Genomic DNA, 72089 nt, shown 5'->3' with positions numbered 1-72089 from the left:
AGAAAAATAATTGATTTTTCCAGACTTAAAAAATAAACTAAATGTAAAGGGACCCTAAGAGAAGGAAATAGATACACTACTGTATGAACACAGATGGAAACAAGACCCATTGTTGTTTTTGATTTGTCATGGTTGAACAAAATGCAGAAGTACAATATTACAAAGGTACAAGTATAATATTCCTGAATTATTTGGATATACATATGATGGATATACCACTAGCTAAATTAAATGTAAAGTTTATCCTGGAAAGTTTTTTTAATAAAGGATCACAACTGCTATCTGGAAAAGGTTACCACAAACACCAAAATGAGAACACGTTCTACACTAAGGGCTTGTCTACATTACCTGCCGGATCTGAGGGGAGCGATCGATCTAGCAGGGGTCGATTTATCGTGTCTAATCTAGATACGATAAACCGACCTCTGAGCACTCTCCCGTACTCCACCGGAGTGAGAGGCGCAGGCAGAGTCGACAAGGGAGCATCAGCTGTTGACTTACTGCAGAGAAGACACCGCAGTATGTAGATCTAAGTACATAGACTTCAGCTACGTTATTCACATAGCTGAAGTTGTATAACTTAGATTGACACACACACCCCCAATGTAGACCAGGCCTAAGATAAAGTGTAGCAGCAGTTTGATGTGTTCACACACTACTATGATATTTGTACAAAATATGCCTTGTGAGGTATCATTTGAAAACTAACAGCACACCAGACAATAATATCATTGTGACATGTATGTAACAATGCTGCATGTGGACTTAAAGTATAATATGAGAGTGTATCCATGAAGTCTGACTAAAAGGTGTTTAAACCAGGCATGTCAGGGGGCGTTGATAAACAGGTTCTCATGACAAAGGAAAGAGGGGAACATCTCAAACCATGTTTAGCTAAATTCAATGGGCTATTCATTTTTTTCAGAGGTTGCAGGAAGAGAACATGTATATTGTAAAACTACAGCAGGAAGCATCACGCTGAAACACACCAGGGGACACCTTAATGAAGATGGAGTCATCCTTCCTCCCCAAAGAGGAGACAGAACTCCAAGGGATAAGTTTGGTCTTTGACCCTTGAAACAAAGGACAATTATCAGAAAAGGACACACAGAAAGACTTTGGAAAACCAGCACCTTGGACTCTGTGGGGATCCTGGCTAAGAGTTAGCCAACTATTGCTGGAAAACAAAGATTGATAAAACTACTTTCAACAAAGATGAAGTTGTTAAGTTAGGTCTTAGCCATTAGAAGGCATAGTTTTACTTTTGTTTGTAACAATTTCTATCTTTATTCCTTCTACTCAGTATCGCTTAACCTATTTCCTTTCGTTAATAAACTTGTTTTACTTTTACTATAAACCAACTCTGTGCTGTGTTTGAAGAGTTGGTGTGTTTATCCCAGTTAAGTTTATAAGTTGTGATGTACTAACTCTATAAGAGAGCAGCAGACATAGTACCTTCTGTGAATGTACAATGATAGCGGCTGTGAATTACAGAGAAACATATGAGGAGCTCGGGAGCTGGAATTCACTGACTATGACCTGCCAGGCAAATTTTGAGCTTAACTAATTAGACTGTGATGAACACAGACTCATGTTGCAGGGAGCTGACACAGTCTAATCTCCAGCAAAGGTCACTGTTGAGGCAGAGGAGTAACAGTGACTCTCAGCTCTGTGTGTCCCCAGCAGTGTAACAACATCCTATGCTAAGATAAAGTGTAGCAGCAATTTGATATCCTGTTCACTTTATTGTGAGATTATTACTGTATGTGCAGGGGGATTGACTCACTAATAGAGAAGTTTTATTAATCATAAGCATCAGCAGGCATTTTCCATCTCTAACTTCTATGATCCTTTTATATCTTCTCTCTTTTACTCATTCTCTCACCTTATAATAAGGCAAAAGCAATGCCCTTACTAAAAAATAACTGCCTATAGCACTTTTTATTTTCCTATAGTTTTCTACTATAGAAGATTTATTCAGCTCTAGATTATTTTGACATATGCAATAAAGCCTCTACTAGTAAATACAATTAATACTGTACAGTACCCTATTAAAGCGTACTAACATAGTAAGGCTCATTAGTATCTAATTATGCTCAACTGCTCTTAATTTTAGCATAGCCCTTTGGGGAAACAACATGTCATAGGACAGCAACAACAATCATCTCAATCAAAGCAAGGTTTCTGAAAAAATAGTGTATTTGTGGTGGTAGCTTGGAAAAATATTGATAATAAAAAGATACATACTCAATAAGCATATTGGTCTATTCAACAGTAGACTAATACAGAATATATTCAGGCTCATTAGATAATACTGCAGTCTGTACATATAAGAGAACTGCAGCAGTATCACTCTTTTTATGATGGATCTGTGGATATGTTTTGCCTGCAGAAGACAGTTCTCAAGTGCTATTTATTCTTGTGTAACTATGACATTGCAAATATGATATACAAGTTAATCTTTTAATGTAAGCAGGATTCTTACAATAAAATTGCTAACATCACTTGGCAACTAAACTAACAAGTCTCTCTTCTGACTGTGTTATTGTTCTACTTTGAAAATTCCAGCCATAATTTTAAAGTGGTTTGTGAACCCACAGAGGCAGGTAGCCAAGATTCTGTGATTAATGATTTTGCATGACCAAGAAGAGATCCCTTAAAGGGCCTGACTTTTCAGGGAGGAGAGGGCTTAATATTGAAGAACAGGCATGTTAGGGGTCTCAAACTTCAGAACTAATGTATGCAGTGTAGCCATGTCAGTCCCAGGATGTCAGGGGAACAAGGTGGGTCAGGGAACATCTTTTATTGGACCAACTTCTGTTATTGAGAGACAAGATGTGTGGCTCGAAAGCTTGTCTCTCTCATCAACAGAACTTGGGCCAATAAAAGATATTACCTCACCCACCTTGTCTCTCTACTCCAGAATTGAGGCATAACTAGAAACTTTGGCCTAATAAGGTGTATGTGATGTAAGTGGCATAGGCGCCCTTAGTATTTGTGTATTGTGTGCTTGATCAAGTGGTTAAGCACCCAACTAGGATTTTCAGAATAGGCAGATGTGTTAGGTGCAGAGGGAGAAGGGAAGAAGGCACTTTGCCAGAGTTGGGCACTGAAATTAGATCAATCTAGTACACATCTATATGGGCAGGCAGTGGTTCATGTTTCTGCCCTGCAAGTGATACTGCTTATGAGGAACATTAGAAAGTATCTGCTGAGGGAGGAAAAGGATTAATGCAAGAAACAAAAATAAACATCTGGGTCAGTGGGGCAGCTGAATTAGGGGTTGTGGTGCCACCACCAGAGGTGGTCACTGAACTACTCATGCATGAATGGTTTTCCAGGTAGACTGCATGCATCTAGAGACTAGGTGAAGAGCCAGCTGATTTGCAGACTCCCTCTGGTAAACTTGTCAGGGTCTCTACTGCAGTATGCAGAAGCCAACCACACCACACTGATGTTCTGTACACATCCAGGCCCAGTTTACCAATTCTGTGCATACCATCTGCTCTTTATCCTTTGCTGAGCTTCTGTCGAGGCACCTAAGTTAGTGCAAGACACCAGCATCTCATTCATTAGAGGCAAAACTACTTGAGCAGGTAGTCCTGTGCCCACCCTGGCAAGTTCTACAGGACGAGAGGCTGAATACGGTCCCAGTGTTGTAGCAGAGAGAACTGCTGCAGAATGCTGTGATGAGGTGTTGACAATGTGTTCCCCCTACACATATCTCCTCAGGTCCAAAGGGAGCTGGAACTACTTTTCTTTTGGGGGCTGAAGGGTTGGTGAGGGCAGAGTCAGAACATAAAGAGCCCCCAAGAAACTGGGTTCCATGTTGCATAGAACTGCACAGCACCCACACAAGCTTCCCAAATCCTGCTCCTCCCCCACCCCATTCAGACTTCAAACCACAGCAATTCTGCTGCAGGAGAGCCCTTCACACCAGAGGAAGGAGGATTAGGATTTAGAATCTAAACAGGCTCCAGACAATAAACAGTTCAGCCATGTCAATTGGTGTATCTGGGATAATCCACTATTGCATTCTGTATACAGTATGTGCAAAAATGCATCAGCATATTCAAGACAGACTGATCTCTAAAATGTGATTTTTTTAAAATGCAAAAAAAAAAAAAAAAAACACAACCCACAACAACCCCACACCTTGACAGAGAAGAGGTGTGGGAGACATTTGTTCTGGGAGCTACTTGTGCCAGCCAGAATTTTCACAGAAAAATTAATTCCTGTTCATGTTGGATAGAATGTTGCCAGTCTTAACATTTTCACAAACTCTTCAAAAACTGACAATGGAAACTTTGAAAATGCCACTTACCTCTCAAAAAAGCCCCAAACCCAAGTGCGGTATAGGTACCCCCTCATGGCATGGTGATTCACTGCAGCAGCTCTCCTCCCTTTTTTCAGGTGGACCCCAGCTGCTTTAATGCCCAATAACATTTAATGCTTGGTAATAAATAAAACTAGCAATCTATGTCAGGTCTATCCTCCCACACTTAGACTCTACCCCTGTCTTCAGTCTTGCCAGCATAACTGGGCAGGGTTGATTGAGCCTACAGCAGCTTTACCCTTCTTAGCCACTGTGGGTTTCATGTAGCCCATCATACTGACATTAATAAGGAATTTCAGAAGGAGATTAAAAGATTTGTGTACAAATTCAAAAAGCATTAAAAGATAGAACCATCATATGTAGGAAGATGGAATGTTGAGGTAATGGGCTAGGCCAAGCTTGATGAGACAGAATTAATGGGGCAGAAATACTGAGCAATTTAGATGGGAGAAAATAAACAGAGAGTAGTTGTATATAATGACAGAGAGCCAAGTCCTGCTCACCTCACTCAAATAAATCTCATATAGATTGAATGGAAACTGTGAATAAACGAAGTAAGCAGGATTTCATCCACAATGTTGGTCTGATCTGCCTCCCATTGAATTCAGCAGGGTTTCATTAGAAGTGGGATTGGAGCCTTCCATGAGTAATTGAAATGAGCTTCTGGAAGAAGTTCAAGTGAGGAAGAACAAAAGCAGGGTCTGAAATTCAGTATTATAAAGGGAACAGAATATTAGACAAGCAATAAAATGTTAAGATATAAAATACATGTAAGAGGGTTGTGAAAAAGAAAAATCCCCTCAAGGCAATGATAGATTTCAAGTAGCTACCCATGCAGTGAAGTGAGAAACATTAAGTGGAAGGAATAAATCAGGCAGTAATATACCTTACACAGAATGTGAAAGGAAAATTGGAAAAGGAGCAAGGCTTGGTTTAATTTTGAGTAACACAGAAGACATGCTTGGAGAGTACACTGGAGGTGGAGGAGTAGTTAAGCAACAGAAACCATAAACAAGTAATGTTTGTAATTAGGACTAAAATGACATTAAATAGGCAGAAATAAAGGGACTAAACTGAGCAGAGCAAATTTTGTAGGAATAGAGAAAATGCAGGGTGGAACTGGATAGGATAAAGCAATGAAGTGAAAGGATACAGAAGGGAAATGAGAAGTACTCAAAGATAATTAATATATGCCCAAGAGTTATGTGGCTCATCTAGCAATGAAAAAACTACAAGCAAAAATAGACTAGCTGATGAACAAGGAAGCACAAAAGTAATCAAGAGTAAGGAAATGGCATTAGGGAGGTCTGGAAAGATTATAGAGTTAAACTGAGAGTGCGCACGCACACAAAGTCAGATGATGAGAATAAAAGGAAGATCACACAAGGGGTTAACACAAACCCTTTTAAAGTTAATAACAGGCTGAGAATGTTTGCCTATTATGCCCCACCCTGTTTCCAGGTGTTGAGCCTGATGAGAAAGGATTCAGTGGGTTTTACTGACTCTGCAGCAGGTGACTCATTACCCCAGACAGATAGAAAGAAAAGGATGTTTCTAGGGTGTGAGCTAAGTAGTTCTGAGGTAGGAATTGTTAAAATGTAATGGCACACAAAAAAAATATTTTCCTACTTTTTCATTTGTTTACTTTGTGCATTGAATAGCACTTGAGTAATCCACTTCACTGATTTTTTAACATTAAACACTCTTCCTCAGGCTCTGCAAAAAAGGTATTTATCAACAATAGCAGCAGCAGAAATGAAACTGAAGAGACAGCAGGCAAAATGCATAATGTAGAGAAGTTTAAATTATATATGTTGAGAAAGTTAGGGACAGAGTAAATACATGTTATCCTCCAAGTTGAGCACCATGAAGTTACTGAGTGACATATCATGACATCACTTTAATGTAAGATGGTCAGATCCCATTAAGTCACCAGCCACAAAGCTGAAACGTTGTCACTTGTGAAAAGTTGGAAGTAAGAAAGCTAATGTCACTGAAAACATGTCGATAAACTCAAGAAAGGCCTGAACTGGCTGGTTTAGGGAATGGGGAGAAAAGTCAGCCCTGCAAGGTTGGAGGGTCCCAGAACCTGGGCTCTAGACCAAACCTGAATGTCTACACTGCAATTAAACAGCCCAAGCCCTAGTCAGCTGGCGTAGGCCAGCCACAGGTGTCTAATTGCAGTGTAAACATACCTTATGTGGCTGCTTCTTACATTAATTTTGCTCTAGTTTTCAAATATAGAAGACCATCCTGGTCGTTTAAGAAGAAGGGAAAGACTCATTTCCTACTGAAGAGGATGCTAATTCCTCTTTCTTCCCTAGCCCATCCAATAATGGGCTTTTCTTATTGATGACATGAGATTTTCAGCTTACATCTTCAAGAATTGTAACATTTCAGACTTTTGAACATATGGCTGTTTACTCTGAGGGCCACTGACTTAACAGTATCTGACTATACACAGAGCCCCATGGCATAGGATGATATATCATGCAGTAATTTGCAAGTTAACTCACTAATGTAAAAACACTGAGGTAAAAAGCAAAAAGATAGTCAGTGATGTAGGGCAAAACCCCTAAAACCACTGGCACAGAGCTTAATAGAACTGAAAATATGTAATACATTAGCCAAGGAATCAAATATAAACTGGAGAAAACAGCTCTAGTGTAAATAAGGTCACATTTTGGGCACAGTTCTGGTCACCTTATTTATGGAGGTGGACAAACCCCATTGGCTGACATCAGACACTAGGTGTTTCTGCATGTCCACTTGTTTCTTCCATTATTAATTCTGTGCCTGAGGGCAAATGCCAGTAGTGCTCATTTTAGTTTTTGCCTTCCGCTGCCACTTCAGCTGTCAGAGAGGCAGCAAGACTCAAAAATGAAAGGAGCCACCTTAAAGAAATGTGGTGCCACAATGTCATTTTTAAACTGACAGCTCAGAGAAAGAAAAAAGGAATTGCATTTTCACCTCCCACTGCTGCTTTGACAGAGAAAGACATTCACCCATGTTTGAATGCTGGTGGGAGGCAAAAATGTAAAACTGTGGCACAGTGTTTGTAAGTCAGCTTCTCCTGCCTTAAGGAAGTATAAGCTGAATTGAGACAACTAGAAATCTAACCTTTGCTTACCATGTGGCAAAAAAGAAAAATGTGTCCACCTGACCTTAATGCAACAGAAGTAGATTATGCTGTAGAATATAAGTGAATGCAGTGATACAGGAATTTTAAGATTTTAGTTCATCAGAAGTAAAAAAAGGCTACTAGAGCAGGCCTGTGTTCCATAAGAAAATGGTAGTTAAGAAGAAATGTCACTATATGTCTACAATAAATTGATGAAAGGGTGGGGGGGAAGAGATACTCATTTTGCTAGTGCAAATACAAAAAAAAATCCCCAAAACATGGCCTCAGAAATTAAGCTAAAAAAGAATAAGCACTAAAAGAGCATGGGCAGCATTTCTTCAACAGAGAGTAGCTAATATAATAAGATATAAAAGGCAAAATATTTATGCTAGTGGGATGAAGAGACTAACTGAAAAGTAGGAGTGTATCTATGAAAGATCCTCCTGCCATACCAAACAGTCTTGCTCCTATGTAATATTTACAAGAGACAGAAAGTATCCATTGCCCTACTCCTTAATCCAGTGCTTCATTTTGAGATTATCCCTTATATAAAGCTATGGTGCCCTGATTCCAAATTAATTAGAAGCGACAACATTATTCATGCTGATGAAGTTAATCCAATAACATTTAAAACTTTTTACACTATTGTTAATCTTGTATTCTTGTTTTGGGTCTTCGCTTCCAATTGCGTCCATGACCTTGTATGCACCTGACCACTACATGCAAAATGTTTGGCTTCCAAGGACAGCATTGTAGAGTGGGGAAAATATTGCCAGATGTACTGTTAATTGAGACTGGACAGCCAGCAAAACAGTCCTCTGAGAAACATGCGTATTTACAAAAGGAAAAAAGAAGAGATTGGGGGTTTTCTTCTGAGAGTCCAGAAAGCTGTGACTTATAATGAAAGTGCCTTTTCAGCTATAATTTTAGTACCGAGCCCCTGCCATGAAGTTTAATTAATATCAGAGCCTGCCTCTGAGTGTGGATTTTTTTTTTCATTTATAGGGTAGCAGGCTATCCCTGTTGAACTGAGCAACTGATTCAGGTTTTATTTTGTTTTCTTATAGCAATTCTGAAAGCCCAGTCCCTTTAAGAATGCTTTATGTCCTTTTTAAAAAATTTTTATTCCTTACCTATGATAGCTTCACATGCAAAGCAAAGTTCCTACAAGCTGAATTCTTCCTGCCATTCTCCAAGACACTCAACTGCTGCCATGAGGCCAATCATCCTAAAACAATGCCCCAAGGTCAGTCCTTTGCACTGGTCTGTCTTTCAAGTCTCATTTCCACCCAGTATCCCAAGACAAATGGCGGCTCCACAACTCTATCCTACTGTGCTGGCTTTCTGCCTGAATAGTCTCTTGCTTTTAGTGCTACTGTGCAAGGAACTGATCCAACCTCTATTGAAATTAATAGAAAATTTTCCATGGATAAGGCCTCAAAGGTCTGTTTATCGCAGCTGTTCATTATTACCACATTTAGCCTACAATTAGGCATCTTTGATTCCTTGTTTGATCCCCAATGCATAGAGTTAAGTATTCCACAGTTGCAGAATTTATCCCTTGCTGCAGAATTGTGCTCCAAAACCTCAGCTTTCATTAATATATATATATATATATATATATATATATATATATATATATATATTTCTAGCCCTTTCTGTTGCAAGGAAAAGCCTGGCAACACAAACCAAGCATAAACATATGTAATGGTTTCTTTAGAGGTTTGCTGACAGTGTGGAAACAATAGCAATTTCTTTCATACCAACAGGCTATTGACTCAAGCCTTACAATGACAATATGGGGCATATGATAACTAAAACATGTAGGACCATGTTAAATAAACTTTAAGCTTTCATTAAAAAAAGGCTATGGTTGCTGAGATAGCCTTGAATCTCAGATAGTAACTCAGTAACTCAGAGGTGTTAGCTGTCCCATTTATCTCAATGGGTACCAAAGATCAGATACTTTAAATGGTTACAGTGTCATTGGGTATCAACTATTTCACTGTTCAAAGCATGTGAGAAAGAAGAGGGAGGATTATATTACGAATATCTGCACATTCTGTGAGTGATAGCTCATTTTAGCAGCACAAGTGAGCAGCTGGAATACAGGAGCACTGTGTCCAAGTCTGCGTGCCATACTTTAGGAAAGATGTGGATAAATCGAACAGGGTCCAGAGGAGAGCAACAAAAATGACCAAAGGTTTAGAAAACTTGACCTATGAAGAAAGGTTAAAAAGTTGGGCATGTTTAGTCTTGAGAAAAGACTGAGGGGGGACCTGATAACAGTCTTCAGTTATGTTAAGGACTGTTTTAAAGAGGACTGTGACCAACTGTTCTCCATGTCCATTCAAGGGAGAACAAGAAGCAATGGGCTTAATCTCCAGCGCTGGAGATTTAAGTTTGATATTAGAAAAAAAAACTACCCTTACAGCTAGAGAGTTAAGTACTTGAATAGGTTTCCAAGGGAGGTTGTGCAATCCCCATCATTGGAGGTTTTTAAAAACAGGTTGGACAATCACCCATCATGGTCTAGGCTTACTTGGTCCTGGCTCAGCACAGGGGGCTGGACCATGACCTCTCAAGATCCCTTCCAACCCTACATTTCTGTAGTTTTAAGATTGGGAGATATACCTGTGAAGAATGTGGGAATTATCTGCATTAATTTTATGACTATGTGATTATATATGGGTTTGATGGATAATGTTTGTTAAATGTTAAAGTGAGATCTAGTTAGTTTTTAGGTTGAAAAAATCAAGTTAATGATTGTAGACAACCTTAATTGGCTGGTGCTCAATTGGACAATACCAGGAATCCACCATATGAAACTTACTCCCAACCCCATTGCAGAATAGATAAGACAATCTGGTCAGATTTGGGTACCTTGTTCCAAACCCCAGGATATCCTAAGGTGGGGATTTTGAAGGGTACCTGGTCAAGTAGAACCTATTTAAACTGGCAAGGAAAAGCTAATATTAGGTAAGATGATATGCATATAGGCTTGTTAATTTTAACCCTGTTCTCTCTGCTTCTTAAATTTCTATGAACAAATACATCACTTATTTTTGAAAAAGCCATCCTCAGTCACTTCAATTCCATACTTGTAACAAGCTCCCAAAGACAATTCTAGAGCAAGGGCCAAACCCCCTTGGACCTATTGGAGGTTAATATGGTTGGCAAGCCGGGGGTGTTGTAATCTGGTGATCCAGTCTAAAGTGAGGTGAGCCATAAGGTCCACCCAGAGAAGTAAACGTAGAGGATTTTCAATTGATTCAAGTGCCCACAGAGACTGACAAATGCAGCTCACCCTTGGGACTGTAATATTGCCACTTTTCCCCAACCCCAGTCAAGAAAAAGCCAAACCCAAGAAACCAAAAAAAGCATGAGAGTCCCCCTCAAAGGGGGGTCAAGTTCAAGAAGGCCAGTGGGGACTTAGCATCTCCAAGATGAACACAAACACATGGAGCCAGCAGAGCCCATGGGTATTGTCAAAAGAAAAGGAGTACTTGTGGCACCTTAGAGACTAACCAATTTATTAGAGCATAAGCTTTCGTGAGCTACAGCTCACTTCATCAGATGCATATCGTGGAAACTGCAGCAGACTTTATATATACACAGAGAGTCTGCTGCAGTTTCCATGATATGCATCTGATGAAGTGAGCTGTAGCTCACGAAAGCTTATGCTCTAATAAATTGGTTAGTCTCTAAGGTGCCACAAGTACTCCTTTTCTTTTTGCGAATACAGACTAACACGGCTGTTACTCTGAAACATGGGTATTGTGACACTCAGTTTCCCAAAGCAACACCCCGGCATCCTCATATTCACCACTGTCATATAATTATGATATGTTTCATACAAAATATGCATTGTGGGGTATCGTTTTAAAAGTCTTGATCTGCTAAACATTAATTTCTCATTGGATTGTATGTGATATCATTGTATGTGGAGTTATGAATATTAACTATGTATCTATATTTCAAATGTGGTTACATGTGGGTGATACCCAGTAAGCAAGCTGCTTCCAGTCTAGACAGCTGATTGTGAAGGGTTTATTAAAAGTAATTGGCGATTAAGGGAAACAATAGACCTTAGCAAATCTTATCCCCCACTTGGTGAGCCTTCCTGGGAACACTTCTGACAGCTTCTGGATAATGGCTGGTATGACTCAGCAAGGCATGCAAGGGTATGTGACCAGACCACATGACACTGAACTCCATGGTGGTACCTTTATTTTTCCACAAACTGGGCTGGGGACTTAACTTGAAACATAGCCTTGCCATACAGTGGGAACCCTTTATAAGGTGGGGAGTGACATCATGATTTGTCTTCACTCCCGCGCAATTCAACACCTGAAATAACCTCTGGAAGACAAAGGACTTGGAATGGGGGAGCGGGACCCAAGCTACAAAGCAGATGCAGGTTGTGCATCAAGAATCTGTAAACCTGCTTGTATCATCAGGGTGCGATATTGCTAATTCAGATTCTATCTATATTAGTTTGCAGTTTTGTTTATTTACTAGGTAATCTGCTTTGATCTGTTTGCTATCACCTATAATCACTTAAAATCTATCATTCTGTAGTTAATGAAGTTGTTTTATGTTTTATCTTAACCAGTGTGCTTTCAGTGAAGTGGTTGGGAAAATTTCAGCTCAGCTAGCAAAGTCTTGGTGCATATCTTTCCCACATTGAGGGGGAAGCAAACTATATTAATGAGCTTGCATTGTACAGATCCCTGTGCAGTGCAAGATGGTTTAAACTCCAGAAGGGGTGCAGGCTGGAGAGCTGGGAAATTGGCTGGTGCTCCATTATTGATCTATGAGTGGTTTAGGTAAAGCATTCAGGTTCCTCAGTTGGGTGTGTGGCACCACCTGCTGTCATGTTGGGTGATAACAGTCCCTGGAGAGAGTGGCTGTGTATCATCAGCAGAGCAGCATGAGAAAGGCCAAGCCAGCTGAATTGTTAGGGGGCACAGTGGTTCCAATGGCTCCCAGACTGCAGCCTTGGGGTACAACCAGTCACAGGTGCATTTGCGGAAAGCTGAGCTCAAGGAGTCCAGAGAATATACATGATCATATTTTGAACATTTGCGCAATCTACTGTTAGTATTATCTTCTGTGAGCAAAGCTTATTTTATGACTGGTGCTTGCAAGAGTACCACCACTTTCCCCTGCTCTTCTTTCCCCTCCCTCTACCCTGCAATCTGGCCTCTGGATGCCAGTACTCCAGAGAAGCAGAGAGGTCTATAGAAAGCTGGATCAGATATGGAAGGACTTCGTGGGGTCACAGAATGGGAAGTAATCAGGTTTGGAGGAACAATTGTTTCAAAAGTGGATTTCAGATATGGCTAGTGAAGAACTTAGGTATCTTCAGATGCAATTGGGTGGGGGGAAATGGAAGTAGGTTGGTCTTAAGTAATAGCCTTAGGAAAGATTCTTACTGTTGTGAAGTAGTGAAAGCTAGATGGGAAAGTTAACTTTTTAATCCTCAACTTTCTAATTCAAACTCTTGTATTTTGCTGGTTGGGTTCAGTCTGGCTTGTCCCACCCACCCCACCATCTTACTCATTTACCATTGATTTTGTACTTGTATTGTTGTTCCATTGACATTCAATGAGATTTTAGCTCATAAGGGCTAGATCTACAAAGGGTTTTAGCACCTAAGTCCAGCATTTAGGCACCACTGGCATTCACAAAACCTCTGGTGAGCTGCCACCAAGCCCTGCAGGCGCCTCAATTTCCACCAGAGTCCAGACAGCAGGCTGCTCAGTGCTCTAATTCAAGCCTAAACCCCCGAGGGATTACAAACTAGGCATTTGCTTATCTTGCGTGTGGAGCTCTCAGCATTTTTCATTGGCGAGCTTAGGTGGCTTCCTCCTCAGCTTGCTGGCTTCTGTAAATCCCTACTTAGGTATCTTATTCTCCCCATGCATTGTATGGGAGCCTGGGTTCCTAAATCAGAGATGAGGATACCATTGGGCAGCAGGGTACCAAGGGGTTAGGCATTGCAATGCCTAATTACTTTTGTGACTCTAGGCCTAAGTCACTTTGGAAATTAGGATTTAGCCATCTAACTCTCTTAGGACCAGATTTTTAAAGGTATTTCTAAACCTAAATATGCAGGTGGATGCTTTTGAAAACTCCAGGAGGTACCTATCTGCATATTTAGGTGTTGAAATGCCTTTAAAAATCCAACCCCAACATCTTACCGTGCTGAGTGGAGCAATACCTAAATTCGTTTAAAGATCTGGGCCCAAGTCAGTAGTCTCTCTGTGCTCTGCTGCTGGTAATAGCAAAAAAGAGGAAGAAAACATTGACACAATATTTTTTGCTGACCTTGCATAGACCTGATAAGAACTTTAACTCAAGCGATGCAAATATTCCGTAGTATTACTGATGCCTTGCAGCAATTTTCTGACCAACTAGAAGCTGGCTCATGATCTATATGCTATATACAGCTATACACTGCTTTTCATTATTTACTGTTTTACAGGAACAGCATGAATCTCTGGTAGCAAGCCTCCAGTAAATTTTCTCTCTTTGTTCTCTTCATCCTTGATTGTTGAAACCCTAATTCATTATTTTAAATCTTATTTCTATAGTCCTATTTTTAAATATAAACACCTTCACTTTCCACTTAATCTCAGGTTTCAGAGTAGCAGCCGTGTTAGTCTGTATCCGCAAAAAGAAAAGGAGTACTTGTGGCACCTTAGAAACTAACAAATTTATTTGAGCATAAGCTTTCCTGAGCTACAGCTCATTTCATCAGATGCATTCAGTGGAAAATACAGTGGGGAGATTTATATACACAGAGAACATGAAACAATGGGTGTTACCATACACACTGTAAGGAGAGTGATCAGGTAAGGTGAGCTATTACCAACAGGAGAGTGGGGGGTGGGGGGAATCTTTTGTAGTGATAATCAAGGTGGGCCATTTTCAGCAGTTGACAAGAATGTCTGAGGAACAGCTGGCGGGGGGGGAATAAACATGGGGAAATAGTTTTACTTTGTGTAATGACCCATCCACTCTCGTTGGAGTCTGTTTTTGAAGGTTTTTTTGTTGAAGAATTGCCACTTTTAGGTCTGTAATCGAGTGACCAAAGAGATTGAAGTGTTCTCCGACTGGTTTTTGAATGCTATAATTCTTGACGTCTGATTTGTGTCCATTTATTCTTTTACGTAGAGACTGTCCAGTTTGGCCAATGTACATGGCAGAAGGGCATTGCTGGCACATGATGGCATATATCACATTGGTAGATGCGCAAGTGAACGAGCCTCTGATAGTGTGTCTGATATGATGAGGCCCTATGATGGTGTCTCCTGAATAGATATGTGGACACAGCTGGCAACGGGCTTTGTTGCAAGGATAGGTTCCTGGGTTAGTGGTTCTGTTGTGTGGTGTGTGGTTGCTGGTGAGTATTTGCTTCAGGTTGGGGGCTGTCTGTAAGCAAGGACTGGCCTGTCCCCCAAGATCTGTGAGAGTGATGGGTCGTCCTTCAGGATAGGTTATAAATCCTTGATGATGCATTGGAGAGGTTTTAGTTGGGGGCTGAAGGTGATGGCTAGTGGCATTAATCTCAGGTGATTTCATCATGATTTCCACTTATTAATAACAAATTTTGCCAGCTCTGGACCTCATCTTGTAAACCCTCCTACACAAAAGTAATGCTCCTAGTTTTAAGGGGACTATCCATGCAAGTAAGAATTACTTACTTGAGTGAGGTTTGCCAGATCAGGCTTATGTTTGGCAAATTGGTCAGGCTCTGTTATTAAAAATAAGTGGCATTTCAACTGGCAGATCAGTAGTATAAAATAACTTCAGTAATAGTAAGCCCAATTCATCCATGGTACGACTCCTGTGATTAAACTGCTGAGCAGTAATAAGGCTGCAGAAAGCACTGACACAACGCTTAAAGGTCAATCAGCTGCTGATCTTTTCCACTGGCTGAAGAGGGCAATAGCTGGACCCAGAAGATGGCAGATGTGTAGCAGCTAGGAGTGGGTTACAGTGGTGTCCAGGACCCTGGGAGGAGCACTGTGCTGAGGCAATTGGGGAGTGCATATCGGGATGTACCAGATGTTAGAGCCCATATAACCTTAGCAGTTGAATGTCTACAACACTTGCCTAAGATTGGTATATCTAGAGCTTTACAAGGTGACCAAGGTCTTCCATACACCACAAGGAATCAGTGATTACCCTCCATATTTCTCCAAGAGCAGGGCAATCCTTCCACGGCACAGACTGGGTCCATAGAGTGCCATCTTGTGAGGGGGAACAGCCAAGCCACAGAAGCAGCTTAGACCCCCTTTTTGGGGTAGAGATCCAAATGCAGAGGGTTCCTCATGTTTATGGATATTGGAGGGATATTTGGTCTTGCTATGACTGAATTAGGTCATAAAAGAATCCTCCGCTTCCCTGAACTTTGTCCAAAACTGGAACTGAAGCTGAACTAAACCTTTGAGTGATTGTTAAACATTTTCCCATTATTCTTCCTTTTAATGTATTGCTCTTTCTCTGGGTTTCAGCTGGACCTCAAAGTGGAAGCTGCAAAATATGGTGGGGGAAATAAATAAAAATACAACATGTCACAGGGTTTTCAGGGGTTGCTTGAGAATGTGGAATGAACTCCTTTAGGAACTAAGTATCACAAACCTCACCTCTTTCCACTCCAAGTACAAGGCATATTTCTTTGACCTAGACCTCTAACATGAACACAGAGCAAAAGGTATATTTAACTAACAAACAAACCCCAAAAAAACCCAATAAAAAACAAGATAAGGTACTCCACTCCACACACTTCTGCCTCTGGGGAGAGGATGAGAAAACAAACATGTGACAGAGGGTCAGCCACATTGCTGAATGCAGCACTGGAAGGCGCTCATGTTACACTAATAAAATAATACCAATAGGATCTTATAAGAGGGATAAGGCAAAATGTCGCTTTTATGGTAAATAAAACAGTTAGCATATGCTTTTCAGTCACACACACACACACACACACACCATGCACACAGTCCTGCCAGTTGATGTTTATAGTTACCAGTCCAGAGTCTGGATCAATCTAGTGGCCAGCCAGATTGAGAGGAGAGGAGAGGAGAGGAGAGGAGAGGAGAGGAGAGGAGAGGAGAGGAGAGGAGAGGAGAGCTCTGTTGGTCACAATCCAATGCTCTTGGAGTGTGGCAAGACGAACCCGAAGTCTCATGGCCAAGCACCCTGTTCTTATAATCTTTTTTTCTCTGTTGAAGTCTATGGATTTTGCTGTGTCAGTTTCTGACTGGTTACTCCTTGATTGGTGTTAACATTTCAAAACACCTTTGAGAAGGTCATCCTGTCCTGGTTTCTATTTAATCAATTGTCTTTAGCCTTCCCCTCAGGGTTGTCAATCTGCCCTTCCTTCATTATGGATGTGCATTGATGATTTTCTGGTGTGGTTAAGTCTCTTCACTCCTTCTTCCTTGACCATCTGGCTATAACAATGGCCTTCACACCTTATATCTTCCTGATGCATGCATTCCTCATTCACACAGTCTCTCACAGAGAAAACAGAAATTAACCTTCACTAAATCTTGTGGTCAAAAACAGTTTACATTGTGCTCAGGACTTCAACATTCCTTTAATCTAATTAACATAGACACAATACAAAATCCTGTCTCTTATTAACTAAATTTTATAACAGGGCCTAATTGGAATGCATATGGGAAAATAGAATCTCATTGTCCCAGGGGCTTATTCCTTTCTGCTATTCAAATGGGGAGGCCTAGCAGGATGAAATCAAGACATACATTAATTCTTATAGTACAAATATAAAATCCTGCTCTTACACTCAGATAGTATAGTGATAAGCACAGTATAAAAACCTAGACAGAATAGATTGGACCCTACTGAGGTCAGTGTAATACTGGTATGTTTGAAACAGCAGTAATTGAATATATTGTAATAATAAATGTTTCTATAGCACCTTTCATCCCAAATGATCCCAGTTTTAGAAGTCTTGTTCAGGCACACACTAAAATACAGCCACCTAAGGCTGGGACACAAACACATTACACAACAGTTTACAGAATGGTGATGAGTACAATATCAATCTGATATTACAGGGAACTTATTTTTTTTTAAAAAAAGTGGGGCAATTTGGGCCAGGTCTAGAATTTCTTGTGAGAAGTCCTATATCTTCAATGACCAAATAAGGATCTCAATTCAAGGACCTCAGTTTTATACATCTTTCTTTCAGATATGCACAAGGCATTCCAGCAACAAACTAGTTAATGTCACTTCCATATTAATAGTTAATTTCTAATTGAGCCAGAAAAAAAGCACATATTAAAACTAATCTGCAATTTTGTAGCATTTACTGGTCAATGTATGCCACAATTTATCAAGAAATTACACCAGACACATTGACTACTGAGGCATTTTTCTTTGTAAGGAAGTCTGGAGTCTGCATGAGTGGTGAAAGCCTTCTAAAAATGTTCTTGGTCTCAGAATATTTAAAGTCCATTGTATCTTTATTATCCCAGAAAGTAAACCTTGGGAACATGTTTATTTAGTATACCCATACTTGACTAATTATATATAGAAAAACATATACATTCTTTGAACAATCCAAATGAAGATAGTATATTTGGAATCATATGTTATAAGTAATATTTCTAGGAACTAAAGACATAATTGATATGCTTATTTTTAGTCAGTTTTAAACATGTGAGGACATAAAGCTGTTGCACAGTTTAGTTGCTATCTTTCTCTGTAAGCTTCCAGGCAGTGAGACAAAGATAGCATTATCAAAGTTTTACAATTTTAAATCAGTTGGGAAGCTTCTGTGGTAAGTTTCAACTGCTGTGATGGGTTTGATGAAAATCTTAAAAGCAATTGAGTAGTCTTTCATGCATTGTTGACTTTCATGCATTTGTATCACACATTACACTTTGAAGGCTCTTTACTTCGGATGCTTTGAACTGCCATTGTTATGCTAAACCTCCTGTATTTACAGATAACAAATTAACTTTTCAAGGATTCAGTGGTCTGGAAATTAGAAAGTTACTTAAGAGGTTTAGTTCCAGGAATACATTAAGAACCCCAACCCTGAATTATTGGGAGCAATCTTTATTTGCTAATTGTCCATATAAACATAGTTCTGTTCATTAGTGTTCTTCTAACAGATCATCTGAGCTACTTGTGTGGATTAGTTTGACATTCGTTTTCATGGATTTTTATGGATAATTTGATTTTGGTTTTGAAAGCTAGTGATGAAACCTAAGGCCTTTGCTGTATTTACGCCTGTGGATCTGTGTCTTGTAGCTACTCTTGTGCTAATAATGGCGTGGCGTGCTTATCCCTTTTAGTTGTGTTGTTAGTCTCTTCAGTGGTAAAATGTTTTCTTTTATTAGACTCCTAGACTTTAAGGTCAGAAGGGTCCATCATGATCATCTAGTCTGACCTCCTGCACATTTCAGGCCACAGACCCTCATCCAACCACTCCCACAAATTAAGGGTCCAAAACCCTGTGAGGTGGTGATTGTTTTCAACTCCCATCACAGGACTTGGCTCTGACTCGCTTAGGAAGATATTGAGGGCTTACTTCACACAAACCAGTTTTTACATAGGTGATTTACACCAACATAACGCAGACGAGACGGACTCACAATTTCAGTTTCTCTTACATGATATGGATTTAATAAATTCACAGGGTTCATTGTTTAAGAATTGCAGCAAAACTGCTGTTGCAATGCTAGCCTATTCATTTAGCCCGGTAAATAATTACTGTAGATGCTGGATAATAACTTTTGGTTAATAGAAACATTTTGTCTGGAACCTATAATGTCCTATTGATTTTCATTGTAATTGGTCTGGATATTCACAACTTTTTTTACTGAAAATCCCAGCCAAAGACAGGTATGCAGGGCTACAACCAAGAAGGAAGCTCCACAGGCAGGTTTGCAGGACTGCAGCAAGTGAAGAAAGCACTCAGGCTGCACAGTACCTCTCCCTGCACTCTCCAGGCTGTTATCCTGCCATGGCATTGGGGCCCAGGCTTGGTATGTCTCAGCACCTCTTTTGTGGTCTGCAGCCTACCTGTGGCCATACCTTCCAAGGGGAGCAGGCCGCTGGGACATATCCAGCCCGAGCCAACAGTGCCAAGGCAGGACACAGCCTGGAGAGAGATACTGTGCAGCACAACAGACCCCCAGTGCCCATGGTCCTCGTTGAAAGCCCCAGCACTTGGGCAACAGCCTCCCTTGTGGCTGTTGCCCTGCTTGGGGCTGCAGCCTACCCTAGGGTCCAGGATCAGCCTGTCCCAGAGCTTGTATTCCTGGCTGCAGCCCCAAAACCTCCATTGCCCTTACTGGCAACTGTCAGGTAATGGCAACATTTTGCTGTCCACTCAGAAGTTGCCAGTAAGCAGAATCTACTGTACTTACATGTTAATTACAACTAGGAGAACTGGGGAAAGCTTAGCTGGAGGCTCACTAGTTTCTGCTCAGAAGGAAAGATGAAGACCATAACACAAAGGTGGGTGGGTGAGTTGGTTGGTGTCACCGGGTGGTCTCCCAACAGTGCTCAGGGAAGAGGGAAACTCCATCCTCCCATTCAGGTAAAACTATGTCTCCTCTTCTTTCCACCTCTTTGAGGTAGGACAATGTGTGGGGGTGGAGAGGTGGAAGACACCCATTAGACTAAAAAACAGTTTCTGGAACCTTTTCCACTTCAGAACAAGGAGGTACAAAAGCCTTAAAATAGGCTGCAAAAAAGTTCTTTAAAGTTCTTCTCCTCTGATCAAGGAGATATTAAAATGTTTCCAGGCTCCTTGGGAGGCAGAGGTTTTGGATCCCTTTCCTTTTCAGAGAATAGAAAAAGTCAAGCCTTTAAACAAGCTGGTAAAAATAGTCTTAAAATAGTCTTTAAACAAAGCAGGCTTATACTGAAGTTAGAATATTTGATGAAACTTTATCAAAAATCAAGACCAATGGTCCATCTAGCCCAGTATCCTGTCTTCTAACAGTATCTAGTGCCAGATGTTTCAGAGAGAGTAAATGGAAGAGGACAATTTATCCAGTGATCCACCCCCTGTCATCCAGTCCCAGCTTCTGGCGGTCAGAGGTTTAGGGACAGCCAAAGCATAGGGTTGCCTCTCTGAACATCTTGGCTAATAGCCATTGATGGACCTACCTCCATGAACTTGTCTAATTTTTTTTAACCCAGTTCTACTTTTGTCCTTCACAACATCCCTGGCAACAGGTTCCACAGGTTGACTGTGCATTGTGTGAAAAAGTACTTCCTTATGCTTGTTTTAAACCTGCTTCCCATTAATTTGATTGGGGATCAATAACACTTCCCTATTCACTTTCGCCACATGATTCATGATTTTTAGACCTCAGTTGTCTCTTTTCCAAGCTGAATAGTCCCAGTCTTTTTAATTTCTCCTCAGAGTCTAGTCAGAACAGTGACTTGAACTTGTCTCCCACATCCCAGGCAAGTGACTGGCAAGTGCTAGGATAGCGGCTATTCCGGAGTGGACCACTTTTGAAACATTTCCAAAGATCCCATTTTCATTCTGCATCAGAACAAAGCCATTTCTGAAGCCTCAACATATTTTGTGGAACAGAAATGTTTTCCAGACAGCCCTATCAACGATGGAGTCAGCCATTCCTAGCCCTTTGCTGTTAGCTGGCACTTCCATTTATGTGCTTCAGGCCAGCATCCAGGGAGGCTAATGGGCGCTGCTTGTTTCATGGCCTCACTGATTAACTATACATCCCCACAGAGAACCCTGGTCTGGAGCCCTAGAACTTTTTAACCCAATCATAGTCCTGCCTCTCCCAGGACCCAGCTGTGGGTCTGCACGGAATTCTCAAGTTTCATAGAGAAGAAATTACTTTCCCTAGAGTAACTGTGATGCTGGCAGACCAGATGCCAGCACATGCCAGGGCCCCCAGGCCTCCCTTAACCATGAAAAATGCATAGCTGGAAACCAGTCTGGCATGCCTGTGGGTTAGTACAGTTACAATAGATATTAGAGTTAAAAGAATGTGTTTAGGCTTGAATGCTTCGAGGATGTTGCATGTATTCATCCTACTTATAATATCTGTATCCAGTGTTATAAGGTAATGTTTAAATGTTTGCTCTGTAATTATAAACATGTTTGCTAAGACTGTAAATCCCCCACAGTGTCAGGGGGAGCATGATCAAGTATGACATACTAGTTCACCACAAGAGGTGTTATCTCCTCCCCAACAAGAGAAGGTCCATATATACCACAAGCCTTTGTGAACAAAATACTTTGTTGATTGCTTCCCACACAGCCCTGGAGAGGGTAATAGCCCAAACTCTTGTCCCATCACAGCTTGAATGCTGAAGAAAGGGAATAAAAAGGGAATAAAAATGCCTGCTAAGGAGAAATTATTTATAGGCTGCTTAAACTCTGAGGGGCGAGGATTTCCAAGCATAAGCAAGGCATCCCCCACTGCTTTTCCTGGGTTAGCTCTCGTGGATATACAGTCTTCTTACTATAGACGTTTCTATAAACTAACTAACTAACGCATTTGTGTATGTTTACTTACCTGCTTTAATATTGTAAATAATTCATTTCCTTTTCCTAGTTAATAAACATTTAGTTAGTTTGTTACAGGATTGGCTACAAGCATTGTCTTTGGTTTGAGATCTGAGTACAAGTGACCTGGGGTAGGAGACTGGTCCTTTGGGATTGGAAGTAACCTGAATATTGTTATTTTTGGTGTAAAGCAACCATATATCACAAATTCAAGCTTGCCTGAGTAGCAAGATAGACTGGAATACCCCACAGGATTGTCAGTGACTCCATGGTAAGACTGTCATAGTGCTTTAGGAGTTCACACTTGTTACTGTGTTGATGAAATCTAACTACAAAACATACAACCCAATTTGGGGTTTTTGCCCTGTTTCTTAACAGTCTGCTCTGAGGTTGGCATTCATGGTCACGAGCCACTCCGGACAGCGCAACAGTAACAACTAGGAAATAATTTTAGGTCTTGATGAAATGTATCCAGGAAAATGAGAGGAACCTAAGTCACCACTGATTTGTCATAACATGGAAGAGAAGTCTTCCCCATACTCATAGCCATATGTATTGTCTATGCTACTATAAAAGTCCACTCCCAGGACAACAAAGAGTGGTGCAACATAACAATTGGAGGTAAATTCTTGCTGAAGAAGCAGTCAGCCATTAATAAAACCAGCACCACTTATGGTCAGATTTTAATTTTACTAGATGTCTGCAATTTCCAAAGCCATTCTAGACCTGATCTCCAGAGGCTACTCCATACAATACAAGCTGAGAAGGATCCAGGAACTAATCAAAAATTTAAAAAAAGGGAAATAGGTAGAAATCCTATTCCTCTCCTATCTCCAGTGGAAAAAGGTGTCTTACCACAGAAGGAAGTGATTTGAACAAATCCACATGTTCTGTGAGATGAAGAACAGAAAGAACATAGGACTCCTATTGGTCTACAGGAATCTCATCGAGGACCAAAAAGACTTAGACAAACGAACAAATCTGTTGCTCAGCATGCTGATAGAATCCTGTAAGTTAATCTTTCTTGGGAATTTCAACATCTATGTTCACAATGCCAGAGAAATCAGAGCACCTCATCTCCCATCCCACATGGAAGCCATTGAGCTTTTACAAGGACTAACACTGTCCAGGCAAACTCATGGGTCCATGCTGGATCCTATCTTTAGCTTAGAAGTGGACATTAGGAATGTAACATATGCTTCACTCCTCTGACCCAGCCTCTACCTTATTTAAGTGATCATGGACTTTCCTCTATTCCAAAAAGTAGAAAAGGCTGGTTCACATGCAGAGACTTTTTAATCCATCTAGCTTTCAGCAAACTCGAAAACAGCAAATTCTCCAGCTACAAGCCTCAAGCTGGCTCAGCACTGTAACACTTGTTTTCACATACGCTGACACCTTGACCCCAAGCCTTCTGCTTCCCTCACATTAGGAATCATAGAGATCTTCAGAGTCAATGAGCTACATCAGACAGGCAGAAGAATGAAATAGAGATGGCACAAAATCCACTCTATCCTCACACCACATAAAGACTTCCTCTGGAGCAACGCCATCATAGCCAAGGAAACAAAGATATCCCTTTCCCCTAAAATCACAGCTTCAAAACCACAACTAGAAGTTCTATTTGTCCTAGTGATCAGCACCTGCTTCATTCCAGACTCATACTAAATCTTGCCAAGACTAAAGTGGGACACTATTTTCATCTTCCTTTGGAAGTATCTGGCCTATGTTCATCAAAGCATAAGGGAGTCTGCATTGGTGTCACTTACATATCAGGAGCTGTGGAAAGGTGTAAACTAAAAATAACATAGGGTTTCTTAACTTACACCTTCTGACTGTTCCTTGGTATGTAAGTTACATCGATAGACTCTCTTACACATTAATAGAGATGGTCTAAGTGGATCTAGCAGAGTATGAGTATAAGGGGGGCGGGGACAGTGTACTGGGCTCTAAGTTAGTGGAATTGGTTGTAACACCTTATGTATCAGACCATAGAGCCAATGCAAAGTCAGTAGAGGACAAAGTGGAAGAACTCTGGTTATGTATTGACAGTACAAAAAAGAGAAGAGGCAGAACCAAGAAAATAATCCATCCTACCTTGCATTCAGGGCCACACTATATCAGAAAAAACATTAAGCTGTTTATGGAAGAAATCCAGTAGGACTGTTGATGATAAAGTGCCTCCAAATCACAGCAAGCCACTAAAAACCTTTGAAACACAGACCTTCTTAACACAAGTGCAGATAAGAGGACAAGAAGCGGTGAGATGTTGAAGAAAGTCGACAAAGCTAAAGGTGACAATGATATATTGGTAGGCTCCCTTAAGACCAATCTGCAGTTTTGAGAAGCTCAGCACTGCTAGTTCTAGTATTTACAGTGCACAAGTAGCATGTTGCTTCAGCTCTGTTAATAACAGTATTAAACCAGTACCTGTGTATATACCTGTGTTTATCTTCTATCATTCATCAAATACAGGAACTGAAGTCAAATGACAGTCAATCAATGAATCATGTCAATGAAGTCAAATGAATGAAAATTTCTCTCTATTGCAAATAATACTCCAGAATTGCAACTGCCCAGAAATAACTAGAAAGTGGGTTAAATGACAGATACATGGCATAATCTCTGCCTGGAAAAAGTCATTATATATGTTTAATTGAATATCAACTGTTGTCACATGTCAACAGCTGTATATCTGAAGTAAAATGGCAGAGACAGCAACAAAGAAATATAGTGTCCCTAATCAGGATAAAAACCAACACAAGTGCATGTCATATGCATTTGGATTTCATGTTTTCAAAACCTATTAATAGAACCTAGATTTCTGAGATACCATTCTGAAATAAAACTGCTATGGGTTACCATTATGGGTACTTGGTACTTGATACACCAAGTACTTCAGGTCACTAAGGAATGCATTCACAAGTATCTCCATTAATTTGCAAAGTGTTGAATCAAGAACTGTATGTAGCGAGGAATATTGAAATCAAAAAGGAATGGGGAAAGAGACTGCCACAAAAACCTGGGACTGAATCAGGTCTTCAACTGTAATCATGAAAGAGTAAAGAGTTTCATGAGTTTTAATTTTGCAAAAAAAAAGTTTAATTACATATGTTAACTTAGCAGATGTCCAATTACATTTGCACTGAAAATTATACAACTATTGACAAAGAGTGCACCACTTGCACAAGTGAGAGTCAGAGCGCACCCAGCACTGCATGGGAGCACAAGTTACAAACTCCCCTGAATCACTGTAAGCTTCCTTAATAATATGCAACTGCACATGCAAATTGGACACATCTTCCTCCTACACACCTTTGACATATTAAGAAATTGGTATATAATATTTGGCTCTCTTTAAAATGCCCGTTTGTATACCATGTAGTCTTATTACCCTGGGACTCTTAGATACCCTGGGATGCCAAGTAAAGAGTTCACATAGCCTTATTGCTAGCACAAAAAGTCCCTTTTTAAGTATTGGGATGCTATAATACTGAAAAGGTTAAAAAAAACCCTTAGAACATTTCATTAAATATGTCCTGACAGAGACAAAGAGCTGTGGTTGAGAGAATGCAAAGTTAAACAACCTACTTTAGTCTTGACCTCAAGTCAATGATAGGACTGACATTCTGTATGTCTGCTGGCAAAGTGTATTTCATAGCTGTGTGAAAAAAAGCAATGGGACACTGTGATTTATAATCATAGCTCTGAACAAATGGAAGCCCAACATTTTTACACTTGAGTAAAATTGGGCCTGGACAATAGGGAACCAAAAACTCATTTGGATACATGCGGTGTTTTAAAACACAATCACCAGGATCTTAAAAATCCATCCAGTACCTAAATGGCAGCCAGTGCTGAGATCTCAGAACAAATACATATGATGCCCAGCTACTGTGCATGTTTAAAATCTCAGTGGTTGAATTATTGTACAAGTTATTGTTTTGTGAAAGAAGGGCAAGCAGGGAATTATAGCAATCCAGCTTGGATGTCACAAAAGCATGAATTAACATTTCAGTATCTCTATGTAACAACGCTCTCAAACTTGCTATATTTTTAAGCTGATAATAGGAATCGTGTGTCCCCAGAAGGCACATGATCTCCCAAGAAAAGCCCTCAATTAAAGTTCACCTCTACATTTTGCACAGATGGAGACCAAACAGAATTTATGTGAGGTACGCGGAAGGAACAAATTTTCAGGCACAGTGTTAACACCATTATTAAGCACAGTGGTCTTCTCATCTTTATGTTTTAGGCAATTTTGAGGCATCCATAGCTAGACTGCACACGAAAAAGGGACCAGAAGCGCCTGTTGAGTTTGTAGTGGAATAATCCAAACATCATATCTAATAGTTGTGCCAACTTCTCAGTTCTACTGTCCTTATCTTTCCCTGGATCTTATCTGTTCTGTCCTTAGTGCTTAGAGACATGCAATTTAATCTGCTAAAACCTTTCCAAAAAGATGGCATCATCACCTATGCATTTTTACAACAGGAATGAGTGACAGCTATGTTACATAAGAAAGGCTAGACTGTGATCTGGATGGGTAATGTCTGCAGGCCAAATCCTGAAGTCATTACTCCAGTCTTCCACGCAAAAACTCTGTATCTGACTGAGACACTTATGGCCAGATTTTAAATGAACCCGCCTGCCAGTTTACTGAACTCTTTTGAAAAATCTGACTCATTATTGCCCTTAGGAGATGGGGGTTTACCACTTTCTAATTTGGGTCTAAATGGTGTCATTAAGACAGAGGCTTGCAGTCACCTCAGAGAGCTCCACAGCATGCTAGGTGGAAAACCAGGCCTACTCAATCACCTCTGAGGCAGATGCTTTCTTTTGCTACCCATATAGTTTGCTCATCAGTGTGGAAGAAAGGCATGGCACTTATGTCCTCCCACCTTTGAGGTGCTTTGACTTTCAAGAGTTTCTCGAGAACAGTAGTCTTGTGGCTAGGAGAGGGCCTGATATTATTGGGGCTCCTCGTTGCTAGAGTAGCACAAACCCATAAGGTACCAGAGTGTGCCAGGTGTACCGCAACCTGGAGGCAAGCACTGTTGGTGCTTCAGCAGCTAGACCTTGTAGGTTATGGCCATGGTAGGTCCCCATAACAACTCAGACACATGGCTAAGAAAAAGGTTATTTTATTAGGACTTGCAGGAAAGGGAAAAGTTTATGGGTGGCAGATATAATAGGCCAGGGGAGGCTCTGCCTCCACTGCCGCCGAACACCTGGTTGCGGGTTTGGCGGGGGAAGTTTTTGCTTTATTATGCTCCATGGAGGTTCCTGGGTGGCTGAGGAAGCAGTATGTACTATTCAGTTTCCCAGGTTCATCAGTAATCTCCCTGGACTCCAGAGAGATTACTGATGCATCCAGGAAGCTGAGTAGCAGATACTGCCTCCTCAGCCACCCTGGAACCTGCATAGGATATATCAAAAGTTCAGGTTTGTCTTCAGAAAGGGGCGCTGTGGCTTTTCCCGGGTGGCTTGGGATCTGGGGAAGGGAGGCACAGCTGCAGCTGGCTTGGGGCTCATCCAGGCAAGTGGCAGGGATCGGGGCTCCTCTGGGCAGGTGGGGAGCGCTTGTGGCTCCTCCAGGAAAGTAGGCTCTAAAGTTTTAATTGTTTTGTTTTTGAGTGCGGTTATGTGCAAAAAAATTCTACATTTATTAGTTGCACTTTCACAACAAAGAGATTGCACTACAGTACTTGTATGAGATGAACTGAAAAGTACTATTTCTTCTGTTTATCATTTTTACAGTGCAAATATTTATAATCAAAAATAATATGCACTTAGATTTCAATTACAACAAAGAATACAACATATATGAAAATGTAGAAAAACATCCAAAATATTTAATAAATTGCAATTGGTATTCTATTGTTTAATAGTGCAATTAAAACTGAGATTAATTGTGATTAATTTTTTAAATTGCGATGAACTTTGTTGAGTTAATCGCGTGAGTTAACTGCGATTAATCGACAGCCCTATTTGTGAGGTATCATTTGAAAAGTTATAATGTATGTATCCACACTATGTGTAGAGTTATGAAATTTTGCTATGTTTGTAACTCAAACGTTCTGAGTCTGAGAAACACCCACAGGTTAGCTCTTCAGAAATAACAAAGGGACTGTAACTAAGAGCCTCTGCATGTCATTACTGAAGACACCTCAAATAGCAGGTACACAGAAGGTGCAAGCAAAAATTTGCAGTTCATATAAAGAACTGATGGCAAAGCACATACGCCATGGAATTGCTTAGCCGCATGACACAGCAAGGATTTTTTCAGTAAAAAGGGTCAAGATATAAAAAGAGAGAACAAAGGCCCCTAGCCACCTCTTTCCTACCCCATCTCTGGTCTGGTGAATTCTAACAGGGGAAATTTTGAACAAAAGGACCAGGGTCCCAAAAAGTATTTGGGCAACCCAGAGAGATGTGTAGAAAACTAGCAGATTTAACATCCCTGCTAGCATTTTGGACTTAAACTCTAATTCACCTGTAATATGTTTTACCTGCTTTATCCTGTAAAAAACTCTCATTTCTTTTTCCTAGCTAATAAATCTTTAGTTAGTTTTCCAAAGAGACTAGCTGACAGCATTGTCTTTGGTGTGAGATCCTTAGCATCCATTTACCTGTGAGTAAGTGACTGGCCCTTTGGGGCTGGAAGAACCTAATGTGTGGTGACTTTTGGTTTTAATAACCTTTCGTCAGAGAAGTCAAGTTGTCTGAGTGGTAATATAGGCTGGAGCATCTCAGGTGACAGTCTGTGGCTCCAAAGTAAGCTAATATAGTGATCCGGTAGCACACATTTGTTGCTGGTCTGGATGAATCTAATTATAGAATTTATCACCAGTGTGGGAGTGTCTGCCCAGTTTTTTAACAGTCTGACCTGAGATTGGCCCTCTCAACTGTGGCCCATACCAGACACCGTGACAAACCTAAATTGCCATTTCTAACATTGCTAGTCCCATAATGCATTTTTTCACTATATAATGTACATGCTTTGCTAAGAAAAATGAGTGAGGTACAGTACTGTGACCCAGATTACTCCTAGGCTCAGGGCAAACCACAACCAACTCCTTGATTAGATGTAACAAAACCAAAAGAAGTTTTATTTGGCTGTCACTCCCTTCATGTAGGGCACCACACACTAGTCTTACCCAGAAGCAACAAGCAAGGCACAATTAGCAAACAGTACTTTCACATCCAGCCTATCTTCCCTCAGAGAGGCTATGACAAGCAGCAGCCTCTCCAAGAGATCCTGATCACCTCCCCAGTAAAGCTTCTGTTATGGAATGCAAGGTAGAGGTCTGCTCTCCTTTCCAGTCAGTCCTGGGCTTTTCCCCTTAACACCTCCCTCCAAGCCTGACACCTATTGTGGGCTTTTCCCCTTAACACCTCCCTCCAAGCCTGACACCTATTGTGGGTGTATCAGGGTGGTGCTGATTGACCCCAGAGTGGCTTATTGACCTTTTCCTGGCCAGCATGGAGTTTGTATACCCTATCACAAGGGTCAGTACAAATATTTAGAACTATAGTCCCCATGAGTCACCACACCTCAGAGCATAGCTAAAAATGACCAGATGCCACTTCTCATTTCTCTTAATCTTTATACATTTTTGCTTTTGGTTTATCATATACTGTAATTTTTTCAATTTAATATATCCAGATAACCTTAATGTGGGCATGTTGCATATTTAGGAACACTTACGAGGTTAAAAAAAACTTAAAACACCCTGAATTATTCCTTATTCAAACACCATTGCACCTTTGTAAAATATATTAAACTGCTAATTTTTAGCTGCTTTTATCATCTTGTATCTTTCACACAAGAACAAAGTCCCAATCCTGCAAACACGTATGCACACGCTAAAAGAAAAACGACTGACTTCAGTAGAACTACTCATGAACAACATTGTCAACTCCAAGCATTCCAAATTCATAAATCAGCCAGCCCAAAAAATCATTAGACTAGCTTAAAAATCATGAAGCTTTAAAAATAATAGATTTGGGGTTCTTTTTACTTACTGTTGGGCTTTAGGTTATACTCAAGTCACAATTTCAAGTTTTTTCTCTATAACCATGAGGGCTAAAAAGTTACATTTTTCTTGAAGTGAAAGCAGAGATTATGTCATGATGACATGACTCCATAAGCTGGAGCTTTGGGAACACCACAAAATATCCTGATCCTTATGATAAAATCATGACAGCTGGCAAAACTGTGAAAAAAATAAGCACATGCATGTATTTTTGAAGGGTTGGGGCCATAGTTGGTTCATTTGATATATGTGGACTCACGTTTCTTAGTACCCATCACAGTCATGTAAAGAAAAGATGTTAATAGACAGTAGATCTCAGATATGGCACATTTAGGCATTAGATAAAAATAGGGGATTGCAGGCATCCTAAAGGATATGCAACTCTCAACTCATCTGTATTTTAATTTTCAAACTTTTGATGTACTAGTAAAGTAGTTATAACACATCACAAATCTATTTTTTGGATATTATTATAGGGTCACACACTTGGTAGTTCTGTAAGCAGAGCAGTTGGTACCCACTGGGGGCTCCTTTCGATTAATAATAATAAATTAATATATAATTATAAATTCACCCAAAAGATTCAGACTATGAAATGTTAGCAACATAATCACCCAGATTAATAGTTAAGACTTAATCAGTTTTCCAAATGAACTAGTTTTGATTATGTGATTGAAATTTGATGCGATAGTGAGCATAAAAGACTACCAAGAATAGTTACATGACAAACTACTTTTAGTTTGACCATATGCACTAATTATTTTGTAATTATTTTATTGGGCAACTCATAGAAACTCTCAGCTAATTTACACCAAAGCTAAGGCCAGGACAATTTTGCACAAAATACTGGCATGATTTGAGATGTTATCATACTAACTGGCATATTGCAAGAAAGATGGCATTTTGTAACAATGTGCCCTCTTCTGTGTCAGTAGCTCAACCCCTTTCAAGAGATTTGGATAGGATGTGTCATATTAACAAGGACTCACATAAGAATGTCAAAACACTGCTTTGTATGTGTTGTAAGAATCTTTCAAAGTGATTTTTTTTTACTTTTAGTATATAACAGTAAAACCTAAAGAGAATGAAAGCACAAAATACGCAGCAAATTCTGCTAAATTATAATATACATTTTAAGGATTATCTATAGGTAGTTGCAAGCCAACACAAAGCAAATAACAAACAGTGAAAACTTGAACGTGTGCTACAGTCTGAGTCTTCCCATAATTAATGTACCTGATATATTAGGGTCACTAAGGAATTAGGAATCCATCTGACAATTACAGCAGAGGCACAATCCACCAAAGTAATAGAGGAATAATGGAGGCAATTTGATAGAATGTGCTCAGTCCAAGCTGACACGAGGTCAGGCAGAATAAAACACCAATATTATATGAAGCATCATGGCTGCACTGGCTTCTAAACATAAACATTGTATATTGTCTGAGAGTAATAGAATGAACCATTTAAAACACAGCAAATTAACCAATGAAATGTATATAGTGAAATTTAAGAAAGCAGAAGGCTGCTCACAAAGAAATGAATAGGCATTTAGCCTCACATTAGAGCACTCTAAAAAAAGCAGGAATATTGCATCTATCTGATCCAGAACATTTCACTTGTATACAAAGCAAATTAAAAAAAGAACAGTTTGACTATATAAAATGTGATAGCCATCTTTCCACTCTGTAAAAATGTGATATTTATTAAAGAAGGGTTTAATATTCAAATGATCAAATTATATAAGGAACAGTTATTGTTGAGGTTTCCTCTACCCATTACAGAGCAACCATTTGTCAGTTTATAAACCTTAGGATGAGAATGGAAATTTACCCTATGTACCTTTTTCTCTTCATGGGAAAAAATTAAGCTTTCCTTTTTGAGGTCAGCATTTAAATACATGAGTCCCTGTTGTGGTGTTTGACCAAGTGGGTTTCAATGCAAAGAATATGATGATGGATTAATCAGCATTTCTTCCTTACAATGCAGTATCTTGATGTGGCTGCCTGTCCCAAACCCAAATAACATGGGTAAGGTTGAGCACAAGGTTAGCCCCTACCCTTGTAAAAACCTGTCACTGGTTATAGAAATGGAACCAGGCTAGCAACCCAGTAAAAAAGACAGAGGACTGAAAGAGACTGGTTTCCTCTTTATCCACCAACACTGGCACAGAAAGTATGTAAAATATATTTATTTAAATGTGGCAATTACAGAATTCTCTGTGCACTGAGTCTAACCAGAACTTTCCCACTACAAATTATATGGCTTTGTGCCACCTACTGACCAAACGTGGAAGATAAAATTAGAGGCTGTGCAGCTATATTTTAATAATGAGACATATAAGCAAAAGGTTTCCAAGCTCCATGGCTATACTATATCTATCTATTTATCTACATATGCCAGTAATATTTATATTGACCCAATTCTGCAACTATCACAGGAGTGATATTCACACAAGCAAGTAGTCCCACTAAAGTGGTAAGGGTTGAAAAATAATGTTAATTACTGTGTCCCAGATGCTGAAATCCTTACTTAAAGCCCAACTGTTGCATTTAGCCATTGGGAGTGGGGCAGAGCTCCATCATCTCAGGAGGACCTTTAGATGGGACTGTGCCTCCCCAGGGCAGAATTCCTCCACAAGTGACCTGGTATCTAGGGGTAGTTTGTGAGAGCACCATCCCCAAAGATGTTGCTGCCTGCTCCCCTAGATGGCCCTGACCTCTGTCTTTTCCTGCCCTTGGCACAAAGGCCACTCTCAGTTGCAGTACCAGCACTCAGGTAAGTGCAGGGGACTGCTCAGAAGGAGTCTCCTCGGGCACACCCCTCCATACCCCCTTGCTCCTTTCCACTCCTCACATAGTCACGTGAAAGCCAGCCACAAGCTAGCCTTCAGTTTGTTCTCAAGTACAACTCGCTGCCGTTGTATGATATACTTTCAGTTCCACAGTTGCTGAGGTTATAATTAGAATTGTGCATTATACTGTGAGGGAAAAGTTCCCTGTGATGATGTGGAGTATGTCACTGTTGGTGGAAACATACTTTATATACAGCAGGATATTGTTAAGAGGTGTCACATGACTTATTTTCTTGTTCTTTAGAGTTTAGAATTGGGAAACACCACTTCACCAACCTTAATCTCTTTTAAATTAAGTTTTAGTTTATGGAATCTATGTATAGTTTAAATCTCAAGAACAGTAGTGGACAGCAGGGCCAAAGCCAGGTCTTTCAGTTGGGTGTATTGTTACTAAGTTATCTGTTGATCAGTAATCATTCTGAATGGTGTAATTCCATGGTTGAGTAGATTCTTATTTGTCTGGAATTTTCAGAGACGCACTACAATTGAATGTATATGGTGTATTGCACCAGCTGCTCCTTATGTTCCACGAGTTCAAATAATGACAAACTCTACTTAAGAATTTACACACACCTTCTAATGTGAAATGTGAAGAAAGTTCCATGTCCCATCTGATTTTCAAGTGAATTTGATTACTTCTCTTAGCTGCCTTTTTTTCAGCTTCTGAAGATTATGTTTATTGCATGGATTAAGTTGTAACCTCATATTTCCCCTACTTGAACCTATTTTAGTGACTTACACACTGAAACATATGCTATTTCATTTGACAGTTCTTACATACTGTAGATGGATTCATAATTTGATCATTTTAATAGCCTGGACAGACTCTGTACTGCTACTCCAAAAATAAACAAAAATATGCAAAGTTAATGAATTCAAGTTCATTGACATAAGCAGAAGTCCCTGTATATTTCTAGGGTTATAACCCTATCACAGAAGATACCTTTGTTGGAATAACTCTTTTGCTACAGAAAAAAATAGATAAAAAAATGAACATACCAAACTTTAAAAACTATTCTTTAACTTATTTAAAATATAATGACTTTTCTAGCACAATCAAAATAGTTTCCATTTTTACACTGTGTACAAAACTTCCTACTTTACTGAAACACTACTATGTTATTTTCCAGATAGGGGAGTATAATTTTCCCTGCCATGATTTGGATTTTGCATTTTATTTGCCTTCTGTTATGTATGCTAAATACCCATTCTCTAACTTACTTCAGTAGAATTTCTGTCTTTAGAGTCAAAGTAAAAGCTAACATCTGTTGTTACCAAATGTCATCTAAAAACAATGATACAAATTGAACATGAAGATTTCACTCCTGAATCACTTTCATGGAATATATAGCTCAGATTTCCATGTGCATTATGTAACTTAGGCAAGATCTCTGTTTCTTAAATGTACAGTAACATATTTTACAATTTTTCTTTTTGGAAAGAATTGCCATCGTAATCTCCTTTAATTATACCACAAAATATGTCCACCCCTAAAATGATGGTGGGAATCACACAATATGTGGGTTAATACAAGAAGAAAACTTTAGTTGCCTTTTTTCCCCATTGTCTAAAATATGGGTGAGAAAAACCCTGCACATCTATTCATATATTATTTTTATGTGTAGAATAATAAATGTCCCTTTAATTATTATTATTATTGTACTGTAGCACTGAGACTCTCCAGTTAGAATTGGTTGGAAAATTGAGGGGGAGGCAAGGGAATTGAAAATATTTTTGCAAAAGATTACTCCTTTTTTGTTGTAAACATCAAAATTCAGAAAATTTCACATAACTTCAGTCCCAGTCATGGAATGGGTTCCATGGTATTAAGTGCTGTATACACATTAAGAAAAAGGCAGTCCCAAGGTGCTTACAATTGTGGCTATTTGTTAACAGCTTGTTGCTGCAGAAACATTCATCCTCCAGCTTCTGGAAACTGCAGATTGTAAACAGAGCAGAAATGTTACAGCACACAAAAGGAGGTGCCTGAAGGGGAAAAAAAAAAAGGCAAATAGTGAGGTTTAACTTTGTATCCATGAACTGCCACAATGAAAGTTACAGCAGAACAGCTGAGGTGCCTGGCCACAAAACAAAATAATGGTGCACCTAACTACTTACAGAAACTGAATGATGTGCCAGATTAGGTGGCTAACGGGATGGTTAAAATCCATGCCCAATTCAGTCAGAAGCACTGTATAAAATTGCTACACGTTCAGGGCCTAATTCTAACATCTGGGCGGGGGTGGGGGTGGGGATCTTGTGTCAAGATTTATCGACATGTATATTTTAGCAAGTTAAGAGGGGGAAATCCCTCGGAGGATGCTGAGCATTTCATAAAACCTCATAGTGTAGCTGATCATCTAGAAGAAAAAAATCAAGCACTGTTTCAGAACACCTACAAACTCAAGTCTTGGCTACAGTTTTGTTTTTCCTTTCTTTCAAAATCAACAGGGAATATTAGCACATTTTCAGTGCTGTAAATTTGACTTAAATTTGACACTTAGTTGGGCTTTAATCTATTGTCAGGTAATATTTGAAATCTTGGCAACTGTATATGTTCTCTAAGGAGTTTTACCACTTTATGTAGGTACTATTCAGTTCTCAATATTACCATGAGCATCCTACGGCCTCCAAGTTAAGGTTGATTAGAAATGACTAGAAGTGGTTACACAAGATCTCTAGGCAATACAATTTCCTTCTAAACAATGTCATAACATCCATCTTGATTCTAATCTCCTGAATTCTATCGTATGAAATTTTATCTCAAAAAGGTACTTGTTATGGGGTTTTGACATTTCATTCAATATGATATTACTGATTATTACTATTATAATTTGTGTAGCATTATAAATATACGTGGCAGTTTATGAAACATGGAGTTAGACAACACTTCCTGACTTGAAGATCTTATAGTCTAATATAGATCAGGCAAAGACCCACCATAAGACACAGCGCAAGTAAGGAAAGGAATAATTCCTGTGGAATAATATGCACCCCTCAATTTCTGTTGTCACTGCTGTATATGAATTTAAATCTCCAGCTGGAATTCAATCAACGAGAACCAGGCACCAGATGTGTATCTTCACTATCATCCAACATATGTGCCCCGAGCTGCACAGCTGCTGTTCCATATTTGAATGACAATATTTAAATGATAAAAATATGTAATATAGAAAATGTGGTTGGACATTCAGGGTGGTGAAGACTGAATTATATAGTCCCTCTCAATAATAAATATGTAGTATAAGCTACTGATTCTAATGACTAATATTTGTGTTTATTGGCTTTGGCTGGAAAATGTAGGTTAACATATGGACCATATCCAGCATCAATCACGTTGTACATCTTCCTGTTTCTAATGGTTGCTTTGGGTAATCATCACGGTAGGTTTTCCTTATATAAGAATAAGAACAATAAAGTTTCTATTTTGAAGCTGGATCATGTTAAAAATGAGTCATAATGAATAGATTTTTCTACCAGACCAGCAGGAAATTAAGAGTCATTTGGAAGGAGGCATGTATAGTAACTTCAGCAGTTCCGGTGTGATATTATTCATTTTTTCATCAAGTCTCAGAATATTCCAACTGTTATGCTGAATAAAACAAAGTGTTTAACAGATTCCTGGCTTTTCTGTAATATGATCTCAAAAAACATATAAAAGGCAATTTCTAAAAGGCAAAATCTGTTTGTATTTTCCTACAGACACAAATAAAACATTTGCCATATTTCTAATAGCAGATGGTTAATTGTGTTGTGTGCAGCGTTACAACTAGTAAAATAGTAAATAGCAGTGCATTTTCTATTCACAAATTTTTATGAAGCTTCTCAAACCTGATAAACAAACTCTCAGCAATTATGTGAATATTCTCTAAGCCTATCCAGGAAAACCTCTTTTTAATTGCCAAGCACATGAAAACTAGAGAACAAAGGTCTGATTCTCCAGTCCATTGCACCAGTTTTACACCTGTATAAATCACCTTAATTAGTGAAGTTAAGATGGTGTAAAGCTGGGGTAACAGAATGAAGAATCAAACTATGTGGAGGAAACAAGAATCAATGTAAAACATACAGATAATAATTAGGGTAGCAAGTATATAATAAAAATACACTTAGATTATAAACAAAAAAAAATAAACAGGAAATATCAAGAATGAGAGGCAACCCTTCTAAATAAAAAATAAGTGAAAAAGCCATCACAGTGTGCTTTTAATAGGACACCGATCCCACATTTCAAAAGGAATTGACAAAGTTACTGCATTCAGGTTCAGGATTTCTTTCTAAACAAAGAGAAAATAGGTTATTGGACAAATAAGAGAAAAAATAGGTATTCTGTATGCCAAACAGGTATCTTTGGCAAAGTGACATTTTTGTTAATTTTGTAGAATTCTTTTCTGAAAATGTGGACAAATATTGATATATGGAAAACTAACAACTAAAAATGATTTCCAGACAAGTAGGATTCTGAAAGTGTTCAGAAGTTGTGCCTAATCCTCCTAACTCCAACCGATGGGAGTAACAGATTTCTGTGAACAATCTAAATGAAGCCAATGAGACCATCCGCAGGAGTAAGGGCTTGCTGAATCAGGTCCATTATTATTCATTTGCAATCTGAATTCATATGTCTGATTCTGAAAGCTACATGACTCCCACTGTTGTTGCACTCTAAAATCAAAGCCGGGTGGTGAGGAAAATATTCTGTCTGAGATTAATGATGATTTTAATTCAACAAATTATTTCATAGGATAAATATCAAAGATAATCAGCAAATGTGTAAAATTTATAGTGTGAATGCTGCCAAAGCTTCAGAGGAAATTAGACATTATTAAAACACACAAAATACTGAGCAGAATTCTGCTTTGTTACACCCAGGCAATTCCCATTGACTTCAGTGAAGCTGCACAGATGTGACTGAGCAGAATGTTGCTTAATGTGTTCAAAGACTCAGATTAAATCCTCACAAAGCAAGGAATTCAGATCTGCAGCTGCTATTTAATCCTTAATTTACCTCATTTAGTCCAGGCATTGTAAACTTTTTCTAATTGTTTTACTTGTGGGCAATATTTGTGTTCAAGAGTGTAATTAAAGATGTAATGGCAGCCTTAAAGTAGGATTGCCATATTCCGTGTTTGTCATCTCAATTTAAAATATATCTTGCCACACCTGTCTAGATGGAATCAGATACTCTGGTTTGGAAGAAGGAGCACAGAATGCCTAATTGCCATTCTGCAGCCAAAGAAAAGGACATATTTTTCCCTATTTGGAATCAGGGTAACCTCAGCAGCTGCTTAGCCCTGGAGTTCTCCATAGCTTCCACAGGGCAATAATTAGAATGGAAAATTACTACTGAATTAGATACTTGGATCTGACACCTATAGACTGTTGATGGTGCAAAGGAGCTTGCCCACTGCCAGATATCCCCAGCCAGGGATAAATTCAACTAGAGTGTAGACCGCATAGCTGATTTCTTTGCTATGACTTCCTACGGTATTCTATTTTGTGGGCATGAGCAGACACACCTAGAGCACTACTTCATTCCAGTTGTACTGAGCTTGCATAATGGGTTTTGAAGGCTATAGCCAATGGGAGTTCATTTAGAGTACACCCCAGCTGCTCTAAATTATACTGGGGCTGGCACAGAACCAGCTCCAGAATCAGGGAGCTGCAATTGGCTCTTTTGCAGCTCGCCAGCCCATGGGGCTAAAATCTGGGCCTAAATCTCTTGGCAGCTACAAAAGCATTTCCAAATAAGCTAAAACTCATTAGTTAATAGACAACTAATTTACTCTAAAAATATATTTTTATTACTATTCATGAGAAATGAATCCTGAGAAAATAGCATTGTTTTCCTTTTCCTCAATCAAATAGCCCACACAGAACAGTTTTTTTTTTTGCGGGGAGGTGGGGCTAATTAATTTAAAAAGCACTTGTTCAAAAGTAGCATTTTTTTCCAAAATACTAAAAGGCACCAGTCTGCATAAGAACAAAGAGTTGCTAAGGCCCCTATCCTGCAAAGAAAACCATGTGGGCAGAACCCATTGATTTCAATGTGTTTCTGCTCAGGAGTCCACCCACACACTTAGATTTCCAAGATTGGGGCCTAAATGTTGTATGTTAACCCCCAGAGTAACTGTATATTGCATTTGGATACCAGGTCCACAAAAACGTCAATGGAGCATATCATCTGATGTATGTTTGTTTTCCAGTGTTGAATGCATTCCTAATTCAGTGAAGTTGTTATGCTATACAAAGCACACAGGATCTTTTATAAGAGAGAAGGCAAATACGCCATATTTATTGAAAATACAACAGTTAGCATATGCTTTTCAGTCACACACACATACACATCATGCACACAGTCCTGCCAGTTGATGTTTATAGTTACCAGTCCAGAGTCTGGATCAATCTAGTGGCCAGCCAGATTGGTCGCAGAGGGGAGCTGGGCTTTGTCGGTTGTGATCCAGTGCTCCTGGAGTAGTGGCAAGACGAACCCAAAGTCCCATGGCAAAGCACCCTGTTCTTATAGTTCTTTTTCTCTGTTCAAGTCTATGGATTTTGCTGTGTCAGTTTGTGACAGGTTACTCCTTAATTGGTGTATCTTTTGATGTAAACATTCCAAAACACCTCAGAGAGGGTCATCCTGTATTTAATCACTTGTCTTTAGGGTGCCAGTCTTTACCTCAGGGTTGTCAATTTGCCTTCCCTCAGTCATGGATGAGCATTGATGGTTCTCTGGCATCGATCAGTCTCCTTAGGCATCTTTGCCCCTCCTTTTTTGACCATCTGGTTAACAATGGCCTTCACACCTTATATTTTCCTGATGCATGCATTCCTCATTCACACAGTCTCTCACAGAGAACACAGAAATTAAACTTCACTACATCTTGTGGTCAAAACAGTTTATATTATGGCTCAGGCCTTTAACATTCCCTTAATCTAATTAACACAGACACAATATAAGATCCTGTCTTTTACTCACTAAACCTTAAACCAAAGATATGACTAGAGGGAAGTTTATAATGCATATAGGAAACAAGATCCCAGTCTCAGACGGTCATTCCTTTCTGTTATTCAAAAAGGGTGGCTGGCAGAATTAATTCAAAGTTTACATCAATTTTTATAGTACAATTATAAAATCCTGTCCTTACAAAGTCCCCATTTAAATTTACTGATACTACCACCAAATCATAACAAATTTATATAAAATGGATGCAGATCTCATAAACTGCCACGTTTATTCAATAATACGATTATGGTAGCCACATTTCTGGTTACCTCAATATCGACATTGAAATAGTAAGTAAACTCAACTGCCAAAGCCAAAGTAACTTTCAGGGGGTAGAAAACAGTAAGTTGCAGGAGATGTCCGACAACTTTATTATTGCAATGGATCACATTAATGAAGACATAAAGTTACAAACAGTTGTAATAAAAAAGGCAGTGCTAACAATGTAAAGTGGTCCATTATATGTTCAGTATGACAACTTTATTACTGCAGTGGACCAGTATTGCAATTACAAATGGGATATATATTACACATACTGTAGCTTCTTTTGAGACAAAAGAGCACAACAGGCCAACATATTACTGTAAGAACATATAAGACACAATAATTACTTTGAACAGTTACAAAAAAAAAGAAAGTGAGCCATCATAATCTGGGAATCTGGTACAACTTTTTATTTTTTAAAAAATGAAACAGAAACAGTAACAGGAAAGAAGGAAAACATGATTTCCTCCAATTTAGTTTTTATTACAGACTAATGGAGGACATCTACTTCCACAAAACTACTCTACATAGATCAAGATAATATAATAAGGTAATAAAAATCTATTCAATTAGTAGTAAGATTTAATTTAAAATGGCTTATGTATTCACAAATCTTTAGTGTTAGCAAAAATGTACAGCTATGCGAATTTCAACAACAAATGTTAATCGAATAATAATTATTGTACCTCTTTTGGTTCACTCACGGAAAATATTCTCTAGTTTGATGTTTTTGTCTATGTATGGGTGTGTTAATTTGAGATCACCATAGAGCCTAATCAAGGTTAAAAATGTTAACAAGTTACAAACTACAAATACAGAAATCAATTGGATTTCATGGCATCAGAATGTGAAACATTAGACAAACAAAGAAAGGCTAGGCATGCAGTTTTTGATCAGATGGTCCCAAATGAGACTGAACAGTTGTAACTTATGGCAGAATCTGGCCACTGTTGGAAGAGATGCTCTTAGTAGGAGAGGTGAGTTTCTCCCTGGTTTTATTATTTACTCAGTACCAATCAACCAGGGAGCTGACTGGTGCACATCTTATTGTGAATTGTGGATTTTTGCAAAGAAAGTCTTTCTCTAGAATACTGTCTCTTCTTATAATTTACTAACAGGGTACAATCTATGGAATCATCACTTTGTTCACTAGATGTGGCATCTCTTACCTCTACCGGTATTCTAATTTAGCTATGGTCTGTAGAGTGAAATTAACACTCAAGATAGTGGGAGACTGCAGTGAGATTCCATTAATCCAGAAAAGAAATCAGAATCAGAATACAGTCAACGTCTGTGGAGGTACAAACAACTTTCAAAGGCAACAATATTGTTTAAAACAGTTTACAACAGAGGCAGAATTAAAATCAAGTGTTCAAATAACTTACAGTAGATGGATATAGCAGCAATAGTTGGCCTTGAGTGATGCTAACCAAATGCTGCTTTCAGTTTTACTGGTATAAATCCAGAGTAACTCTACTGACTTTACTATTAGTTTTACACCGGTATTAGTGAGGCCAGAATTTGACCCTATGTGTTTGTACGGTGCCTAGCAGACAGAAGCTCCACAATACAAATAATAATAATATTCTTCTATATGAGATAGATTAATAATTTGACTCCATACATCTGAACAAGTGGGTTTTTTACCCATGAAAGCTTATGCCCAAATAAATCTGTTAATCTTTAAGGTGCCACTGGACTACTCATTGTTTTTGTGGATACAGACTAACACGGCTACCCCTCTGATACTTAATAATTTGTGTTACTAAATTTTGACTACCACTTGCAAAGAACTGTCATAGAAACAAAACCAACCAAATCTACATTTAAACAAGCATCATGACCCAATGCCATGCTGTCATGTGTCCTACCAAACATTCAGGTTCCTTAAATGTCCTGCCCTCGAGGCTTGCATGATGCAAATGCATTCATCATGATCAGTATTTTCCAGTGCACAAAAACTATGTAGGCAAGTTCTTCATTACTTCATAACGATCCCTACTCCTTTTTTATTTATCTTGTAAAAAGATGAACTATACAAGCTGTTCAGTAACATAGCCAATTTAGAATAGTGGTTAATTTTGTCTTCCTTTTCATTTATTAACAGGCCTACTTTCTTGTTAGTAATTCTTTCTCCTTATTCTCTTAAGCAAGCAGTAACTCATACTTTTTTTTGCCCTTATCTTTTCCCTGCAAGCCTTATAAAGAGATATATAGCAGAAATAAGAACTTTAATATCAGAAATGAATTAGCTAACAGGGTATTTACCTGAATAAGGTTTCTTGCAATTTTACTCTTGGGAAATCTTGGAAGCTAAAGTCGAGTTATTCTTGTGGTCAGACCCAATATTTTAAGCGTGTTTTATTATGTTGTTGACTTTTGTAATAAAGGATAATACTGTTGCTTGGTGACTACAGCAGCCTTCCAAAGTTTGTGGATTATTTTGTCATAATAATAATAATATAGCTGCAGGCTTTTTAAACCAGCTTGGGTGTACTCACAATTTATGCATGCCTACACACTTGACCTTGCCATATGTAAGACCCAGACATCTCATCTTCCTTCTTTCTGATGAATTGTCTAGCTATATGAGGCCAAATACATTCCTGGTACAATTTCATTGAATTTGACCCATGATGTATTCCAGAAGACCAATGATATTGAGTGGAAAAGTATTTCTGCAATACCTTTATAACACCCCAGTTCTGAGAGCAACAGTTGGTTTCTCTTGTTGTTCATAAGTAATAACTGGTTGCTTGTATGCAATTATTCAGAACACAATCAGTGTCTTGTATTGACTGTGTCTGAGGTGCTAACGTCAGGTAAGCCTGGGGCTTTAAAATAATTCAAGCTGCTATAGTAACATAACACTTTTAAACTATTTGTTGCAGGTGTTTTTTAAGCAGTACATTTTGAGCACAGTTGGCGGGATTATGAAAATATGTGATATACATTGTGGTTGTTTTTCTTTTAAAAAAGATAAACTTTATAAAGTCAGCTTCAATAAATGATTTGCCACAATAGCAGAAGATCATGGAAACTAGTTAAAGCCCATCACAGAGACACTCCCCCTCTGCTAGAAGATACACTCATACAAGAGCAGAGTGACACTTAGAAGCTGATGCATGAATCTTATGATCATACATAGAAAGAGCATACTTTTTTCCAAGAGCATTGGAGCCTGATTTATTGTGTTCAGTCTTAATCACTGACAAACTCTAGTTTAATTGTCAGGCCTCCCAAAAGTATGACACTAGCTTAAAAATCATAAGATTTTAAAAATAACTTGTGGGTTCTTTTTATTTGCCTTCTGGTTTGTGAGCCTTTAGGGTTCCCCCTTTCAAGCTTTTCTCTGCAACCATGAAGGCTAAAGTCCTATCTTTTTTTAAATGACACCTGATATTCTCCTGGTAACCACAACTCCTGGTGTTGCAGTTTTCAGACAAACATCCACTATTATGAGAGGTGGCAACAACAGCCGCACCTCAATACAAATAATCATTGAAACATAATGAAATAAACAACACACATTCACATCTCAGATGGGGGTGGCCTACTCTGTGCATTGCTAAGAGTCATCCAAGTGGCACAGGTGCTTTCCTGGCTAGCAACGGTGCCTGTCCTGAGTTAGGGTGAGTGCCTACACCTTGTCCTGGCCGCAGAGCAGGAGTCCCCATGCCTGGGACATTAGGCATCACCTCGAGGCCGGCTCCCCCTCTCCTGTGCCAGGGCACCAGCTCTAACTCACAGAACTTGGGTGAGAGACCCGAGGCAGCCCCACTCCAGGGTGGGTCAGAACTGGCACCCGGGCACAGAACAAGGGGGGGTCCAGCTCACACCTCAGCCTGGTGCAAGTCGGGGGGGTGGAGGGGGGCAGCCAGCCGCCTGGACTGAGCGGGCGGCAGCTGAGCCCCGCCCACAGCTTAGCAGCACATGGGCTCTGCCGGGGGGAGTGGGGGCTGGTGGCGGTAACAGCACTGACTGCACTGGAGAGAGGAGGGAGGGAGCTAGGAACGGCGAGGGGGCGGGGCCATTCGCTTAGCCAAACAGCTCCTTCCCCTCCCTCACGGTCGGGAGCGTCTTCCGGGTGGGATTGTGAAATTGTGGCCGCGTGATTAGTCACGAGCTCAGGCGCGCGCGTCCCGGATGATGTATGAGTGCAGCCGGCGCGCGGCGATGGGGTGCGGCGCGCCTCACGTCTTTCGCCTCCTCCTCCTCCTCCTCCGGCTGCTGCCGTCGCCGCCTGTGTCCGTGTCGGCGGGCGTGAGTCCAGCGGCGCTGCCGCTAGTCGTCAACACCTGGGCGTTTAGGAAAGCGACGGAAACAGGTGTCGCTGGCTCCGGGCTTTGCCTCGTGCTGCCCCGGCTGGGCTGGCCGGCTCCTGCGGGCGGGGGGCTGGGGCTGCTGTTGGGGGCGGGGGCGCGCGTGTTCTCCTTCGCACCTGTGCCCAGCGCAGGGAGCGGTGCCGCCCAGGGCACTCCCCGCAGCGCCTGGATTGCAGTGGGGTGGGGTGGCTGTGACTCAGGTCTTGCTCTGCCCTCCTTGATCGCGTGGGGGAGGCTGGGAAGCAGGGAGAGCTGCTGTTCTCGGGGGTATTGCTGGTGCAGCTATTCAGAAATGCTGATTTAGCTAAACGGCTACAATTGCTGTGGATAGACGACCCCAAAGAAGTTCCTCAGCCAACCTCTCTACGCTTTTCAGAGTAGCAGCCCTGTTAGTCTGTATTGGCAAAAAGGAGAGGAGGACTTGTGGCACCGTAGAGACTCACCAGTTTATTTGTGCATAAGCTTTCGTGATCTGATGAAGTGAGCTGTAGCTCACGAAAGCTTACGCTCAAATAAATTGGTGAGTCTCTAAGGTGCCGCAAGGACTCCTTTTCTCTCTACACTTTGGGGGTCAAACTAGTAATGGAAGTGTTCAAGCAATAGGAAGTGAAACTATAAAAATGTCAGTTAAACATGGGGGGGATGGGATATTTCCTAACTTGGGCATCTGCCCCAACATTTAAATTTTATTAAAAGCTTTGCAAACCAAAGCGTAACAGGAGTGTTTCTATGTTGCTGTCTGTAACTATAATTTTAAAAACCACCACCATTCCCCACCAATGTTTGAAATCCAAATAGCATACCATTAGGAACCTACACATAAAGGTAATCTGTTTATTTTCCTTTTTGCGTTTTCTCAGTTTGGACCATGAAACACCATAAATTGGGACAAACTTGAGTTTTTACATTACTTGCACTTCTAATAATCTGAATGGATATTAGTAACATAGGTATTTAAAAGTGTGCTTAAAATATATATATTTTTTAAAAAAAATCAGTGTTTCTTCAGAGTCCGTCCAACATAATTCTTTAGACAGCAGCAATTCTGACCATTATTAGATTTTTTGTTGCTCTGTTTTACCTCTGTTAGGAGGTGTATATTGTAACTTACAGATAAGATGTGTATTTCTGACTCTTACTGTTGCCCACAAAGACAGATATAGGTTGTAGAGACAGATTTAGAAAATGCACCCAAGCTAGACTACTGTAGTTTTGATATGAATTCTTTCTTGTTAACTCAGTTAAAACCTAATTTTGTCAGCAGTGAAAGATCTCACTTGCAATGTAAGGCTCTGTTTCTGCCAATACTTATCCACATGCTTAAATTGACTACTTTTGCATAGTCTCACAAACAATGGGGGAATTACTCAGAATAGTCCAGTTTAGGTATGCTATCACCCATGTCTAGTGGAGGTCATAATGGAGGGTGCCAGTATTAGGTCAGGCTGTCCAAATTTGGCAAACGCTCCGAAATTGGTGATATATCCTATAGTTAGATTTAGCCAAAGCAGCAAGGTATATGTGCTCCTGGGTCACTTTATTAGCTCGTCATAAAACCACTGACAGTCTAGCTCGGGGTGGGCAAACTTTTTGGCCTGAGGGCCACATCTGAGTATAGAAATTGTATGGTGGGCCATGAATGCTCACAACATTTCTGGTTGGGGTGCGGGCTCTGGCTGGGGGTGTGGGCTCTGGGGTGGAGCTAGAAATGAGGGGTATAGGAAGGGCTGGGGGTAGAGCAGAAGGGTTTGGAGTATGGGAGGGGCTTCGGGCTGAGGCGGGAGGGGCTCCGGGCTGAGGAAGGAGGTGTGGGGGAGGGGGCTCTGAGCTGGGGCTGAGGGGTTTGGAGTGTGGGAGGGGGCTCTGGATGGGGGGGGTGCTTGAGGGCTCAGGGTGGGGCTGAGGGATTTGGGGTGCAGGAAGGTATTCAGGGCTGGGAGAGCAGGAGGGGGATCTGAGTTGGGGCATGAGAGAAAGTCGGGGTGCAGGCTCTGGGTGGCATTTACATCAAGTAGCTCCCTGAAGCAGCAGCATGTCCCCGCTCCGGCTACTACGCAGAGGCGCGGCGCGGCAGCTCCATACACTGCGCTGTCCATAGGTGCTGCCCATGCAGCTCCTGGCCAATAGGAGCTGCAGAGCCTGTGCTTGAGGTTTGGGTAGCATGCGGAGACTCATGGTTGCCCCTACATGTAGGAGCCGGAGAGAGGACTTGCCGCTCTTTCCAGGAGCTGCACGGAGCCATGGTACGTGCGGAGTGGGGCAAGCATCCGATCCTGCTCCCTGGCTAGAGCTCGAGGGACAAATTAAAAGGTCTGATGAGCTGGATGCGGCCTGCGGGCCGTAGTTTGCCCACCCCTGCTTTAGCTAGTCATCTTAGTGCTGCCACATTTACCACCGAGACAAACTGGACTATTGTGTTGACAGGTTATTAAAACCAAAATTCACCACATGCTGAGTTCTTACAGCCCCCAAACCAGTCACTTACCACCAGGTGAAGGTCCACTTCAGATCTCACCAAATACAATGCTGCAGCTAATCCTTTAGTAAACTAACTAAAGATTTATTAACTAAGAAAAGAAATGAGTTATGCAGAGGTTTAAAGCAGGTAAGTTACATTGCAGGTGAATTAAAGTGTGTAAATCCAAAATGCTAGCAGGGATGTTATATTGGATGGTTTTTTATAAGTCTCTGATTTTCCCAAGTAGTAGTGGGAACCTCAGTCCTTTGTTCAAAATTTTCCTTGTCAAAATTCAATAGTCCAGAGATGTGGTAGAAAAGAAGAAAGAGGTAAAAGGTGCTTTTTGTTCTTGCCTTTTATATCTTGACCTCTCTTCTGGAAAAATCCTGGCTATTTCCTAGGTGTAGACTCAGCAGTTCTTCATATGAATTGCAAATTTTGCTTGCACATTTTGGATGCTATTGCTAGGGTGTCTTCACAGCTCCTTTTGTTACTCCTGAAGGGTTAACATGTGGATGCTTTGGAGACTCACAAGTTCAAGTTACAAACACATAGCAAAATGTCATAACTCCATACACGATATTGATACACACATTATTACAAGACAACTATACACCGCCAATTATAACTTTTTCAGTGATACCATACAAGGTATATTTTTGTGCAAGATTTATCACAGTTTTGCAAGTGGTGGTGACCATATTAGTGTAGTCGGTTGCTTTCCCCATTATACAGCATCACATACGCACATAAATATTTGCAGGATCTGGGCCTGTGTCCTAATCCTGCTATTTGTTCCAGAGGGGTGGATCTCTGCACCCATGGGGGACTCCATTAACTTTATTGTGGCTTCACATACACTCAGGGCTCTGATCCCATGAAGCAGTTTGAATGATCAAGGTCTGTGGGCCAAGTTCAGCAGGGCCATTTGTGTTGACTCACATAAAAGGCTTTTTTTGAGCCATAAACTAGATCTCAAAGGATAGATGACAGAGAGGGAGCAGGGAAAAAGATGGTTATTTTTAGTGCTGCATAAATACTGTTTTTAGTTTCTGTTTATTTATATACTTTAAACACTGTTAGGTTTATTTTTATACCTGGCACGTTTTAACTATGGTTAATTGTGTCTGAAATGGCTCTTAAGAAATGCTTTTAATATAACATTTTCCTGTTGTATATTTTAAAAAAATCTTTAAATATGCCATGATCCTGCATAGGTACACAGACTCCATGTGGGCTTGGATATACCTGTGTGAAAGAGTTTGTATGTATGTGTGGCTTTAGTGCTATTCACGCCTTGGAGAGAAGGAGTGCTTTAATTACACAACAGTAAATGATTGTGTTTTTTTTACTTATACACCATAATTGTGGACACTATCTTATACTATAATTGTGGACACTGTTGCAACAACTCTCCACTCACAAAAATATTCCATCGCTTCCCATTCAGAAACGTTATCCAATTATGCAAAAAATGTTGACTTTTTATATCCCGAATAACACTTTCTCTAGTTTCACCTAAGAATAACAACACATAATACAATTTACTTTTACCTGCCATACTTGGTGTAGTTTCATGTGTGTTTTGTTTTTATAATTTTAAATGAAATATTAGACAGTAATTATTTTCACTTACCAGGTGTTTGTGTTGATTACAGCATGGTATATCTTAAAGTCAGGAGGCTCTGAGCTGGATGCAGTAGAGAGAGGTTGCGGTCAGTGTGAGACTGATCAGTGTGATGGAAGTGTGGGGTTTGGAGGAAGTCCAGATGAACATGGAGAAACAACATTAGATGCCATGATTATGGATGGGTAAGAAAGTTACTTGGAGAAGGGAATAATACTAAGGATTTTTAGTACAGTTCAGTATGATGTAAACATTGTTATATGTACCATGCCATCATGTTGATGTGTTCTATAGACATTACACTGCACTCAAACTCTGATATTAACTGATGTGTTCAGGGGTACAGTAGAAAGAAGGAAATATCCAATCAAACAGGGAATAAATCGCCATGGCACCAGGATGTTTGGAAGCTAGCTAAGCATTTTTCTTGCAATCCCTGACATTCATTTCAAATAGCCTGATTGCCAGATAGGGGAGCTAAGGGATGCATATGGAGTTCCTGGATATTGAAGAGTAGAGATTCTCCTTGAAAATTAAACATAATGTACAGTACCTGTATGACTGTTTGTCTAAAGAGGCAGAGAAAAGCTTACTTTTGCAGGATTGGGATATCTGGAGGTTTAAGCATAAGCTTAATAGAGAACCATTTGCTCTTTAATTTCCATACAAATTTTACTTTCTTGGCAATTCTGTGTTACGTCTTTTAGACCTTATTCATTGTTTAGGTCTGACCTACACTTTGAAAGTCTTACTAGAGCAACTGGTTTGCTTAGTGGTGCAATTACTTATACCTGAAATACTTAACTAGTAAAACTTAAATATGTATGCATTTATATCAGTACAAAGATGATTTCCACCAGTACAGTATAACGCACCTTTATCTTGATATAACTGCGTTCAGGGATAGATAAAATGGCACAGCTCCTTAGTGTAGACAAGCACAAAGTATCTATAGGAAAAGATATGTCATTGTTTTATTATCCTCTGTTACTGTTTAATATATGCATGCCTTAAATATTTCTCACTTCCGTTTTCTTGTTTCAGCAACACCATGGAAGTTGGGGCAGTAGCAGATCTCAGACGTATAAAAAATGCTATTGGTGTAGCACGGAAAGTGATTCAGCACACTAAACACACATTATTAGTGGGGGAGTCAGGTAATTATGTGCTTTATTCAGTTATTTCCAATTCTTATCCTTGTCTTAATTATCACTGTACAATAAGGAGACTTACAATAGATAAATCTTGATAGTGGAGGAATCCCCCACATATATATTCAAATGAATGCTGTGAAGTAGTTGAAAAGCATTTATCCTTCTTTAAGTTTATTAAATATCTACAAATTACCAGGGTTTTTTATTCTGCTATTTCTGCTTGAACTAAAACAAAGGGTTTTATGTTCCCTCTACAGACTCAGCTGCAACTATTAACTTTGAATGCCAGAGCTGTTTGCATATCACTGAAAATGCACATACTAAGTAAAGATGTTTTGACATAAGACACTATATAAATGGAAGCTGGCATATGCCAATATTTCATCTTAAAATACAAGGGAAGCTTTGCTAAAAAAAAATGAATGGCAGAATTGGTACTTAATTTTATTTCAAAGTTCATTTTCCTATTTATTGAGCACAGTCATTGTACTTTGCAGTTTAAAAACATACATGAAGACTTTCTGCCTCAGAGCTTGTAAATAAATCAGGTACTGTACAGCTTGGCACAACACACCACGTATTGATAAATTCTATAAACAGTGGAGGTTTCATCTTTTTAAGGTAACTTAATACTTTATTGGTGGATTAATATCTTGTGACTTTATGGAAGAAATGTTACTATGAAGACTTTGGTTGACTTAAGGGCTTTTTAAGTGTAGGGGGCTGCATGGAGGAAGTCATGAAGGCAAAGATTAAATTTAAAAAGAGGTGATGTGGTCAGTGACAAGAAAGGAAGATGAATTTGGCAGTAGCATTTTGGATGGAATGAAGAAAATGAGACAAGACAGAGGAGACAGTTGCTGTAGTTGATGCGAGGACTCCTTTAGGTCTGGAAAGGGAGGGCTGGAGTTTGAGATGCTTTACAGACCTTTTTGATTTGACCAGGAGGCAGTCTCTAGTGACTGTGGTAAGAGGAGTATCGGTAGCATACAAGGGATTCAGGAGGGAATGAGTAGAGTGGGAAGTAAAGAAAGTCACAGTAGACTTTGTGCTTCAAGGTGAAAGGGGTTTGGGATGGGGTAAACTAAAAGATGTGTGGGAATAGCAGAGCAACCTGGAATACCAGGAATGAAGTCTGAGAATGACTAAGAATAATGGAGGTAGGTTTGAACAGAGAGTCAGAGGGGTGACAAGCTTCAGCACCGTGTGTCAGAAGGGTAAAGAAGGTGGAAAGGGGGAAAAACAAATTCTTTGTGAAGGAAGTTGAGTCCTACAATTTTCTCTGGAAGTGCTCAGCGGGATGAGAGCAGGGATGTTGGAAGCCAATATGAGGCATGACACTGGGAAGTGGTAAGGCAAACGCTGACTGGAGAGGACAGCAGACTCACTAGTGTGTGGAGTTGAATTTTAATATCAGTGGAGGAGAGGAAGGCACATTTCTGTTCCACACAAAGTATTAGAAACAATTTAAAAAAAATTGTCCTTAAAATGTACTTAGAACAAACTAGAATGACTTCTTGTAAGAGTTTTTCTACAAGATTGTTTCTGCTTTTATCAAGCTACATCGTCCGATACCCGTATTCTACATATTTCAGCTCTTGTTTGGAGAGTAAAAGAAAAAATATTTGAAACTAGGATAGTCTCCTTAATTTTTCTGTCCACACAGAAGTTTCTTTGAGTGATTGACAGAAAAAAGAACACAACTGTGCCCTTAACTGTTCAGCATAATATAGAATATACTGTAATTGATAGTATTGTAATGTGTGGAAAGTACAGTACATTATTCCTGGTACTAAAATGTTAATGGGAATTCGTTCTGTTTGGTTTTCAGTATTGAAAATAATTGAGTCTTATATTTCTGACTTCCTAAACAGTACTCTGAGTCCTTTTCAGTTTAAGTGATTCCAAATTATATCAGATAGGGAGTATGATAGATGCTTTTTTTTTTTTAATGAAACCATGCTACCTTAGTGCACATTACCCAACAGCTCCACTACAGAAGTCCTAAAAGGAGGATCAATAAACATGAACAAGCAGACTTTTCTTAGCTCATGTGCTCTCTTGCTTGTTTGTTCTAGATACTGAAATGTCAGTAAATATCAGTAACTTTTGCTCATGAAACTCCCAATACATACGTAGCTTTAGAAAAGCAATACAAAATTAACTTCTAAATCAATTGAAAGTTTTTTTTGTAATATTTGGATAAGCGGAAACTCCTAAGAATCTTGTAAAACTATGTATTATGTTCACATAAATGTCAAAGGACTCAAACATGGAAGGGATTGGTAATTTACAAGTCTGTAAACAATTCTGTCTGAATTTGATTTCTTCCAGATTGATAATTCCAAAGATTACTGTAACTAAAAGATGAATTAATAGCATTTTTCTATTTTTTTCTGTTCATTTACTTTGCATTTGGCTGTGCTTTGTGGCAATTGCTTTCATTCTTTCTCCTGTATAGACAGTCAGTTTACCCTACTATTGATTTGTTTTTCATACTGTGACAATTATAAAAAAAAATTAAGAAATACATAATAAAATTTAAATTTTAGGAAAGTGTGATAGTAAAGACACAGAAATTGTCAGAGGTACTCAGGGGCAGGTATTGATATCTGAGTCTTTCTCTGCTTACCTCATACTTTAATTACAAAAACACTATCAATTTGATATCTAGACATTTTTAATTTGCTACTTACAAATTTTTGATTGTTTAAAATTTCCCTGTTACACATAGCACAGTCTTGATTTTGGATGGTATTTGTCCTTTTTGAAAAGTTTTGCTCCTTTTGTAAAGCAACATGTCTGAAGAGAAAGCTCTCTCGTCATAGTCAGAGAGAACATATTTAAATGAAGAAACAAAAAGACATAGTAGATAGCATCTCTCCTCCTAGAAGTGTGGGATATAGTGCCCTCAGTAAAGGAGGAATTGGATGCGATGGTATATCGGAGATTACACTGACATGCTGTTTGTCTGAAGAAGTATATTCTATAGTTTCAGGGGGATGAGCTATATATAAACTAATATTTCATCTTGATCATAACATATAGTGTATGATAAACCTAATGTACTCATGCTACAATATTGCTGAATTTTTCTTTTTGCCTGTTAAAGCCTCACTGTTTGCAGAAAGCATGGGATTTCCTTGTGAAGATTTAACCACTCAGAATTCTCTTTCAATATATTTAAAGTGGCTTAATCAAAGCTGTCAGCCAAACTACTGGAAGGTACAGTATAATTGTTTTATTTTAGAAATTTGACCAACATTGCTTGTTACTCTTGACTTATTAAAGAAAGAAATACTTCATATTAAAGGAACAAAGAATGTTCCATTAAATATTTTTTAAAAATCCTGGAATTCTTGCTAATTTGATATACTTGGGGATTGGAAAGCCTGTTTGCTGCCTGATTTGTAGAATTCTGTTAATATTGATGTTAGTACAGTGGTTTTTCATTGGATTTGGAAGAAAATGCTAACCCTCAAAAACAGAGGATGATTTCTCAGTGAAGCTGAGAGTGCAGAAACTTAAAATTGAGTTTCTAAATGAAATCCCTTAGTGGGAATTAAGGCCTTCATCTTGCAGGTATTTAAACATGAGTGACTTTTACACATGGAAGTAGTCCCATTACAATCATAGGGACTACTCATAGGCTTAAGTCTTTCCAAAATTGAAGCCTAAATTGGTAGTTATAGATCAGGGGTCTCAAACTCAAATTACTTTAGGGCCAGTACCAGTCCTCAAATCCTCCCAGCGGGCCAATAATGTCACTCATGCTGCCCAGAACCTGCCCCCCAAAACTCTGACCTCACCTGCCTAAGGCTCTGGGAGGGAGTTTGGGTTGGGGAGGAAGTATGGGGTAGGGGATTAGGTTGCAGGCTCTGGGAGGTAGTTTGGGTGGGAGAGGAGGTCTGGGGTGCAGGCTCTGGGAGGGAGTTTAGGGTCAGGAGGGTGGGTGTGGGAAGGGGGGGTGCAGGCTCTGGCAGGGAGTTTGGAGGCAGGAGGGGGTATGTGGGGAGGGGGTGGCTCGGAGAGGGGGGGGTCTGCCGCTTACCTGGGGCTCCAAGGGGGGGTGGGGCGGGGGGCCTCCATGCACTTCTGCCCCAGGCACCACCCCCGCAGCTTCCCATTGGCCACAGGAGCGCTCAAGGCAGGGACAGTGCATAGGCGCAGCACCCCGCAGCCACAGGGAGGGGCCAGCAGACATGTGGAGCGAGCAGGCAGCTGCTACTCAGTTCTGCTGCGCTGCTGGGGCCCTGGGCCATTGTAAATCGCCTGGCGGGGAGTGCCTGGGGGCGGCAGGTGGGTTCAAGGGGGGACCTGGCCCCAAAACTGCTGGAGCCCCACAGGCCACATTGGGGAGGTTTGCGGGCTGCAGATGGCCTGCGGGCCATGAGTTTGAGATCCCTGCTGTAGATGATGACAGTCATAAGTTAGCATGTTTGTCCCTGTGCACAGACTGTTACATGCTTGCAGAGCCCACTCCTCTGTAGATTGTTGTCTGTTTTTGTATCTGAAATACAGTGGAATTGAGACAGTTTAATTTGGTACATACTCTCTTGCTTATTCATTTACTTGAAAAGGTGTCTTGCCTAAAGTATTACTTGTAACCAAGTTTAGTCATCTTAAGTACAAGAGGATTACTTTATCTCTTAGTGTGGTACTAACAGCAACTTTGTTTCTGTGGTTTCTTTATCTTGCTGAAGAATGCAAACTTGTTTTGACCAAAGAATGAGTCTTGTGATTGTTCTGCTGCTTTTCTCTAATAGGCACTATCAGATTAACAGATCCTGTACCACACATTATGGAAAGTCAGTCAATTCATCTCTTAATAAGAATATCCATCTCTTTTGTAACTTCAGTACAACTGTGCATTAGATATCTTAAAATATTGTACAACGGTGGAATTTAGATTTTTGTTGCAGTAGTTTGTTTAAAATGCATCTTTACTGAAATATTAAAGACTCATATGAATAAAATATTGATTACAGAATGTAATACCAGATGCCTCAAAATCCTGTGGACCATACAAACAGACTAAACAATTAAATAGTGAAGAATGGATCAACTCACAGAAAAGAATAAATATTCATAATCATGATACAATTGGTAACACTCTTTGGTTCTTTTATGCTAAAAGATGTATTCACTTTTTTGCTTCATGATCAACTCAGTCTTACTGAGTTCAAATAAATTATTTCAGACTGGTAGTATACCAGATATACAGCACCATTTTCAAGTGTGTGTACTATTTATGCACGTGTTATAAAGGAGTTGGTTGCAACTCTTTAGTCAATTTAGGGTTTGTAAATCTAGAATCTATTTTAATGTTTCCTCTTCTTTTTAACTTTTTGATTTGAGCAACAGCATTGTTTGCAAATTTGTATGTTTAAAATAGGTTAGGAGTAATAGTCTTGTAAAGACTTTCAGACTTTACTGGTAAAGCATTTTTGGTTGTTGCATCGTAGGCAATTTTGTATGTTTATAACATTTTCTTGTATTTCATGATTGATTTTTCACGTTGTCGGCATAGCAGACGTTCCAGAACTGCAGACTTTGGAGAGACCTTTCCAGACAACTCAGTACAGATTATTTATCTATATTTTGTCAGTTAAATTTTATCTTCTGCATTTTGGACTGGATCTTTGTCATGCAAAAAATCTTCAAAATTTTCATTACCAAAGAATTACCACTTAAAATTTTAAGTGCTGAGACACACACACACACACATTCATCAAAGTACTTAAGAACGTGCCTAATTGACTTCAGTGGGACTACTTACTGCTTTAAGAATCTTTCTGAATTGAGGTCTGAATTCTATAATTGCTGGAAGTAAGGGGGTGCTAAGATTGGTGGGTCATGTGTTGAATATGTCACCTCTTCATTTGTACTTAGTTAAGGTAGTTAAGCTTTATTAATGTATTTTCAAGTGTGTGTTTATACTAGTGGCTTTTTTGGACTCTTTTTAAAATTTGGATAAAAAAATTCACTGGAGAATTTAAATTATACTTATTATTGTTTTACCAAGAATGATTATATATGGCCCAATTTTCAAATGTTTTAAAATACCAATATTTAGGTCCCTCTGAAAATCACAGCTCAGGTGTAAAACTTCATTTTAAAAATAGAGCCCTTACAAGGGCTATAAATATATGATCAGTTTTTATGCTGCTGAATTGTAACCGATGTTTTAACAAATATATGAGAAATTATTCTTGTTAAGCTTCACCATTGTTTAAATTTATAGGCATGATTGTAATTGGTGGTTCCGGAAATGTTGCAGTTGGGACATCTACAAATGGTGCAGTCCACAAAATCCAGGGGTTAGTACTTGTAGTTTGAGAAAAATACATATGGTATTTGTAATCCTTGATTTCATGTAATTATCTGTGTAGGTGAGGTGATATTTTGCTTATCTAAATGATCGTGTTTATACAGGGACTAGCACAACAGGGCCCCATTTTCTGGTGGGTCTTTAAGGTGCTGCTGCAATTACAATTTTTAATGGGCTTGTTTTTTCAACTTTGTGTATAAATATAGTAGAAGTTACTTTAGGCCTGCTTTTTTTTTTTTTTTCCATTTTTAAATGGGAGCAAGAATAGGTTCTTTATGAGCATTGTCTAAAGAATGTGTAGATCTAGGGTTACCCTTGCATATTTGATGTTGAATTGAGTTTGCTGCTTTATGCTTGTAAAAGCCTGGTGGCCCCTTTAAAAGCTTTTTTTTAAAAAAAAAAAAAAAGACATATGACCCATGTTTTCACTCTTGAAAGTTAAAGAAACTTTAAAAAACTCGTGTCAATGATAAATTTGATTTGGAGTGACTCAATAAATATCTCCAGAACTTTAGGAGTCACAACAGGATCAAGGAATGAGGGCTTGTTTACACATGGACCTATTCCTGAATAACTCTGTATGAACTCTCTTATTCAAGAATGAGCGCCTTTTTCCAGATTTGCTTAATCCACCGTCAAAGTGGACTAAACTGAAACAGAAACCTTCTGTATCTTGAAGGAAGAATACTCTGGAAAGCTGAAACTGTGGAACAGTCACTATTTCACCGAGTGATTTTGCTTTTTTCTTGGCAGTGTATTTAAGTGTCCAAGTGTCAGTCCTTATTACTGAGAGTAGAGAGCTCTCATTAATGTGGTGTAAGATTAGGAGTTCCTGGAATATGAAACTGTAAAATCCTGGTGTATTCTCATTGCTGCTATTTGTTATGTTGTGTTGTGTTTTGTTTAAACAAGAACCCAGTCTAAGAATTTGCCTTTTAAATATTGGGTCTAGTTCTGCTCTGGTACACTGATACAACCCCACTGGCTTCAGCCAGGTTGCACAATAGTGTAACTGGGACCAGTATTTGGCCCATTATAACTGTCTTCATTTTAACTTGATGTTTCTTTTCCTTCCTCTATATAGTCGTGTAGGGGACTCTCCAATAGCTGGAGCTGGAGCCTATGCTGATAGTACAATTGGAGGAGCGGCAGCCACTGGAGATGGTGATATCATGATGCGCTTTTTGCCCAGGTTTGTCCCTTTGGGGAAGATTGCTTACATTTTTGCCAGAGAATTCCTGTGAAACAAATCAACAAATAAAGTGATGAATTAATAAAATTGTTGGTTTTGTTGGCTGCTTAACATATTTGGCCATTGCTTCCTTTTTTATTCATACCAATCAACATGGCCAAAAATACCAGACTAGCCCCACATCCTCTCTTACAGACAACAAATCATTTACCAATTCTTTAACATGTTTTCTGCTACCTCATTGAAAATCCTGCAAACGTTGCCAAACCTGGGCTTTGACAGAAGAAATGAGTGGATTTCAGATCTAAATGTACTCCACCAAAAATGCTTTGTGTCCTACACTCAAGCTTCAGTTGTGGGAACAAACACTTCTTAAGTGTTAGGAAGAAGAGAAAGTGGTCTCAGAGGTGGCTATTTTCTTCACCATTGGAATTGTATATAGTCAGCATCTTACTTTGTGCCTGCTCCTTTTCATTTCCAAAAAATGGTGTAGTAGTCTGTTTAAAATCTGGGTGCCTGAATTTTGCAAATGGTCTTCATGGGTAGCCTCAAATAGAATATATTGCAGTACTCCATTCTGGAGGTTACAGAGACATTGATATTTACAATAGATTTCAGCTCACAAGATAATAGTTAAGATGCTAAGTCCTCTTTTAAGCAGCTTGAAGAACTGTTTGCAAAAGCTTGGAATACCAGTGCTTTATGCATTCCGGTTTTGGGAAATGACTGGACTAGAAGACACTGTCTATGTCCTTTCTGTTTGTCAGTGTGCTTGTCTTGTGCAGAATAGGGTGTGTAATCTAAAGCAGAATAGCTCTGAATTGTCAAACGTCCAGAAAACAGTAATTATTTTGCCCCTTGATTTTTTCACTTCTGAAATGTTGATGTATGATATAAGTTAATATCTCAAAATAATTGACTTATGAGGAAACAAACTATGGACGATAGCTCTACATTCAAATTTTTATCCGGCTGAGGTGAATAGATAGGGTTTTTTTTTGGTAACTTGTATTTCTGTGACAGAAGATATTGAGTCCAGAGATAAGGAACTTCCCAAAATGTGATGATAGTCCTCCTCCAAAGCGCCAGATTTGAAGCTCATTCCCTCCTTACTTGAGTTTCTCTTATTGTAACAAGACATAGTGGCTTGATACACAGTATTTATGTTTTCTGAAATCAGAACAGACTACTCCTTTTAGGCCCATGTTGTGCTGTTACTCAAAATTGTTGACTTTTGAGATTGTGCATTGTGGAAATGTAGAACTGGTTAGCAGTATCGTTAGTCTAATGATATTATGTGGTGTTACTATAGATATGAAGGTATTTAGTTCGGTTTTGCATTTAAAATAAAACACCTTTTAAAAAAAAAACACCTTTTGAAGCTTCATGGCAAATCTGAGACAACTTTTATAAAAAAACAAAACAAAAAACCCCAAAACACTTCATTAATGAGGAAAAACAGCAATTCAGCAGTTCTTGCAAACTCCAAGCAGGAAAGGAGTTGATCAGTAGCTTAGTCTCCAGTTTTGTATTTGTGTTCATATGAACAAAGCAAAATAATTTACTTTGTTCATATGAAGTGGACATGAATTGCCATATTTTTGTATCACTAACTGAATACCGTAATATCTTCAACATGGAGATTTGGCCAGTAGTTTTTTTTTTTCCCCTGTACTCCAGTAATTGATTGAGTTCTGAGCTATCATATTTTAGAATGTCTATTTTGATTATATTCAGTCATAATGAGTGTAACTTCTGATTTGTTTCCTAAATCAGCTATCAAGCAGTGGAGTATATGAGGACAGGAACAGAGCCAGCTATAGCTTGCCAGAAAGTTATTTCCAGGATCCAGAAGTATGCTCCATACTTCTTTGGTGCTGTTATCTGTGCCAACACAACTGGAAGTTTTGGTATATATTACTGTTATATTTTGTTCAACACAGAGAACTTTGACACAGACAAGTGAAACATAGAGATGTATTTTAAAGCAGCAGGCTGCAACTTTAACCAATATTGGGGAGTAGGGGGAGCAAGGGGATTTTCCACTCTTACTATCAAATACCAGATATTTTATTAGGTCTGGAAGTACATAATTAAATGGTATCCTGCCAAACACCCCATAAATCCAGGTTGGCCCTCTTCAGCCTAATACCTTAAGATTTGTACAGAACTTTCCTGGAGGAGTTAGTAAATACTCGAAACTATTTATAACCTCAATTTCTCATATTTTTATAGGTATGATTAATTTGAAGGTTTATAAAAAAAATTAAAAATCCCAAACGTCTTTAGGATATGGCATAAGGCAGTCTGAATGTGACTGTAACACAGCTTCAAAGCAATCCAAGATCAGTCATTATTGCTGGGCATCTCATTAGTAAACTCTTAGATCAGTAGAAAGTAAAATTTGCTGATCAATATGGCTTATTGGGTAGACTGCTTGTTGTTGATCTCTCTTCCCACAGTTCTGTATTTGAGCGATTATAGTTGTAGGAACGCATTACACTCATCACTATTAAGATATATTTTTTCTAATTTACATTACTGAGTTTATTAAGTGCACTACACTGGTAATGAGCATGCTGTTTCCACATGAAAAGTAAAATGCTTTTGAGAAATCTCAATGTTGGGTTAAACAGATTGTAAAAGGAAATTACACCATTGTACCAGAATTAATAATTGGATCTTTAGAAGATGAAATATGACAGACATACTAATCCTATAGGGAATAGGCAGGTCACTTTTGTTTCTTTTTTTTCCCTTTCCCAGGTGCTGCCTGCAATAAAGTTCCAGGATTCACTCAGTTTCACTTCATGGTTTATAGTCCTTTGCTAAATCAGCCATCTGAGCAAGTAGTAGACTGCATTTAATTTTTTGTGTACCAACTGCATTTACACTTAAAGACCAAGGAGGAAAAGAAGGCTGAAAAGGCTCACTGACTGCCATTTTACAAAGTGTTTGCAGTTTCCTTTTGCACAGATATTTGAGGAAGAGTAATGTATGTGGAGATAGCACATATCACACTCACTTTTTTTAATGTATTTTGTTTTATTACCATGTCACCAGTATGTCAGTAAACTTCATCTGTAGTTTCTCAATCTAGCAAACGAATCTGTTAATCTGGCGGGTTATTTCTAAATTCTGGTGGGCAAGTTGGCTTCATCTACAGGATGAACAAATTTGATTTTTTTTTTAGATTCCAGGATACTGTATAGAGATCCAAAATATCTACTGATGATAAAGTGGTATTTCAAAATACTCAGCTGGTATATGTGGATGACTATAGTTTAAAATGGGAAATGCCTTTTGGAACCAGTCTCAAATACAGATGAAAGTTTGCACGACTGTTGTACCAAGAAGAACTGGAGAACAATTTCATGTCTGAATGGACAGCAGCAAAGTAAGCTTCTGCTTTTGTGGTGATGCTTCATCGTTCCATGATGTTCAGTCACAGTGATGCAGTATTACATTGCAAATGTTATCCTGCAGTGTCAGGAAGTTACTCTATTTTGTGGCTTTTTGTGACTCAGGTACACTCCCTCCTTTCTTCCTTTATTTCTGGGAACAAATGAAGATGTTTCTTATTACCTTCCAATCCTAAAGTGTTGGGTAGGATCCCAGCAACTGACTCATTTTCAGAAGATGGCTTCCATACTGTGCTCTCCTTTTCACTTCCCATGTTGTGTTCTGTCAGCGTGAGCAGTGCTTCTGTGATCAGTATTCCATTGCTGCCTAAGCTCAGGTAAAGCACCCATCAGATGTACAGATTCCGAGCCCACAGGTCAGTTCTAGAAGAACTGTGGGTGGAATAAGACTGATTTTTCTGTATTAAGTGTTTCACTGGCCATAATTCATTTTTGTAAATCTCTTAATTTTAACAGTCCTTTTTGGCAACTGAACCCCAGATTAATAAATTAGAGGTGATAAGTAACAGTCAGCATGGATTTGTCAAGAACAAATCGTGTCAAAGCAACCTGATAGTTTTCTTTGACAGGGTAACAAGCCTTGTGTATAGGGGGGAAGTGGTAGATATGGTACAGCTTGACTTTACTAAGGCTTTTGATACTGTCTCGTAAGCAAACTAGGGAAATACAACCTAGATGGAGCTACTATAAGGTGAGTGCATAACTGGTTGGAAAATAGTTCCCAGAGAGTAGTTATCAGTAGTTCAGTCATGCTGAAGGGCATAACGAATGGGGTCATGCAGGGATCGGTTCTGAGTCCGGTTCTGTTCAATATCTTCATCAATTATTTAGGTAATGGCACAGAGAGTAAACTTATAAAGTTTGCAGACAATACCAAGGTGGGAGGGGTTGTAAGTGCTTTGGAGGATAGGATTAAAATTTAAAATGATCTGGACAGACTGGAAAAATGGTCTGAAGTAAATAGATGAAATTCAATAAGGACAAATGCAAAGTACTCCATTTAGAAAGGAGTTGTTACAAGGAGGAGGGAGAAAAATTGATCTTAACCTCTGAGGAGAGGACAAGAAGCAATAGGCTTAAATTGCAGCAAGGGTGGTTTAGGCTGGACATTAGGGAAAAACTTCCTAACTGTCAGGGTAGTTAAGCACTGAACTAAATTGCCAAGGGAAGTTGTGGAATCTCCATCATTGGGGATTTTTAAGAGCAGGTTGGACAAACACCTGTCAGGGACTTTCTAGATAATACTTAGTCCTGCTTTGAGTGCACGGGACTAGACTAGATAACCTCTCGAGGTCCCTTCCAGTTCTATGATTCTAAGAAATTCTGGGAACTGTCCTTCTGATTCCTAAGTGTGGAAATACAGTACTTTCTCCCATGTTTCCTCACTAGTCATTATATAAAAACTTACACTGATAGATCTCTTGTCTGTGGTCTTTGGATATAGACATTACTGCTTGAGAGGTATAGATTTGTTTTCTTTCTTTAAATTACTAATCAGTAATCTGTCGCAAGTCAGGATGCACTACAATAACGCAACTTATAAAAATACTTCTCTTTTTACTGGCAAAATTTAGCTTGGGGTTTTTTGGCTGCTATTTATTTGTTTGGTAGTGTAATAAACTGTACTGTTTTCTGTAAACTTTTCCTAGCCGCAAGCAAGCTGCCACTTCAAATATGTCACTCCTTTAGTAACTTGTTACTGTTCTTGTGGTGGCTTCAGTTTTTTTTTTTTTTAAATTAGTTTCTTCTCCCTGGTTTCTCAGGTTGTGATAATACCTTTACCCATAGATGGCGCTCAACTACTCCCATTTGCGCAAGGTTTTAAATATTGATTCTTGTAGCATCAGTTTTCTCCATTTAATTAGAATTTTCCTATCCCCAGCCTGCCACTTGTATTGAAAATTGAATTATGAGGTTGTCAGTCCTCTTTGTAGGATGCTTAGTAAATGGAAATGCTTCCTTTGTCCTTGTTCTGCTCTGTGAGTGCCCTGTCCCCTGCCCCCCTCCACACACACACGCTTTGTAGGTTACACCTCTAAAGGAGCAATTGCATGTATACAATGGAATTTTATCTTTAGAGAACAAAATTATTTGAGTACCTAGGACCCTGAGAGTGCTATTTCTCATTTCATCTCCTACTACATCTCATTTGCAGAAACCAAGTTTTATTTATAATGTACTGCCATAGATTTTTGAAGATCTGTTTTAAAAAATCTTTGATCTTCTAACTTAGCAGGCTTGCTGATCAATTGATTAAATCAAGAGCTTGAGATTGATAAGGAAATTTAAAAGGGGAAAAAAGTAAAATACTTATGGTATGATATGGTCATTTTAAATTAGCTCTGTCTACTTGAACAAAACCACTGGGTAATGCAAGCTTACTTTAATGTATCTTAATTTTTTGGTGTCCTTGAAAACTCTGCATTAAAATGGTCGTTGCCTTATGTTCTTAGTGTCTATGTTTTTAAAAGCTGGAAAAGCTTCCAGACAAGACTGGCTGTTTTTAATGACCTGCTATTAACTGTTCTGTTGATGAAGTTCAATTTGGAGGATTCATTTCCTTCACTAGCTGTTGAATGTGGATAAAAAGGTGCTTTAAGAACACTTGTGGAAGGTTTTCATGGGTTTGAATTAACTATTCAGAATGCTTTTCCTCTGTAAAAGTGTCAATTCTCTGTACATCTTGTTAATTTTTATGCAAACAAGTAGTCAAAGGGCTAGATAAACAATAGGACTTAAGCAAGTAAGGCCAATATTTAAGCACAACTTAGATCCTGAAAATTCTTGCTCAGCTGCTGCTTAACTCTGAAAGCGCCTAAGTTGCCACTAGTGGGCATACATAAAACCCTCAGGTCTGATGACCCTGAGCTGCTTGGAGTTCTAGCTCAAGTCTAAGTCTCAGTGGAATTCTCAGATAAGGTGTTCCCCCATCTGTCTTGTGTGATCCAGTGGGCATGCTCAGAGCTTTCCTAACCTGCACAAAAGGCAGCTAAATTTGGGTGGAGAATGTCCAGAATATGTGACAGCTCAGCTGTGATGTGAGAAACTTGTCCTCAGATTCCCCACTCTGGTTGATTTGGAGCAGGGACTTCAACTTAGGTCTCCTATATCCCATGTGAATGACCTACACACTAGACTTTGGGATATTCTCCTGTTAGAACTGTTCCATGTTCTATCAATTAAATAGTCCTTGGGCTGCTGAGGGGAGAGTGAATGTATAGCTCCCAAGAAGCAGGACTAAGCTATTGAGGTTTGAGCTCGACATAGTAGAGAACAAAGGTGTGTGTGTGTGTGTGTGTGTGTGTGTATGTATGTGTATATATATGTATATATATATATATATGTATATATATATATATATGTATGTATATAGGATATAAAATTGGGTTGGGGGAAAAGGGGAGCAATGCAATGGGAACTCTTCCACTTTCTTCCCTTTTGAGGAGGCTTGAATATGCCAGGGAGCATATTCTGCTGAGCACCTTGGGTCTGGCCCTCCTTGGCAGAATTTGGCTGCCTTTCAGTGAGACATGGATACCAGTTATGTGGGATTGTTTGCACTTTAGGGCCTGAATAATATTGCTTCCATTTAAATTAAACCTGTAACCTAAACATAATAAAATTTATACCATTTAGGAACAAGTTATTGTGAGTATACAAGAACTTAGCCCTGCGGGGGCGGGAAGGGTGTTAAGTGTTTGTAATCTTATCTGTGGAGCTCCTAATAATGCCTCCATAACAAGAATGAGCTATTTCTGAAACTGTCATGAGAGTGTGAGGGTATGACATTTGGTGATGAATTATCTGTTGGCAAAATAACTCCTGAGATAATTATAATCCAATCATAGTTTGATTAAAAGAAGAACATATATTCATAAAACCATTTCCCAAATGAACGGGGATCACTCTTCCATATGGAATTGAGGGTCATCAAATCAAGAACGGTTATAGCTCACTGTTAATGTGTTTTCCTGGGAAGAATGTTAAAATATTAAAACAAAGGATATTAATAGAGGCAAAAGACCAGAATTGAATTTATTTTATTACTGTTTCAAGACTAGAGAAAATTTGTCACAAAAACTTTTGTACTGGTCTGCCACAATGTTTCCAACCTTGGCAGTTCACCAGCTAGTGAACCTTAAAATGACATTCTGACTTTCTGTTTATCACTGTGGCTGCAACAGGGTTTTTGCATCCACTAATTGGAGAGCTTGCTAGACAACTTCATTCCACTCAAAGCTGGGAATCCACATATAGGTCACAGAAACCATTTGCTTCATTGCGTTACCAGTTCTTAAAATAACTGCTAAAAATTACAGAGCTATTTAAAGGGGAATGAAGGGGGACAGCGAGATGGTAATTGGCATGATGTGATGTCATAGTTCAATAACTTGTTACTCATCCGTTGTAAATAAACGTTCTATTACAGTAATATTGAAAATGTTGTGTGTTATATGTATATGTACGCACCATGGAACTAATAAGAGATGTCTCGTAACCTTGATCGCTGCTTAAAAGTTGTATCAGTATTGCATTTAATAGTTTAATTCACTTATTTAGCACACTGAAGGGTTTATGATCTAGAAAGACAAAACTTAAAAAATAGTATGCACAAAACAGGTAAATGTACATTCAACACTGGGATCCTTCAGGCGTAGTAAGTGTATTGGGTCAATTGGGGCACCTGTTTGTGTCCTGCTTGCTGAATCCTTTGTAGTGTTTTTCCCCAGGAATTGAAATTAGGGGGGTGTTGGAATATTCAGGGGGGGTGAAGGCCGATGAGGGTTGAAACTGTGAGGGTGGGCTGTATGGCACCAGAGTAAAAACTGAAAAATGTTTCATGAGCATTTTATTAGTTTTAACTCGTGTTTTAAAATCACAAAAATTAAAGTTGGCTACTCAAGCCTACCATGAAGCACTATATCTACAGACTCCTTGGTTTATTGTTGTAATTTTGCACTCCTTTTGTGTCGTCTTGTGTGTCCGGTACTTCCAGTCCTTCATGATGTGTTCATGGTCACCCCATCTCAAAAAAGATATAATGGAATTGGAAAAGGTTCAGAAAAGGGCAACAATTATTAGGGGTATGAAATGGATTCCCTATGAGGAGAGATTAAAAAGACGACTGGGACTTTTCAGCTTGGAAAAGAGATGACTAAGAGGGGATATGATAGAGGCTTATAACATCTTGACTGGTATGGAGAAAATAAGTGAAGGAGTAAATAACACTTCCTTATTCAACACAAGAACCAGGGGTCACCCAATGAAATTAATAGGCAGCAAGTTTAAAACAAAGTATTTCTTCACAGAATGCACAGTCACCTGTGGAACTTTTTGCCAGGGATGTTGTGAAGGCCAAAATTATAACAGGGTTCAAAAAAGAACTAGATAAGTTCATGGAGGTTAGGTCTATCAATGACTATTAGCCAGGATGGGCAAGGATATGACACCATGCTCTGAGTGTTCCTAGCCTCTGTTAGCCAGAAACTGGGAGTGGAGGACAGGGGATGGATCACTCGATAATTCCCTGTTCTGTTCATTCCCTCTGAAGCACCTGGAATAGTCACTGTTGGAAGACAGGATACTGGGATAGATGGACCATTGGTCTGTCCCAGTATGGCCATTCTTACATAAAAAATAATTAAAACGTTTAGCACAGAAACTCCCCAAGATAATGACCTCTTGAGATAGCAATGATGTGAGATAATGACCTTGGCAAATAATGCATTTTAAAAACCTTGGCCTACTAGGAAATGTATATTTGTATAAGTTTCCCAGTCACAAATCTAGCATTCTGGAGCAAAGTCACTAAAACATAGTCCAATGTGCTGGCTGCTGTTGTTTGTCGTGCCACCGTTCACTCTGTTGCTCTGTCCCAATGGCTCTGAACTGTCTCCTGTTGCTGCCATATGCCACTGTGACTTCTGTGAGTCGGTCCCCGAGGTTCCACCCAGCTCTCAGTGATTTCAGCTAAGCTCTCGGAGGCGGAACCTCACTGCTAGCGCAGGCTGGGGCATCTCTTCCACAGAAACACTGTCCCATAGCAGGTCTAAGCGCTTAGACCTGATTATCAGTGATTTCAGTTGCAGTGGTCACTTAACAAAACAAAAGACTATCTATGGAGCCTAATCAGCTCTGTCTTTAAACAGGGGAGAGGAGCAGGTCAACTAGTATTTGTGATTCAGGCAGACCATCAAACAAAACACCTGTCCCCACTCTCTCTTTCAATGCCCTCAATCAGCATAGGCTAAGTACAGTTCTACTGCCCTTTTACTCATACAATAAGAATAACAACATTTAATTACCCCCCTACCCCCTACATTCAAGTGATTTGTAACCCAACCCCAGCCAAAATCCTCACTTGGGCAACACTGCTCTATTTGCTCGATATCTGGGTAGATTAGGTGTGAATGTAAATACAATCTGGTCCTGAAGCCTTTCCCCCCAGCTTATCACTAGCTGGCAGGGAGAGCTCATTTAGATTTGTTTACAAATCATCATTTGAAATTATTAGGTTGGCAAATATCCTCAAAATGAATGCACTGACACTGTCATAAACAGCTGTATAAGGAAGCTAGTCTATGTTCATACTTTTCAAATCTATTATTTTTTCAGATGCATGTATTTTATCATACACTGTCATAAATATAAAGGGAAGGGTAAACACCTTTAAAATCCCTCCTGGCCAGAGGAAAAACCCTTTCACCTGTAAAAGGTTAAGAAGCTAGGATAACCTCACTGGCGCCTGACCAAAATGACCAATGAGGAGACAAGATGATATGTTCAAATCTGGAGGGGGGGAGAGACAAAGGGTCTCGGTCTGTCTGGATGATGCTTTTGCCAGAGACAGAACAGGAATGGAGTCTTAGAACTTAGTAAATCTAGCTAGATATGCGTTCGATTATGATTCCTTTAAATGGCTGAGGAAATAAGATGTGCTGAAAGGAATGGATATTCTGGTCTTTGTGTCTTTTTGTAACTTAAGGTTTTGCCTAGAGGGATTCTCTGTGTTTTGAATCTAATTACCCTGTAAGGTATTTACCATCCTGATTTTACAGAGGTGATTCTTTTTACTTCTTTTCAGAAACTGAATGCTTTTTCATTGCCCTTGAGATCCAAGAGTTTGGGTCTGTGCGTTCACCTATGCAAACTGGTGAGGATTTTTACCAAACCTTCCCCAGGAAGTGGGGTGCAAGGGTTGGGAGGATTTTTTTTTTGGGGGGGGGAGACGTTTCCAAACAACTCTTTCCCAGTAACCAGTTAAACCTTTGGTGGTGGCAGCGAAAGTCCAAGGGCAAAAGGTAAAATAGTTTGTACCTTGGGGAAGTTTTAACCTAAGCTGGTAAAAGTAAGCTTAGGAGGTCTTCATGCAGGTCCCCACACTTCCACCATAGAGTTCAGAGTGGGGAAGGAAACTTGACACACTGTATATGCTTTTAAAGAGTATTAATGTTTCAGTTTCAATTCAGATTTCCAAACAATCTGTAAAGTGGCAACACCGTATGTAACTAGTTCACAAAACTGGGGGTTGGGGTGGGGAAATTCACAGGGGGAGTAAGGAAATCCCTGATCCTTTGGGTGCATCTACTCTGCAATAAAAGGCCTGGGTTAGCTGACTTGGGCTCAAGGTGCAGGGCTAATAAATTTCAGTGCAGATGTTCCAAGCCTGGGCTCTGGGACCCTCCCCCTTTGCAGGGTCTCAGAGCCTGGGCTCCAGCCCAAGCATGAACCTTTACACTGCAGTTTTATAGCCTGTCATAAATATAAAGGGAAGGGTAAATACCTTTAAATCCCTCCTGGCCGGAGGAAAAACCCTTTCACCTGTAAAGAGTTAAGAAGCTAGGATAACCTCGCTGGCACCTGACCAAAATGACCAATGAGGAGACAAGATACTTTCAAAGCTGGAGGGGGGAGAAACAAAGGCTCTCTCGGTCTGTGTGTTGCTTTTGCCGGGACCAGAGCAGGAATGCAGGTCAGAACTCCTCTAAAGGGCTAATAAGCAATCTAGTTAGATATGCGTTAGATTCTGTTTTGTTTAAATGGCTGATAAAAATAAGTTGTGCTGACTGGAATGTATATTCCTGTTTTTGTGTCTTTTTGTAATTTAAGGTTTTGCCTAGAGGGATTGAATCTGATCACCTCTGTAAAATCAGGATGATAAATACCTTACAGGGTAATTCTTTTACTTTTTCTTTAATTAAAATTCTTCCTTTTAAGAACCTGAGTGCTTTTTCATTGTTCTTAAGATCCAAGGGTTTGGGTCTGTGTTCACCTATGCAAATTGGTGAGGATTTTTATCAAGCCTTCCCCAGGAAAGGGGGTGTAGGACTTGTGGGGGATTTTGGGGGGAAAGACGTTTCCAAGTGGGCTCTTTCCCTGTTGTTTTTGTTAGATGCTTGGTGGTGGCAGCAATAAGGTCCAGGGACAAAAGGTAAAATAGTTTGTACCTTGGGGAAGTTTTAACCTAAGCTGGTAAAAATAAGTTTAGGGGGTTTTTTTATGGAGGTCCCTACATCTGTACCCTAGAGTTCAGAGTGGGGAAGGAACCTTGGTGTAGCTCCTGAGTTCCAGCCTCATAAGCCCATGTCAGCTGTGCTGCAAGTCTTTTATCACCCTGTAGATATATCCTTTGAGTCCTACTTTGTAAATTAGCTTTTGAATTTAGAATTCTACCTATTTTTGCATCTTGGTTCCCGAGTATTTCTTTACTGAATTTATACAGACACAAATTGCATACTTCAGCTGTCTGGGTCTAACTGATGGAAAAATATGGTGCAGCTTGCTTTTACATGGCATTGAACTGCTATTTTGTTAGTTCTGTTAGTCCTTGGAAATATTTAACTGTGCTTCATTGTGGCTGCCTATGTATCTTTAAGACATTTTTCATCCATCAGTCGTTGCCTTCTTTTGTAGGGCTGGTGTAGAGCAACAACTACAATTTCTCCTGAAGTTGTATGATCCAAATGACTACCTCAGAAGGAAGTAGCAGAATTTATTGCAGTAATGCCTCATTCATATTTATAAATTGGGCAGTAGGTAGTGATATGTTGTGGGGAGCCACATTCGCACACCTGGGAGACCTTGATTTTTCCGTTTGTGCAATAGATATCCACATCTACCATGGTTTGGTTCAGAGTGGACCAAGATGACGGTGGGAGGTCAAATCCAAGATCATAGCCTGATTGCATGAAGCCAAACGAATGTTTCCAGAAAGGCTTGCGGGTCTTAAGATGTTGTTCGGGGGGGCGGCGTTGTCAAGGTCTTGGTGAATAGGAAGACATCTGTTTTTCCTGGATTCGCTGAGCTTCGCGGAATGTTGCAGCAGTTCAGCGTATCAGCGGGAGAGCGATGTTAGGATAGATAGCCATGGTGTTATGATGCATCACATCACTGTATTTAGCTGGGTATCTTCCATCAGTGGGGTGACCGGATAGCAAGTGTGAAAAATCTAGGTGGAGTGTGTGTCGGGGGTGGGAGGGTAATAGGCACCTTTATAAGACAAAATCCCAAATATCAGGACTGTCCCTATAAAATTGGAACATCTGGTCACCCTATCCCTCAATGACACTGCATTAGGGAGAATCAGTTCAGATCTTCTGAAGGTTGGAAGGTTACTCTGTAAGACAGAAATTGAGTAATGGTAATTGTGTTTAAATCTGATTCTTTTAAATAGCAAAATCTGTGCTGCTGCCTGAAAAGCCCAAATTTCTGGATTACCTATAAACACTTAATCTATCTGATACTAGTGATTATGTGTACATAGTTATTTACCTCCAACTCAAAACAAGATGCAAGCAAGGAGTAGGCACTGCACTGGATTTAATTACTAACAATTGGAGCTAGTGGGATAGAAATGTCAGTGACATGGTTAATTTTACTCTGACTAACTAGAGTGTAAGAGGGTATGTTTGTAAATTAAGCACTGCATCACAAATGTCCTCACTAGGAGGTCTGTTCTCTCCTCCATGTAACTCCCATTAAATTTACAGCGAAAGAACATTACGGAAACGTCCATGCAGCAGATGTGGCAGAATCTCTGATTTTTATGACCTAGTTTTGTCATTATTGTTTGTGATGCTGAGTCAGGTGGTAAACATTTTAGATGTTTGTGCATTTAAGAGTATTTGCTGGGTTTTCATCGCCCCTCCAGACAGATGGAATCAACGTAGCTAACTACACCTGCTACTGCAACACTCTCTTGTAGTGTATAGCTATTATGTTTACAATGACAGGTGGTGGTATGTGAAATAAAAGCTATGGCAACTTGTAAGTATTGCACTTGTTCAGGTAATTCCTGTGAGGTGTTGATTCTTAATGGGTTGTTTGAAACAACATAGGGAGAAAGCTTTTGAAAAAAAAAAAAATTCCTCTCCAGGTAGACTCCCCCCCCCCCCCCCTTGTCCAGGTAGACTTTTGCAAATACATTACTGTGAAATGTCAAGTTTCGTTTGTTAGAAATGATCCATGTAATATACTGCATGAATTGAACTGGAAGTTTTTCTTTTTGATGCTTGAACAGTGTTCTTTTCCAGGTTGGCAGCAAATTACATTTCATTGAGTGTTTGCATTTTGTTCAATTATATTATTGAAGAAGCTTCTTTGAAAAATAGATTTTGATTGGTCAGAGTGCATAGGTAAAGCATAAAAAATGGAATTATAAATGGCCACTTTAATGTAGTTTGAAAGTTTTATTGTATTTTATGGTTACACTTTGCATTTACCTATCACCTTCTATCTGAAGATATCAGACCTCTACAAGCATTTAGGAATTTAATCTCACAAGAAACTCTGTGACATAGATAACTTTTATTATTCCCTTGTTGATGGAATAGTCAGCACTGATCAAGCTTCCAAGGTACAATATTTTACTTGTTCTACAACTTCACGGCTGCTGTATTTCAAAACTTTATCTGTTGTTCCTTTTCCAAGATGTAACCACTTCATCTTCTTGACATTTACTATAAGTCCAAGTCATCTACACTTATTTTTTTAAGGTATCAAAGCATTCATCATTAAACATGTCTGCTAGTTGTACAATATCTGCATAAGCTAAGGCCCAGATATGGCATTGTGTAACATGCGAGCAGACTGCTGTACCTAGCTAGAGCCCCACTGAAGTCGGTGGGAATTTCTGTGGGTACAGCAGACTGCCTGTACATTACTTAGTACTAAATTTGGACACGAATGATAGTTTCATAGGGCAAAAACAAATATGTCAAACCTTCCCCATTCTAAAATTCCGTCACATACTGTTGCCTTTAATTCTACCTTTGCACATTCTTCAGAGTGTCCTAAAGATGATTTTCTCCATGTTAGGATTCTAGCTAATACAAAGTGAGCTATGTCATTTTGCTTTTGGGGTGTTAACTGTATGCCACTGAAACATGCTTCCCACCTTGTTCTCTAGTAATTTGT

At 39.4% G+C, this 72089-nt stretch overlaps 1 protein-coding gene across 1 annotated transcript; it reads left to right on the top strand.

The window, feature by feature from the left end:
* Positions 1-44245: 44245 nt before the first annotated feature.
* AGA (aspartylglucosaminidase) lies at positions 44246-65115 on the top strand. The gene is made up of 9 exons (XM_084627082.1): positions 44246-44492; positions 48607-48760; positions 49620-49732; positions 52842-52954; positions 54718-54835; positions 55974-56049; positions 57145-57252; positions 59029-59162; positions 60019-65115. The coding sequence occupies exons 1-9, from the start codon at positions 44312-44314 to the stop codon at positions 60117-60119; spliced, it is 1098 nt and encodes a 365-aa protein (XP_084483208.1). The 5' UTR covers positions 44246-44311; the 3' UTR covers positions 60120-65115.
* The last annotated feature ends 6974 nt before the right edge of the window (positions 65116-72089 follow it).

Source organism: Lepidochelys olivacea, assembly GCF_965140295.1.
Source record: "Lepidochelys olivacea isolate rLepOli2 genome assembly, chromosome: 4".
Lineage (NCBI taxonomy): Eukaryota > Metazoa > Chordata > Testudines > Cheloniidae > Lepidochelys > Lepidochelys olivacea.
This window is presented reverse-complemented; position numbering and strand designations above follow the sequence as displayed.

Bases quoted from the DNA above. Each gene is read 5' to 3' on its own strand.
- AGA (XM_084627082.1), top strand. From the start codon at position 44,312: ATGATGTATGAGTGCAGCCGGCGCGCGGCGATGGGGTGCGGCGCGCCT. The intron at 48,761-49,619 runs GTAAGAAAGTTA...TTCTTGTTTCAG, and splicing joins GATGCCATGATTATGGATGG to CAACACCATGGAAGTTGGGG. The intron at 56,050-57,144 runs GTTAGTACTTGT...TCCTCTATATAG, and splicing joins GCAGTCCACAAAATCCAGGG to TCGTGTAGGGGACTCTCCAA.